We start from the raw sequence: 72,089 nt of genomic DNA, 5'->3' as shown, positions 1-72,089 counted from the left end.
CACAAGCACTCACTCTACACAAACAGACAATCTTCACACATACACATACACACACACACACACACACACACACACACACACACACACACACGCCCTATACACAAACGAACTCACTCTTACACTACACACACACTCTTTGAATGTGCTTTTTCTGAACACGAGGCACAGGTTGGCAGAGATGACGGGACGTCCCATGAGGGTTGTGGGCTGGTACCACTCTCACCCGCACATCACAGTGTGGCCTTCGCATGTGGGTCCGTACCAGCGTCCACACGTCAGATATTAGTAGAGTTGGTTTGGCATTACGTGCGTTGGTAATTTGAATGTGCTTTATTCCTGCATCACACGCAGATGTTCGCACTCAAGCCATGTATCAGATGATGGACCAGGGCTTCGTCGGACTCATCTTCTCCTGCTTTATAGAGGATAAAAACACAAAGGTATGTTTGAATTGGACTTCATTTATTAGGAGAAACCTCTTGGGATGTACCATCTCATTTAAAAGGGGGTGTCACAATGTGTCTCAATCACATAATAATAACTAGGGTTGTTCCAATACAGATACTAGTATTGGACATACTCGCAAAAACTCTTTATCGGCAAGTATTTGAAACCATTTAATGATCTGGCACCATATATTGTTTTGAAATAATTTGTTTGCCAGTAGTCCCCATCTGTATTTTCATCATTAACTTCTGTGTTTCGTTTGGATTGATGATATTCTCACATTCTTACTGTTTTGTAAGATAATCTCGTATTTGTAAATATCTGTAGAAATCTGTTCTTGGTAATTGAAATTAGGGATGCTCAAAATAATCGCTTAACCGTTAACCGAAAGGATGCGTTTGTAACCGATTAATGCTATCAGTTAAACGATTAAAAATATTATTTTATATATTTTTAGTTTGGCTGCATAAGGGGCTGATTGAATGCGCCTTTGCGTTAAGAGGGGGATCTTTTGCACGCGGCTCATCCCAGAGCAGCAGTTTGTGTTGTCAAGACAACTACAGAGAACTTTTAAAGAGCTGGTATCCGCTACATTCATTCTTCCAAGGCGGGAACCAAAATGCATCCATCCACGGCTACATTACCCGTTCAAAACATTCAGTCATTGTTGTTGTTTTTAATAGCGGATTATAATCACACCGAAACGTATTAAAAGGTAAGTGAATTATAACAGCGCAAATTTTCTGTAACCATATATAGTGCTGTGCGCTATCTGTTGGCGTTACGTGCTGACTGACTGACAGGTGCGCGATGCGTGAGGCCAGCAAACTTGACAAAGCTTTCAGTTTAGATCAGGGGTCTCAAACTCGTGGCCCGCGGGCCATTTGCGGCCCTCAGTGCAATATTTTGTGGCCCGCGCCGACCGCTGTACACTGACAGAATCAGCGGAGCGGGAAGAGAGAGCGCTCCCCGCTCCGCTGATTCTATCTGTACACAGCGCGCTTGTCACTCAATGCGCGTTGTCGCGCGTGTTCTGATCAGCTGTGTTGTCGCGTGTACTCAAGAGCGGTGTTGTCGTGCGCCTACTGAAGGGCGGGACCGAGGGTGTGTCGCGTCGCGTGGGCACTTTTGATCATTTTGGAAGCGCACTTTCTATGCAAGACTAAAAAGGGCATGTGCTCTGCACAGGTTGAGCCCTATGTGTGCACGTGCCTGCCCTGCATCTTATATATATTATAGGTAGATACAGACTGATGTGACTGGAGTGGGGTGGGGGTGTTTTATTTATACATATATACGCCTTTTTTTAGGTGAGGGAATGGAAGTTTTGAGTGAGTTCCCCCACTTTTTTCCCTAGGACTTTAATAAGTCAAAGTACAGGTCTAGACTTAATGATGATCATCTTCAAGCCATACTGAGGGTCTCAACTGCTTCCGCTCTAAAGCCAAATGTGGTTCAGATTTGTGAGAAGAAGCGCTGTCAAGTCTCTGGCAGCAAAGAGTAGGCAAAAGATGCCATGTTCAGAAGAACTGTTCATAATCTTCACTCAATGTTCTATTAATGTTCAGGACACTTCATGTTCAGAAGAAATAATTAAAACTGTTAATAATGACATTTGAGGACTTTTTTTTGTGAAATCCCTTATGCGGCCCAGCCTCACCCAGACTTTGCCTCCTGCGGCCCCCAGGTAAATTGAGTTAGAGACCCCTGGTTTAGATGAACATAGTTTCTATAGTTATACTTTAAGCAGAGATAAAGGTATATGGCTCTGCATATAATCACTCTATCTTGCTGGAGTTTATAGCCGTTTCGCTTTACTTCAGGACGCATTAACGCCGCTCTGAAGGTCTAATCGCTGTTTTAAGTTATCCAGAGCTGTATGAATGTACAAATCTTGAATATCACAATATTATTAGTTAAATATTACAATTGTAACAACACAGACAGCAACACTTTTGCACAATCGGTACCCGGCTGATTCAGTCGTTTCAAAAGACTACCGGCCGCGCTTCTTCTCTTCTGTTTTCCTTGTCAACATAAAGGCAGTGAGGTGCGCCTTTTCGGCCCTGATGCCATTTCGGCTGATGTTGACCTGGATCTGCGTCATAAACGCAACAAATAGGCTTTACCTTTTATTTTACACCTTATAAAGCATGTATGCACATTAATGCAATATCATATTTAAACAACAAAACTGTTTACAAAAAGTCTACATATGCGCGCGTTGTTGTTGTCTTTTCATCACGCAGCGTGCGCACTTAACCGCGAGAGAGAGAGAGAGGAAAGTAAACCATATAGCAAGACATAATCTTTAAAATAATGATTTCTATTACAAATGTAAAAGGTTGTGTGATTTATAATAATAACAGCGGGGCATTAAATAAAGGCATATTTTCCGTGGAGCGGGCAATTTGAGGAAGTCTGCGATTTTTATTTGACGGAAGAAAAAACATAGGCTATGATTGGAAAAAACAGCCTATGCCGGTTATTAAAAAGAATCAGTCAGTATTTTCATTTGGTAATATAAATTAATTATTTAAATGAATATAATTTAGGGCAGTCCTATTTATTTTATTCATTTTATTTAGTTTATTCTGCTCTTCTGTGCTAAACACTGCAGGTGCGTGAAAATGCTGTTATGTTCTATTATTAATATGCTAGCATGTTAAAATAAATCAGTATTTTCAAATGCAATATTTAATGTGTCAGACACAAAATAGACACGTCAATTTGTTTAATATAAAATTAATAGTAATCTGACCAGTTAACCGTTAATAACCGATTAATGAGCGGCGGTTGTCGGTTAGCAAATTTAACAGAAATGAGCATCCCTAATTGAAATTCTTCTTCTAATCGTTCGATTGATTTTTAATTGTTTTTGTTGATAAGCTGATATACAGAACTTAATTTTTTAAAATCCAGTATCTAATACTGATGGGATGAATGCATTTAGTGTACTTGTACTAGATAATGGAGAAATTAAATGATTTATTTTTTAAATGAAATTTGCATACTTTTAAAGTTGCTCTTGTCCATTTTCCCGTTACTACATTACCCCTGCTGGAGTCTACCCTGCTGAAAAATCCAGCTTAAACCAGCCTAGGCTGATTAGCTGGTCAACCAGCCTGGTTTTAGAGGGGTTTTGGCCACTTCCAGGCTGGTTTCCAGCCATTTCCAGCATGGTCTTAGCTGGTCAGGCTGGAAAGTGACCAGCTAAAACCATCTAAAACCAGCTTGACCATCCTGGTTTAAGCTGGACATAGCTGGTTTTGGCTGGGCTCCCAGCCTGGCTAGGCTGGTCAAGCTGGTGTTAGCTGGTCATCTCCCAGCTTGTCCAGGCTGTAAATGGCCAAAACCCCTCTAAAACCAGGCTGGTTGACCAGCTAAAACCAGTCAACCATCCTAGGCGGGTTTAAGCTCGATTTTTCAGCAGGGTATAAAAAGGGTGAATGCAGTGGATACTGACAAAAACTTTTCTTTATGTTTAACCAACGTGTATCCATATTGTTCTTCAACGATTTCTGAAGTGTTATGCTGTGAGTTGTTTACCCTGACGTTTGTTTGTGTTTCTCCTGCAGACTGGTAGAGTGCTGTACACCTGCTTCCAGTCTGTACAGGCCCAGAAAGGCTCAGAGTAAATACACTACCTTCCTTATTGTGCATCTCTTCAAATTAATATAGTTAATTTGTTTCCCGTACAGAAAAAAGACATAATGAGCTTCACATGTCTCGTATGCAACTGATGCTACTTTTTATGACAAGGTATGAGCGGATCGAGATCCCAATCCATGTCGTTCCACATGAAGCCATTGGGAAAGTGTGTCTGGAGTCGGCAGTGGAGTTACCCAGAATCCTCTGTCAGGAAGAGCAGGACACGTACAGGAGGATTCACAGGTGTGCTGTCAGAGCTGCTCATTTCACCTTCAGATCATTGGAACTTAGCATATTCAGGAGTTTATTTTAGCTATAATACAGGTTATTCTATGCAGTTTCTCAGGACGTTATGCATATATATATATATATATATACACACACACACACACACACACACACACACACACAAACACACACACACACACACACACACACACACAGGGGTTGAAGAATGAAACTGAAACGGCTGGTTTTCAAGCACAATAATTCATTAGTATTGTTTAGAACCTCCATTTGTGGCCAATATAGCATCACTTCATCTTGGATATGACAAATGCAGGTCCTGCACAGCGGCCAGAGGGATTTTCAGCTGCTCTTTTTCAGAATAGTGTACAGGTCAATATGTGATGCTGGTGGAGGAAAACATTCCTGACTCGCTCCTTCCAAAACACCTCTTAGTGCTCAATAACATTTAGATCTGGGTACTGTGCAGGTCATGGGAGATGTTCAACTTCACTTTTATATTGAGCAAACCACTCTGCCACAAGTCTTGCTGTCTATATTGGTGCATTATTATTCTGATACACACCACCGCCTTCAGTGTTTTGGTCTTCCAGAATGGTTAGGCAGTCCTTGGCTACCCAGTGCCCATCTAGCACAAGTATTGAGCCTAGGGAATGACTTGATATTGAACCCAAACCAGCACTAATCTGCCCCCATGCTTCACTCTAAGCATGAGCAGTCTGGGTGGGATGCTTCTTTGGGGCTTCTCCACACTGTAACTCTCCCGGATGTGGGAAAGACAGTGAAGATGCACTCATCAAGACTACTCAAATTTAGCCATGAATCCTCCAACACTAAATTTTGGCCAGTGTTTCAGTTTCATTGTCCCACACTCTTGTAAAGTGCTTGGAAATTTGGAAAATGCAGATGGAAAGTGATTGAAAAATGCTTAAATTTGACTCTGGAAAATGTGTAAACAGCCTGAGTTTTAGTAATTTTCTTATTGCACGCTTTAGTGCACAATATAAAAACATCATATCTGAAAAACGACAGAAAATGGAGTTATCTGTCTTTGCAATTAATCTCCTGATATATTTTCATACAGTGTAATTCTGTGTTTTCCCCCCTTCAGTTTAACTCACCTGGATCCGATCACAAAGATACATAATGGATCAGGTAATATCTCATTTTTAAGATATTAGCTGTGTCCCAAATCGCATACTTATGCACTATTCTACGCCATTTTGTAGTATAAATAGTGTAAGTAGTGTGTTCGCACTGAAAACTGTAAAAATAATAAGTGCACTTTAATTACCCGGATGATGCACTCATTCAGCCGCTAACATGAAGTGTGTAATGATGGACACTTCACACACTCAACGACCGCAGGTTTGCTCACGTAGCGGTAGAAGCGGAGCTATCGGACGCACATGTTGGATAACTTTATTTATTTTGGATGGTGAAAGCAAAATTCTCCTACAAGAGTGATTATAGCGCCTCCCGATGGTGAATGCGGTTATACTCACGGCAGGTATTATTTGATAATTCGGTCGTTTATTTCACTGATTTGGCGCCGTCAAACGTCATCAGGGAAACGGTTTGAATTTCCGCTTAGTGAAAAAACATTAGTGCTCCATTTGGGACGCCACTACATACATATACTCTCCTGTTGAGTGTGTAAGTGCATAAGTACATAGTGTGCCATTTGGGACGCAGCTACTGTTTTTGCTTGCTTGTTGTCATGAATCATGTTTTCTTTTTTCTTGTTTGGTACACAATGCGTGTAAAATCATTTCACTTAGCATATAAAAATGATCCTCCAATTAATGTATTACTTATTAAATATGCATATTATCATGATATTGACCTAAGCTGTAAAAAATGACTTTAACAGGTAAAATAAACAAAAATTCATGCAGGCCAGATTGATCGTCAGGCCACCGGAAAATGTCCCGGTGTTCCCTATGGCCAGTCCACCCCTGAGTCTAATGTTCTGATGAGTTGATTCAGGTGTGTTTGAACAGTCCAGGGGTGTCCACACTCCGGCCTGGAGGGCCAGTGTCCTGGAGATTTTAGCTCCAACCCTAATGAAACACACCTGAAGCAGCTAATCAAGCTCTTACTAGGTATACTTGAAACACACAGGCAGGTGTGTTGTCGCAAGTGGGAGCTAAACTCAGCAGGACACCGGCCCTCCATGACCAAGTTTGGACACCCGCTTGAAAATGTGTGCTGTTGGTGTGCCTTCAGGAACAAACTTGGGAAATACCGAGTCCATGGTCTGCTAATAGCATGCATTGTACATTAAAATAAAGCGTGACATTTATTTTGTAATGTGTGTGTGTGTGTGTTTGTCAGTGTTCACGAAAAACCTGTGCAGTCAGATGTCGGCCATCAGCGGGCCGCTCTTACAGTGGCTGGAGGACCGACTGGAGCAGAACAAACAGAGCATCATCACACTGCAGAAGGAGAAAGAGCTGCTGACGCAAGAGCTGGCGGCATTGTAAGAACAAATCACTCATTGCACACTCATTTCTCTCCTCAAATGTTGGCTCTGCGGCCACTCTTGGATGGGAGATTAAAGACAGGACGTCTGTTAGTCCACATTTCTGTGACCTCAGCACATTTTGCTGAGCTACACTTGAAAAATGCTGTTCTTACTGCGAGGTTTTGTCTCGTTTCTAGTCTAAATATCTCTAAATTCTTAAAGTATTTTCTAGACAAGCAAAACATCAGAAATAATGAGTCAAAATGAAGTGAGTTTTTACTTAAAACAAGTTAAATAATCTGATAATGAGGTGAGTTTTGAAATAAAATTATTTTTCTGACTCCATTGTCAGATTATTCGGCTTGTTTTAGGGATAAACTCACTTCATTTTGACTCATTATTTCTAAAAACAAGACGATATTTAATGCTTGTCCAGAAATTTTAGATATATAGACTAAATATTTAGATATCAAGACCAAAAACTCTGAGTAAAAACTGCATTTTTTGCAGTTTAGTCTCAGTTTCTTCTAACCAGAATTGGAGTTATGAGTTCTCCTAGTGCTGGCTGCCATTACAAAAGAGTGTTTATGAAAGCACAACTCTTTTAACCCTACATACGGTGGCTTAGAGAGTTCAAATGTGTCTCAAAGTTAAAGGGTTAGTTCACATAATTGAAAATATACTCATTATTTACCGTTCCTCATGCTGTTTTATGAGTTTCTTTTTTCTGTTGAACATTTGAAGAATGTTGGAAACCTGTAACCATTGACTTACATAATATGACAAACAAATACTATTGAAGTCAATGGTTACAGGTTTCCAACATTCTTCACAATATCTTCTTTAGTGTTCAACAAAAAAAGAGAAACTCAATAGTGAGTAAATGTTGACTTAATTAAATTGTTTTAGTTTTCACCCCTGAAAAATGTAGAAAAAAATCTTCATCAGATTCTCACCACGCACATATATTAATTGATACAGATATTAAATTAAATGTAAATAATAATTAATACAGAAAAACATTGAAGGACACAGTGGAAATGTGTCAGGGAGCCCAAAAAGTGACAGACCAGATGCTTTCTGTTTAGAGTAAGCAGTTCATTTAATATTAATTGTGCAATTGGTCAGAATATTATGGATAAAAATATCAGAATAATAAACAAAAACCTATATACTGCTCTCAAAAGACAGATTTTTTGTTTATTATTCTGTTTATTTTGATCGAGCACCTGCTTAAAGTGTCTTTAGGATGTGCGAACTCTGAGCTTTGATCTATTGGCTAAAAATATACAAACAAGAAACTGTACACTCTAGACATTAAAGGGATAGTTCACCCCAAAATGAATGTTCAATCATTATTATTTCCTCTTCCTCGTGTGATTTTGAGTTTCTTTCTTTGGTTGAACACTGAAGAAGATATTTTGAAGAATGTTGGAAACCTGTAACCATTGACTTGGATAGTAGGAAAAACAAATACTATTGAAGTGCACGGTTACAGGTTTCCAACATTCTTCAAAATATCCTCTTTAGTGTTCAACAGAAGAGAGAAACTCATTAAGAGTGAGTAAATTATGACATAACCTAATTGTTTTGTTTTTATCCCCTGAAAAATATAGAAAACATTGGGACATTAAAGGGATAGTTCACTCAAAAATGTATATTTACTCATTATTTACTCTTCCTGATGTGGTTTAACTTTTTTATGAGTTTCTTTCTTCTGTTGAAGACTGAAGAAGATATTTTGAAGAATGTTGGAAACTGATTGACTTACACAGTAGAAAAAACAAATACTATGGACATCAACGGTTACAGATTTTCAACATTCTTCAAAATATCTTCTTTAGTGTTCAACAGAAGACAGAAAGCTTATAACTTGCAGCACATCTGAACTCTCTCAGCCGATGTACCTTCCTGTTATTCGTCATGCCATTGCACACACGCACGCTGTTTTCTCTGAAGCTCTGGTGTGTGTATTCGCTCCACACGTTATTTACTTGCGCTGTTCCTGCATAAACTGTAAATCTCTGAATGTATAAATGTGTCAGTTTGAAATGACATCGTAAAATAAAAAATGAAATCATTAAAAACATTGTGATCCTTCGACGCATGACATTTTAAACACAGTTCTGTGGAAACAGTGTGTGAATATCTCCAGCCTCTAATGATAAACATGAATTATTTGATGAAGGAAACACTGTGATTGGCATTCTCCCTTTGTACGTGTCATCAGAGGGGGAAAGCTCCGCCCACTAGTGGCCATCTCTCCATCTCATTAGCATAAACAGCAGCCCTGAGTGAGAAGCAGCCGTCTGTCCATTCGCCATTAGAGTGTTTGAGCTGCTGAAGATGATGTCAGCATAGACTAAGAGGATTATAGATGTGGAGTTTTAGATGAACAGCGACAGGAGCCACATAGACTGACAGAAGCATGAACACACACACACACACTGAAGCACACATGCACACCTGACCAGCACTGAGAGTGGTAATCCTGTTTTTAATCTGACGGTGATCTGATGGTTTCTTAAGGGGGCTAATAATATTGACAATAAGTTTTTAATTTTTTAAAAATGATTTCATCCATCCAAATTAAAAGAAATTAGACTATATATAAATATAATAGGAACACTGTGAAAAGTATTCTTGCTCTGTTAAATATTAATTATTTTACAATTAATGGTTTTGATGTCTACTGTAAAACCTATTTAGAAGAATCTTTATTTTTAAAGCCCTTCTCTCAATGGTGTTTGTGAGCTTCAGAGTGTTAAAACGGTTTCTTGTCACTAGGTGGCGCAGATGTCTTGTTTTTTGCTTTATTAGATTTGTCTTTGGTAAGAGAAAATAAGACTAAATACAGTATGAATAATATGGATGCAGATAAACATACACAAGCATCATAAAACTCACGCAATAGTTCAAATCACCAAACAAGAAATCAACAGGAAAACATTATTGTACATTAAATAAGTTAATGAATAATAAGGTTAAATATCACATATGTACATAAAAAATACATAAAATAACAATAGTAATGTTTTTATTATATTTATTATTGTTATTTTTGAGTTATTATTACCAAAACAAATAATAGAATAAAAAGAATTTTTTTTAAAGTCTCCTATTTTATAAGAGGGCTCATTTTTACTAAACTTAAGTTTTTAAGATTATGAAACTGGTTTAAAAGAGATTACTGAACACTTATGTAGCATTATTTAAAGTTTGTTATGTTAGACTTACAAAATAAAAATTTTAATAGAAACTAGACAAACCGATATGCTTGTTATCAGCAGATCATGAAGTCTAATGTTACTTATTTGATCAAAATATGAATATTTCAAGATTTACATGCCGACTGCTGTGTGAAATATTCAGTATGTTTAGTTATTATAACCAGATGTAACAGGTCGGTGTGTATATTTTTCTAATGTTAATATACTTGAAACTACACAGTTGAAGACACAATTATTAGTTATTAATTTGTTTTCAAATGTTTCCCAAGTGATGTTTTACAGCAAGGAACATTTCCACAATATTTCTGTTAGATTTTTCTCATGTGGAAAGTGTTACTTCCTATAGTATATATCAAACCAACCAACCAAATTAACCAAACCAAACTAACTGACTCCAAAACCCCCTCCTCTACCACCCACCCACCCACCCACCTACCAACCAACCACCCCAAACCAGACCAACCAAAATCAATACTCAAACCAAAGCAAAGCAAACCAACCAACCAACCAACCAACAAACCAAACCTAACCCCAAACCAACCAAATTAACCCCACCTCTAACACCCATCCAACCAACCCCAAACCGGATTAAACCAAAACCCATACTCAAATCAACGTAAACCAACCAACCCGTTTCCTTAACCAACCAATCCACTTACTTAACCAACCAACCCAAAACCAAACCAACCAAACCCATTCAAATCAAGACAAACCAATTAACCCCAACCAACCAACCCACGCATCCAAACCAAACCAACCCAACCCACCTAGCCACCAACCAAAAATCAAACTCAACCCCAAACCAAACCAAACCAAACCACCCAAACCAACTCACCCAACCACCAACCAAATACCAAACTCAACCCCAACCAACCAACCAACCACCCAACTAACCAACCAACCAACCAACCAATCTAAACCAACCGAACCTAACCCCAAACCAACCAAATTAACCAAACCAAACTAAATGACCCCAAAAACCCCACCTTTCCCACCCACACACCCAACCAACCACCCAACCAAACCAACCACCCCAAACCAGACCAACCAAAACCCATACTCAAACCAAAGCAAACCAAACCAACCAACCAACCCTAACATCAAACCAACGGAATTAACCAAACCAACCAAACTAACGGACCCCAAAAAAAAAACACCACTAACACCTAACCAACCAACCAACCAACCAGCCCCAAACCGGACCAACCAAAACCCATACTCACATTAAAGCAAACCAACAAACCAACCAACCCGTTTACTTAACTAACCACTCAACCAATCCACTTCCTCAACCAACCACCCAACCAACCAACCAACCAACCAACCAACCAGCCAACCAAAAATCAAACCAACCAAACCAATTAACCCCAACCAGCCAACCCATCCAAACCAAACCAACCCACTTAGCCACCAATCAGAAATCAAACTCAGCCCCAAACCAAACCAAACCAACCAACCAACCAACCAACCAAAACCCATATCCAAACCAAGACAATCCAGTTTACCCCATCACACCCAACCAAACCAAACCAACACTTGCTTTTCTGATGTGAACTGTTTGAGCATGTGTTGTGTTTTGAAGGCAGGTTGACTCCAGCTCATTGATTCTCGTTCGCTGATGGCTCTGATTCTGCTCCACTTTTACAGCGTTCCTGTCCTTGACAAATAAAGTCTCGGCCACTGAAGCAGCTCTCCAGACATCGGCCGACATCTGGAGGTGCAAATGCTCATTCAGGACGAATATCCCACATTTATCGCCCCGTTCAGCCGAGCGTAAAATTAGGCCGTTTTGTGTGCAGCCGAGTCCTAACACTCCACTAAAACAGACAAATGTGTGTGTGTGTGTGTGAAACTCATGGTGGGACTGAGAGAAGGCAGGAGATATTAAAACAGAGGTGGATGGAGAGAGCAGGAATATCTCTCTCTCTCCTCCTCATTGGCAGAACACACACATTCATTCAGCCTGAAAACCAGACCACTGTAAACCTTTCTCTCTGTGTTTGTCTGTGTAAAAGTGTCTGTGTGAGTCTGTCTGTGTTTGTGTCAAAGTGTGTTTGTGTGTCAGTATCTATGTGAGTATGTGTGTGTGCGTGTGTGCATGTCTGTATGTCTGAACGTGTGCATGCATATCTGTGTGTGTGAGTGTATGAGTTTGTGTGTGTCTGTGCGCTTCAGTCTGTGTGTACATGCGCGAGTATGTTTGTGTGTCAGTGGTTATGTGTGTGTGTTTGTGTGTGTGCTTATCTGTATGTGTGACTGTATATTTGTGTGTGTGTGTGTTTCCCTGTGTTTGTGTCTGCACATTTGTCTGTGTGTTTGACTGTGTATGTGTGTGCATGTTTGTGTGTGTGTGCACGCATACATGTATGCGCATGTCTGTGTGAGTATGTGTATCTGTCTGTGTGTGTGTGTGTGTGTGTGTGCGTGTGTGCATGTGTATGTATGTGCGTGAGCATCATGCATGTTAGGATGTGCATAAGTGTGTGTCTGTGTATTTGTTTGTCTGTATGTGTGTTTGTCTGAGTATGTGTATGTATGTATGTGTGTGTGTGTGTGTCTGAGTATGTGTATGTATGTATGCGTGTGTGTGTCTGAGTATGTGTTTGTATGTCTGTATGTGTGTGTTTTTTTCGGTGTATGCGCATATGTCTATATGTCTAAGTGTGTGTGTGCATCTGTGTGCGTGAGTATGTGTGTGCTTGTGTATATGTTTTTTTGTGAATGTGCTTGATGACGAATTAGTTTAAGTGTGTGTGTGTGTGTGTGTTGGCAGCAGGGCAGTGTGTTTGATGATCTGCCTGTGGGCCCGTGGGCCCCAGTGTATATTTCTGGCAGAGGGGCCACTGAGGTGTAGTGGACAGTGACGTCCCAGAGGCAGACGGTGTTTAATTAACACCTCTAAAACAGACAGGACTGAACACACACACACACACTCTTGCGTCCTGTTCACCATTATGAAACGCTCTCAAAGTCCTTTTTCATGGACATTTAAACATTCAAAATACCGCAATAGTTGCATATCGATAATTCTGCTGTACTGCATTCAGACGCAGTGTTGGGTAACGCATTACAAGTAACGAGAGTTGCGGAATAATATGACTGAGTGATGAGTAAATCCATTACTGTTCAAAATTAAGTAATAATATTTGAGTAACTGGCGTCACGGTGGCGCAGTGGGTAGCACAATCGCTTCACAGCAATAAGGTCCCTGGTTCGAGCCTCGGCTGGGTCAGTTGTCATTTCTGTGTGGAGTTTGCATGTTCTCCCCGTGTTGGCGTGGGTTTCCTTCGCATGCTTCGGTTTCCCCTACAGTCCAAAGACATGGTAGGTGAATTGTGTAAGCTAAATTGAACAAAGTGTATGTTTCCCAGTGATGGGTTGCAGCCGGAAGGGCATCCGCTTCATAAAACATATGTTGGATAAGTTGGCGGTTCATTCCACTGTGGAATGAAAGAAAATGAATGTACAAACAAACAAACAAAAGTTTATGTTCAATTCTCAACCTTCATTTCTAATACTCAGATAGGATGTCGGGCCAAATCAAAGATTACACTCAAAAAAATGACATGTTGGCGTTAATTAACTTTTTTTGTCCACTCGTTCCACGTAACTGAGTTAAGTTACCTTTAAGAAAGAATATTTATTTTAGTGAACTTAAGTTAGTTACATAAAGGTAATGTATTGTTGTTTAGTTCAATCAATGTAACATTCATAATTTAGCTTTAATCAATGTAGTTATTTAAGTTCAATTATTCTAAAATTTATATTGTTATGTTTAACCAAATAAAAAAACAGTTTCTGTTTCATTGAGTTTATTCAATAGCATTTTAACAGTTTTACAAATTTTCCAGCAATAAAATGATTATCAAAATCCATCTGTATCTTCACTTAATACAATAAGTTAAATACTGTATGTACAATATACTATTAAATTAATATTAATACAAATATGAAGTAAATTAAAAACAATAAATGATTTACAAAAATAAGCTTACAAAAACATCATAAAATACACTTTTCAAATTACTTTTCATATATTACAAAAAACATTTAAAAATAATATTCTGCCATTAAATGAGTTACAAAAATATACTTAGAAAAATTAAGTCTTCTTTTGTAAACTATGCTGTACCTTCTTTACACTGAAAAAGCAGATAACACTTCAGTTGTTCAAAGAAAGATTACCACTTTAAAGCAATGTAACACAATCAGCATTACATCATAAATTAGACCAACTATCACAGAACATGCAATAGCTAGACACATTCATCTCTCTGGGCACCATTTCTGCACATTTGCACCAGACACTTTCTTACAACCACTCCCTATATCTAAAAAAACAAACACACACACACACACACAAAAAACATTGTGCATGAAGTCTGCTTCACACAGGTGAGTGGGCTTGACAAACCACATGTAGAAGCATTCTTAACAATTTTTTGTATAATTAGCACATCTTGGGTGTATTGCCTCTTCTTGTTGATTTGCTGAATGTCTCCTCAATTGTAAGTCACTTTAGACAAAAGAGTCTGATAAATGTTAATGTAACTACTGTAGATTCATAAGGTGGTGTTGCACATCAAGGTTTGTGCTTCATCATGTCCAGCATCCTAAAAATGTCAAGTAAAAAAATAAAAAGTTTACCAACAGATCAAAGGTGAAAGGAGGAAATAGTTTAAGAGGAAAAAGCAAAATGTAAAAAAAAAGTAAAAAGTAAATGGCTTACTGTGTACTCCCTCACAAGGGCTTTGAGGATGCATTCACACCTTTTTTTCCACTGGTGATGTTCTAAACGACATGAAATGACAATTAGTATTTTACTAAATAATTAGTAGATAAAATTACTAGTAATTTTTACTGTACATCATTTTAATGCGTGTCTAGGCATCTAAAGGCATAGTACCTGGATTATCCACAGTCTCCTCAGCCAGATATGGGACAGAGGCTGAGCTGTAAACCTGAGGGAGAAAAAAGATGCGAGTGAGCAAAGATTTGTAATAATAAAATATATAGCATTTAGAATAATATATTTATAATAATAAAAATGAAAAAAAAAACTGCAAACTACTAAACTTAAAAGTTTAAATGTGTTAGATGACCAAACAAATAAGCTTACATTAAATATGTCATCATGCTAGATGTCATCCTACTTAAGCGTCACATATGCTTGTGCCAACACCACCTTTTAATTAATATTAAATTAGTTATAAAAACTGGCATTAAAACTTGACAAACTGCTTGACACTCATTTAAAATTAGACTATTTCTTACTACCAACGTTTGCAACTTTATTTTGGGGTTAATATATACCAAGTATAAAATTTCACAGGAATGCAAAAAAACTAGAAATTAATCTGCCTTTAATGTGAAAAAGACACAGGAAACATGACAATTTCATAACAATACTATACACAAACACAACATAGTATTACAAGGAAGTTCATTAGTGATTCAAATGTTGTCACAGCCTCAGTATGAATACATACAAAGTAAAAAAAAATCTCACCTGCGTCTACATTAAGAAAAGCTTTCTGTGCACGTTCTCAATTTGTACTGTAATCTTCATCTTTTGATTCCCATAATATGGCGCCGAGCTGAGAGTAATCGTTGTGGTTTGAATCTTCTTACTTCCTGTGTTGTTTTGAAACTGCGCATGTGCAGATATTACTCCACCTATTGACCAAAATGCAGTACTGCAGAAGCAACACAACTCCCTTTCATTCATGTTAATAAAGCAAGCTGTTTAAATGTGAAAACTTACTTTTTCTAATTTTTTCCAACATAACACTTTTATTTTTAGTACACAAACATAAGCAAATTGTTTAATTTAAACATAGTTATATTCTTTGGACCAACAAAAGCCAAAATTCATTTTTTTGAGTGTACCATGGGCCAACTTTGGCCTGCAGGCCCTACCGTGGGCATCGCTGGTTATGATATTATTGCTATTATTATATGATAACATGATATTGTAGTCTTCGGTGATTTCCTGAAGATAAATACCAAAAAAAAAAATAACGCAATTGGAATAACTACAGCAGGTCTCATGAAGGAAGAGATCGCGATGACATAACGTGTGCTGGTGTTGTGTTTCAAGGGCCAAGGGGAAAGGGAACGGGTAGGGGTACAAAAATAGAATTGGGATTGGATCTAAATATCTCAAAACTATTCAAGATTATTCTGCTCACCCCATTGTCGGATTATTTTGCTTGTTTTAAGGAAAAACTCACTTCATTTTGACTCATTTCTGAAAACAAGACTTCGACTGCGTCCGAAATCGCCTACTACTCAGTAGGTACTGCATTTGAATTTAAACGTACTGCTCGGGCGTTAGAAAAGTACGTTCTATACAGTTCGAATGGAAATTCGGTTGTACTACATACGCCATTTTATCATGGTCAAGTGACCTACCTGCGTCAGTTGCGTCGCTTCACACCCATTCATGAATTCTCTAGCAGGGCATCATGGGATAGCGCAGCGTGCATGGGATGCTCACTTCAGAATCTCGCCGGAAGTAGTAAGTCATCCAGGTACTTCTTGCATACTGATTTTCGAATCCTATGAATTCGGACATATTACTTGGCTCGCATACTGAATTTAGCGTACTATATATGCAAGTATGTATGTATGTATTTTTTTTGCTTGTCTAGGATAGGCTACTTGATTTAAGACTGCTTCAATATTCAGACTAGAAACAAGATTTAAAATTAAGTAAGCAAAGCATTTTTTTTTTTGCGGTACAGATACATTATGTTGATTTTTTTAAAATTGTTCTAATGAGTTTGTATAAGGCACAGCGATGCTTTAAGCAGCTCACATACTACAAGTGTTGAAGAAGAATAAAGTGACACGTGTGGCGTAATGGGAAATACACACCCCGCTGTCTGTGGTCTACAATTTACGGTACCAGGAGAAATCTTGTTTAAAATGAGTGTAAATTGCCTCCAGTAGCCAATCAAGCTCAAATGAGCAAGTGTAAATCCCTAAAGCAGAGCTGTGAGCTGTATCTGCTGCCAACACTGCAGCAGGACACGGGAACATAATATAATAGCACAAACGTCATGCTTTCACAATCAGATGTACAATGAAGTGAAGTCAAAGTAACATGTAGATCTAAAGTGACGACAAAACTGCTGATTTTGCTCACATTGTAAGATTATAAGGATGAACAGCATGAAATGTCATCAGTCTACAAAGAATTTTCAGTATTTCTCTGTTGCATTCGAGAGATCACAATATTACTATGATATAAACACAGCACTACAACATAACACAATACAAAAAAGAGAGATTTCCCTGTTTATTAGAGATTTGATCAGCTGTAGTTTGAAATTACGCTGTTTTTCCCTAAGGGCTTATTATGTGGTCTCTGTGGCCATCTTGTAGATTAACATCATCAACCGTCTTTACTCAAAGACAGGCTAATGGGCGCAGACGCGCTGGCACTATCCTTATAAATCAAGAATGTTTATTGTTCAACCAACTTTTATTGTTCCTGCACCTCAGAATATTAAAATACATACATTAGATTGCTATCAGGATGTGAAGAGACTTTCAACCAGCACAACATTTGGTTTTCCTTAAAGATAATCACCTATTGCACTTCCAGTGAAATACAAATAAAGCTTTCTAGATGTTAGTATCAGTCATTCCTGCCAACACTCCCATTTTTCCCGGGAGTCTCAAGTATTTCAGACCCATCTCCCATATTATTCTGTCTCCTGGAAAACTCCTGGAATCCCCCCACCCCGTTTCTCATTATTGGTTCAGTCCCCATATCTCCAATCTCCATACCTGCTCCCCGCTCTTCAGTTCGAACACCGCTACCTCCATCTCCGCTCTTCAGTTCAGCCACCCCACCCCCGGGGTCTCCTGGATTTTATGATCCGAATGTTGGCAGGTATGATATCAGTATGTTATTTTTAAGGATATCTATAAGCTAATGTGCTCCAAAACAGTGACAAAATCCACATTTAGAAAGTATAAAACTGATATCAACATGTAAAGCTTGCAGTTTGCCAAAATGGATCAACAGTTTTTTTCACGTCACCTCATCGTTCAGTTCCTCATCAGATCTTCTGACCAATCGAATACTCTCTAGTGTCTGATATGCCCCGCCCCCTTGTTTTCATTGGCTGTTGATTTGATGCGCTTGAGCTCAACCACTCTCATTGTTAGAGCTGTGATACAATAAAATGCTAACAGAGAAATAGCTATGCTACGCCGTCTCTTCGCTTTTGGATTGAGATTACATCAAACATTGAATAAAAGTGCATATTTCAAAGCACTTCACGGGATCATTAATGCAACCATATTGTAAAGTGTGACCAAATAAACATTGCCAAGTGAAATCACGTGCCTTGCAGAAGCCTTTACAGCATGATCTGATAATAAAAATAAGGGCAAACAGTAGTCAGCATGCCAAAGCAGAGTTACAAAGGGCACTAGTGATATTTCACACGCATCATTTCCCCCCCAACAGCGTTTGCTTGAGAGAAATGACAATGAAAGTGCTGTGCTGCAGAATGGGAAATGCTTAAGTGAAGTCTGATTGAAGAGATTCATTCTACAGCGCAGACCAACCTGCCAAAATGTCCACCGCATCTCAACATAGTCTAAGAGCGGTGTTACTACAAAAAATAAGAGACTTCACGGTGTGCTGTAGCCGCACATCACAATGACAGCAGATGACGAATTGCTTGTAAATTGAGGGCTTCGTTTCTTGCCTGCGAGAAGTTTGATGAATATATATGGAAAGAGAAAACAGACTTTCCTAGCGTCCTAGCATGCTATATAGCTACAAAACTTAGAAAACTAGCACAGGCGCTTGAGGTTTTCATGCTGAGACCCCAGGATATTATACTATTTATATGCGCATTTGTGAAAACGTAGCCCTATATACATTTCTAGAGATCGTGAATTATGTAGCCAGAAGTAGTAAACAAATGCTAGGAGGCAGTATTATGTTGTTCCTTTTCGCGATTCCAGCCGACCGATTACCTCAAAGTGTACGGGTTTTCTGCTGTTACCAGATTGTTTAGTGGCTGGCTGTGTACGTTGGAGGATTTGAGACGTAGAGAGGAGTTGACCATGATGATGGGGTTCGAGCAGTGCTTACTTTGTTAATTGCAAGGTCGCGGAACAGATCAGGGTAACGGATCCGGCATGTTACCTGAGGAGGGAGAGGTGTCGCGGATGTTGGGTGGTGTTGCAGACGAAAGTGAAGAGCGAGGGGGGGGGGGGGGGGTCGCGGAGGAAAGTGATGAGGGTTGGTGAGTCGTGGAAGAAAGTGAATCGTGTGGCGGGCTGGGGGCGCGTCTGAAGATGGGGATCGGTAAAATGAGGTGCTGGATCAGAATTCAGAGGTGCCAGATCTGTATACGGCTTGTTCCGGCACAAATTAAGCCCTGGGTTTGAGTCTGGCAAAGAATGGTTCCAGAAAGACAAAAACAGAAGTCAAATAATAAAATAAACAAGTAAATAAAAAGGGAACATGGTAAAATCTAAAACGTGGTAAAAATCAGGCGGCCACGATGGCTTTTCTTTTTCTGGATTGCTTTTAAAAACACTATCGGTTGGGATCAGGGAAGGGGGTGGGCGCTGGTCAATTGCAGTGCTTTTAAAAACACTGTCGTTTGGTTTAGGGAAGAAGGAGGTTGGGGGGAACGGTTGGTCAGTCAGTCCGTCAGTCAGTTGGTCAGTTAGTCATTCGACAGCGCCCTCCGTTAAATTTACATGAGAACAGCAAGTGCGAATGGCACTTGCGAGATAAATTTGAGATCTGAAAAAGCGTACTCAGCGCCCTCTGGTGGATTAAAAATAAAAACTGCAAAAAAACAAACAAAAAAAAGCTTCTGGGACTTATTTGGCGTTCTCCAGAACAACATCATAAAACGTTAATATTAGGTTAGATTAAGGTTGTGATGTCAGGTGACCAACATTCTATGTCTAGCCAGCATCTAAGGTTAACGTTATTTTGACGTCCAATAACGACCTCAAATGTTGTTGATAATTGGTTGATTTTAGGTTGTGTTGGAAAGTGACCAAAATCCAACGTCAAGCCAACATCTTAAACCAACATCATATTGACGTGAAATACTGACAATTATTCGTCATGTATGACAACCAAAATCCATCTGATAGATGGTTGGTCGGTCGGTCGGTCGGTCGGTCGGTCATTTGACAGCGGCCTTTGATGGATTTATGCGTGAACAGCAGGCGTGCAAATGGCACTTGCAAGATAAATTAAAGATCTGAAAAAGGGCACACAGCGCCCTCTGGTGGATTCGGTAAAAGAAAAACTGCAAAAAAAAACAAAACAAAACCTAAAAAAAAAAAAACGTAGCTCCTGGGACTTATTTGGCGCTCTCCATAATGTATATAGGGGTATGCAATCAGAATAAGCCTGAGTTGAAATTTTAAAATTGTAATATATAATAATATAATAATAATACCTGTAACCATTAACTTCCATAGTAGAGAAAACAAATACTTTGGAAGTCAATGATTACAGGTTTTCAGCTTAATTCACCTTAGTGTTCAAAATAATATTCATTCCTCATTTTCCTTCGGCTTAGTATCTTTATTCATCAGGGGTAGCCACAGTGGAATGAACCGTCAACTTATCCAGCATATGTTTTAAACAGCGGATGTCCTTCCAGCTGCAACCCAGTATTGGGAAACAGCCATACACATTCATTAACACACACACATGTACACTGCAGCCAATTTAGTTGATCAGTTCCCCTATAGCGCATGTGTTTGGACTGTGGGGGAAACCGGAGCACCTGGAGGAAACCCATGCCAACATGGGGAGCACATGCAAACTCCACACAGAAACGCCAACTGAGCCAGCCGGGACTCGAACCTGCGACCTTCTTGCTGTGAGGCAAAAGTGCTAACCACTAAGCCACCATGCCGCCTTCAACATAATACAGAAACTCATAAATGTTTATAATCACTTGAGTGAGAGTAAATACAAAGTCATTTCTTTTTCTTAAACAAACTATTGCTTTAACCTCTCTGTGTAGCTTTCTGACCTGCAAAGTTTGAGTGTGAACAAACAATAGGAAAGCATTCAAAGGAAAGGCCTGGAGTAGTTTTGTTGTCCTGTCAGGGCTTTATAAATGATGTAAAAATCCTTGGGTTAGGTTTAGATAAATTGACAACAACAACAACAAAAAAAATGATGTAGCACCATAATGGCCCAGGAATGTAGCCTTAAATTACCAATGACAATCAAAGCGCATAACACGCATCAGTATTGCCGTATTTTTTTCATCCGAAAGCCTTCGAAAGGTCCCACGGGGGGATACGCAGCCTCATAAAAATGAATAGAAAAGGAAGGATGGTGTGGCAGTCTATTCTCAGGTTCAGTGGTTCATTTGAAAGGGGCTTTACCGAGCAAATAAATAAAAGATGTTTCACTGTATCAGGCGCTTTTGGACAAATTAAATTCAATACAGCGGAACGCCCCATCTCAAGAAACAGTCTGTTCCCGTGGTGACGTGCTGGAGCAGAGAAACGCTGAGTGATGTCATCGATTCCTTCACTCAATTACCGAGATGCTGTTACTGCTACAAAGGCAGAATAATCAGGCTTTCACTCATTCCCTTCTGCATTTCATTTGCTTATGCAGTGTGTTGCGGATATCGGTTTTTAAATGTAAAACTAAGAAATGCTCTCATCAAAGTTTTTTTTTTTTTCTGTTTACAGCGGTGTGAAAAAGATTAAATTTTTTTGCATGTTTGTCACACTTTAATGTTTCAGATCATCAACCTAATGTAAATATGCCAAAGATAAGTGTTTGCCCCTTTTTTGATTACATGCGAGTCTTTTAAAGGGCTCTGGAGAAGTTTTGACCCACTCATCTTTGCAGAATTGTTGTAATTTAGCCACATTTGAGGGTTTTTTGAGCATAAACAGCGTTTTATGAAATCATCTCACAGCGTCTCAATTGGATTCAGATCAGGACTTTGACTAGGCCACTCCAAAGTCCTCATTTAGTTTTTCTCCAGTCATTCTGTCACGGAACAGAATCAAAGGAGAGGTTTGTGCAGTTCAATCAATGTTTATTAATAGTTCAACAAAGGCAGTCTGTCAGTAATTCAAATGAATCACACAGATCCGGTTCTTCTAAGCAAACTCAAAAGGAAAACCCCCGGCCGGGGGCGAGAGAGGAAGTGAGCCGATCGGACCGTGCCCACCACAGCGATGCAGGAAACACTGACCTCCGGGTGCTGATGGTCCGAGCACAGTCTACAGGTGATCAAGCAAGCTGCGGCACTCAGCATGAAGCGATGAACACAGGAAGGATGAATAACGGGGAGACTTGACGAGAAAAGACAGATGATGCACAAACTACACGGAGAACAAGCGCACAGAGTAACAATAATCTGACAACAGGAGGAGAAATAAGGGAGGTAGATATAGGAGTGTCAATAATGACAAAGCGGGAACAGGTGACTGCCGATCAGCGCTCGCGCTGATTGCAAGCGCTGACAGCTGGTACGGGAAAACACAGAAGGGGAAAAGATTGACAGTTAACAAACCAGATTCATGACACATTCAGAAGTGGACTTGGGTTGTTTTGGCCCACTCTTCTTTGCAGAATTGTTTTAATTGAGCCACATCAGAGTTTTTTTTTTGAACATGAACTGTGTTTTTTAAGGTCATCTCACAGCGTCTCAATTGGATTCAGGTCAGGACTTTTACTAGGCCACATTGTAGTTTTTTTTTTTTAGCACAGACAGTGTTCTTTAAGGTTATGTCACAGTGTCTCAATTGGATTTAGGTCAGGACTTTGACTAGGCCACTCCAAAGTCTTCATTTAGTTTTTCTTCAGCCATTCAGAAGTGGACTTGATGGTGTTGTCATGGACCATAATAATGTAAATTAATGTTAATAACAAACCATTAACAAAGATTTTAAGCACAACATTCCACTAATTATCTGCTTATTAGTAGTTTTCTTTTCTTTTTTTTTTTTTGCAGCTTAGGTCAATATCGTGATAATACCATACTGTACATCATGAAAAAAACGGTTCAGCAATTAATCATAACAAGACCATTTGGCCGTAATTGATATATTAGGTAAATAAACCCATGCACATTAGACGAATCTGCTTTGTTTGAGTCTGTATTGTACAATATAGAAATATAATGAATAAACCAGAGGGAATAGACAAGGAAAAAACTAAATAAACCCTTAAACATTGGTTGAATCAGCTTTGTCTGAGTCTGTTTTGTATAATAGAGATGTGTTAGGAATAAACCAGAGGGAATAGAGATCGAATGCCATATTTTGTTCTCGCTTATCTCCAGTTGTTTTCTGGAGGACTCAAACTCGCACTTTGCTTCAATTTCACGAGTATTTTTGTTCTTTAAAGCAGACCAAACTGCCTACACGATGCCTCTGAAAGCAGCGATGTTTACTTCAGCTCCGCAGGCAGGAGAAGCTGCAGGAACCGTCGGGGACCTGGATCAGATACAGCCGCTCCTCCATCCTGCTCCCTCGGGTCCCGCGGCTGTCTGTCGAATCCTTTTTTTGTTTTTCCACACTTTTCTCCTCACTACTCAGCATTCTTTCCCCCTGCTCTCCCAGCGCAGCGCTTCGTGTTTGCCAGCTGTTATCACCGTGCCCCAGTTTCTGGGTGATCCAGCTACATCCCCCCCCAAAAAGTCTTCAGTTAGCTGAACTTACTGAATCTGGTTATAAAGTTTACTTTAGTTAGCTGAACTTATTGGATCTAAAAACTTTACTTTAGTTAACAAACAAAAAAAAATGTGAAACTACATAGCCCTGTGTGAAAAAGTGTTTGCCCCCTAAACATATAACTGCGATCAAGCATTTTCGATTACTTGCAACAAATCTTTTACAGGGCTCTGGAAAAGAGCATGAACAGTGTTTTTAGGGTCATCTCTCAGCGTCTCAATTGGATTTAGGTCAGGACTTTGATTAGGCCACTCCAAAGTCTTCATTTAGTTTTTCTTCAGCCATTCAGTATTAGACTTGCTGGTGTGCTTCGGCTCATACTAATGTATCATTCATTCATTTTCTTGTCAGCTTAGTCCCTTTATTAATCCGGGGTTGCCACAGTGGAATGAACCGTCAACTTATCCAGCAAGTTTTTACGCAGCAGATGCCCTTCCAGCCGCAACCCATCTCTGGGAAACATACACACACACTCATACACTACGGACAATTTAGCCTACCCAACTCACCTGTACCGCATGAACTGTGGGGGAAACCGGAGCACCCGGAGGAAACCCATGCGAATGCAGGGAGAACATGCAAACTGAGCCGAGGTTCGAACCAGCGATCCAGTGACCTTCTTGCTGTGAGGCGACAGCACTACCTACTGCGCCACTGCCTCGCCCATACTAATGTATAATTTATATTATTAACAAACCATTACTAAGATTTTGAACTCAATATTCTACTAATTAGCTGCTTATTAACTGTTAGTAAAGTAATAGTTTGGTTTAGTTGCTGGGTAGGAATCAGGGATGTAGAATAAAATCATATTTTATAAGTGCTATTGAACAGTATCAGCGCAGCTCCTTGTGTTTGCCAGCTGTTATCACCGTGCCCCAGCTTCTGGGTGATCCAGCTACACCCCTAAAAAACTGCAGTCCTCTGAACTTATTGAATGTGATTATAGAAAGTTGACTCTAGTCAGCTGAACTCTTTGGATTTGGTTCTGAACTCTTTATTTAAGTTATCTGAACTTAATGGATCTTGTTATAAACAAATCACAAATTATTTGAGTTGTCTGAACTTAATAAATTAAAAACTTAGTTACAAAGATTATCAATTATCTAGTTATAAAAATGTATTTTAGTTAGCTAAACTAATTGAATCTTGTTATGAATATATACTTTAATCAGCTGAACTTATTAAATATGGTTATGAAAATCTACATTAGTTATCTGAAATTATTGAGTATGGTTATGAAAATTTATTAAGTTATCAGAACTTATTAAATCTAGTTCTGAAAAAAAAATACAGACAACACTGCAATGGTTTTCCTACTTAGATTTTTTTTTCTCTTTTTTACATAATACTTTTAATAAATCATCTCTGATAACTGATTTTTTTTTATCTCTGCCATGATGACAGCACATAATATTAGACTAGATATTCTTCAAGACACTAGTGTTCAGCTTACAGTGACATGTAAAGGCTTCACTAGGGTAATTAGGGTAAAGTTAGGGTAATTAGGCAAGTCATTGTATAACAGTGGTTTGTTCTGGAGACAATCCAACACTAATATTGCTGAAGGGGCCAATAATATTGACCTTAAAATGGTTTGAAAGTAATAAAAACTAATTTTATTCTAGCTGAAACAAAACAAATAAGACTTTCTCCAGAAGAAACAATACGAGAGGAAATACCATGAACAACTTCTTGCTCTGTTGAACATCATTTGGGAAATATTTGACAAAGAAATATAATTTTGACTTCAACTGTAAGTGTGTGTGTGTGTGTGCTTTAAGCATGTTTGCACTTCTTTAGTGTCATCGGCTTCAGATTGTGTCTGTTCACCATGTGTGATGTGCCATTTCTCTGCATTTCCACTGTGAATGTGGCTCTCACTGATAAATCTTTCAGCAGGTTTTGCCATCTCGCTCTGGGCTTTGGCGGTTCTGGCACTTTTAGCTCGACTGCTTTTGCTGCTAGCGCTTAAACCAGGAGCTTCGGTTTTGTGCGGTTTTACACCATTACTCCACTGCTGCTTGACACATGTTCAGATCAGCGCTGACCTTTATCGCTGTAGTTATGACCTTGATGGAGCGTGCGATTTAATGACCTTTGAGACGAGACTGAGGGTTTTATGGCATTTCGAGATTTGCTGCAATGCTTCAAATATATGTAAGACATGAAATCTACAGCCTCGGCTTAATATCACTGGGGAAGCAGCTCAGCGTTCACTGCAAAAAAGGCAGTTCTTAGGTTTTTTTGGCTTGTTTATAAGCATTTTCTGGAAAAAGCAAACATGTTGGCGCCAAGCGTCCCACCAGTGCTGATATATAGCCATATGGCACTGCTACTCGTGTGATATTGCATTTATACAACAGTTCAATAGCACAATCTTGTAAATAAATAAGAAAATCAACAATGGCAGTCTAAAAACTCTTTTGATTAGGAACTACTTTCTTCCGCCATTCATTCACATCTGCAGCTGACATGAAAACAGCAGAAGACGTTACTAATTCACCAACGTTGCTTTAGAGCTCGTGTTTGAATGATTCTGTCAAAAGTGATGACAGAATTGCTCCTCTTTAAGATGTAACGAGTCGAAATTAAATGAGTTTATTCTTAAAACAAGCAAAATAATCTGCCAATGGGGTGAGTGAAATAAACTTACTTCGAAAGGATTATTCAATGCCCTCTCACAGCAATTCGTAACTTTTTGATGTAGTGGCTAATTCAAAGTTTTTATTTCCGTACCTGACCGCTCCCGCTGTATACTCAGTCTTTGTTCACCCACGGCCCACTTAGAATAATAGCTGACACGACTGTTCCTGCTACATTTAGATCTGGTTTCCAAAATCTCACGTTTAAATTGGGTACTAGCGAAACGGAGAGAGAACAGAAACAGCTGTAGGTTGTGCAAGGATTTGAAGCTAAATGTCAGTGTTGTTTGCTTCTTTGTGATGAGACCAACACAATCTCACGGCAATTCGTAACTTTTTGATTTAGTGGCTCGTATGAATTCGTACGATCTAATTTGCACAATGTAGTACGACTTGCTCATCCCCTAATGATGGTTGGGTTTAGGGGTGGAGTTAGGTGTCACGCCTCCTTTTTAAAATCGTACAATTTCGTACGACTGAACTCGTACGAATTAGCCACTAAACTGACAAAACGTAAAATACTTACATTTTCTCGTGAGATCAGGCTGGATGAGACGTGAGTGCCGCTTTAAACCTGAGGTTCAAGTCTTCTGAAGCTGTTCGCACACCAGATGCGCCGCTCAGCGCTACGCTAGGGTGCACATATAACAGTAGGAAGTAACATTCACCGGACGCACATATTCAAATGTTATTTTATATGAAACTATTCAGATGGCGCTCAGTTGTGTGGTAGAAACTTGAACAGCGTGCTGAATCGAACTGCGGACAGCCGGTGTGCATACCCTGATAAAAAGCAATGTTCAGAATTCTAAAATGCATGGAGCTGCATGGCTTGGCACCAAACTTTGAGGTATTTTCCAGCCTGATCTCATGGCAAAACGTAAGTATTTTACGTTTTGCCAGTTTAGTGGGCTAATTCGTATGAATTTGTAGTAGAGTTCAGTCATACGAAATTGTACGATTTTAAAAAGAAGGCATGGCACCTAACCCCACCCCTAACCCCAACCGTCAATGGGGGATGAGCAAATCGTAATAAATTGTACGAATTAGATCGTACGAATTCATACGAATTAGCCACTAAATCAAAAAGTTACAAATTGCTGTGAGATTGTGTTGGTATTATCACATTGCGCAATTGCATCGCCACCGTGTCGTGTCTCATAACTTAATTATTATTATTATTATTATTATTATTATTATTATTATTATTATTATTATTATTATTTTGTTGGTTTTTATTACAAACTATTATTATTATTATTATTTGTAACTTTTTTACACTGCTCTAAGCATTTTTAAAGATAAGATAAATCTGTATTTATCCAGAAAGAAATTCTTTTAATTAAGAGACAGCTTGTTAAAAAAGTGCAATATCACACAAAAAAGATCATAATACAATAAGACTATTTACAGCATCATTGTGGGAAAATGATTTCTCAAATTTTGCAATTTAATTTTCAAAATTCTATGTTTTTTTGACACGTGCACTCTATGATAACTTTAGTTTTATCAAAAATTCGCAATTATTATTATTAGTATTATTTGTAATTATTATTTTATTATTATATGGCGATTACAAGACTATATTTTTTGATTGTCTAGAAAATGCTTCTTGACTTCAAAATGTAAACACGACAAAGAAAGCTTTTTTTTTTTTTTTGCAGAATAACGCTTGTTATGGGAAAAATAAGTAAAGAATATAAATAAATCTGAGCATATACAGTGTGCATTTTGGAGTATTTTATTTCTCAGCAGACACAATTAAGCAATGAGAAAAATATCCTGGAGTAATATTAAACATTAAAGATTTTTTTTTTTTGTTATTCTGGCAGATTCGTTCTGAAAAGTGTATGAATTGCATTTTAAATAACTAGTAAAAGTGCACCTTTTCATTATTGCTGTTGTGTATAATAGACACGTTCAGCCAGAAGATGCTGCTGTTGCTCTGCGTTTCATTCGTAGTCTGTTTGCTCTTCTCTTAGATAAAAAACTCACTTTGGTGCATCAAGAGTTTCCCTGTTACACATCCAAGATCTTGCTGATTTTTTGTTTTATTAGCTCGGATGGTCGCTCAGAGAGGAGCTTAACATTAGATTGTACCTGGGTGAGAATTGTTATTGGGAAATGTTATGAAACAAATACACAGATCCAATTCAATCTAACACAGCGCTGCACTGCAAAAGCAAAACGCCTTTCTTAGTTAGAGCCCTATCATACACCTTGCGCAACAGGGCGCAAGATGTTTATGGCATGATTTATTGCTATTTTCAGAACAACTATTTTCTTTTTTCACTTTATTCATGACGATCTGCATCTGTATAATGTGATTATTATTAGCAGGATTATTGATTATATGCAGATTTATATCTGCTTTAATAAACACAAGTGTAGATGTGTCCAGCTGTGGGGTTTTGGAGACGTCTGCATCAGCATATGGGGCATACAAAGAGGAAGTGTTTGGATATAACTCAGTTTTCTGACCAAATTACTGTTCATTTATTCCTTTGCTGGAGATTAGAACTGAAGTTAGAAATAGTTTTGAAGTGCTTAACAAAGTAAATTCAATATGTGGGCTAATGGATGTGTTCAGTTCCACCGTTTCCTCACTCCACCAAAGTAAAGGAGTAAATTAAAGAGGAAGTAAAGAGGCTGAATGGAGGAGGCTCATTCTTTATCCTCGCGCTGCAGATGCTCTGTTTAACTGTTTTCTCACTAGTGAAGCGTTCAGTTTTTACACTTACAAAGTCCACTATGTAAATAGCAAATGCACCATGGAGCAACACAACTGACTCTTAAAGGGAATGAGAGACGAGACTCTGATTGGTTTAATGCAGGTTATGCTCAAAACACACCCAGAACTCATTAAGAGAATAAACAGCCCTGTTAGACCATGCACCGGGGCGCAGAGCAAATTTGATCATCCTTAAAATAGAAGTGGATTCAGATATGTCCTTAATGCTCTTGGGCCATGAGCTTTAGACTTTTTTTTAGAGCCCCTAGCATTTTTGTCTCGTTTCTAGTCCAAAAATCTGCATTTTTTAGACAAGCAAAACATATAGGCTTGTTTTAAAAAAATAATGAGTCAAAATTAAGTGAGTTTTTCCTGAAAACAAGTAAAATAATCTAACAATGGGGAAAGAAAATTGTTTTATGTCGAATGGAAAATTATTTAGCTTGATTTAAGGCAAAACAGATGTAACTTTGACTCATTTCTTAAAACAAGACAGTATTTTTTTCTTGTCTTGAAAATGCTTCTTTATTTAAGACTTTTTTTTTTTAGATATTTGCACTAGAAAAAAGACAACAACAACAACAACAAAAAAGACATTTGTGGTACTGAGGGCGAGATTAAAATCACCACAATTTTTTTCTTAATTGGTAATTATTCACGGTTTTTCTGAAATTCACTCGACTGATTTTCATACCTGGAATACAACGATCCCACTTTATATCAAAATTAAATATTAAGTGAATTTTTCGTAAAGCAAGCAAAATAATCTGACAATGGGGTCAACAAAGTAATCTTCCTTTCAGTTTAAAATAATATTATTTTACTCAACTCACTGTTTTTTTTAATCATGTTTTAAATAATTTTTTTTTAATTTGACATAATATTTCTGAAAACAAAACAATATGTTATACTCTAAAATATGCTTCTTCATTTAAGAACTTTTAGTCATTTCGACAAGAATCAAGACAAAAACCCAAAGTAAGAACAGTATTTTTTGTAGTATAATAATTAATATGTTTAAATATTCATAACATTATGAAATGTCCTGATTTACCCTCAACCGAGTGAGGTCCAGAATAAAGTTGGACTCCTGAGGGCAACTCCAACATGCCAAGTTCAAAGAAGGCTGTTTTTGAAGATTTTTTATTTTTTGTGCATGCAGAAATCAGTCAAGGATAGTCAGCCAAACATCAGTCATGCATGCAAAGCAGTCATGGAGCAGAATGCAGGTACTCATGCGTGCTGTTCCTGAGGGAGGATGATGATGAAGGAGAGATACTGAGAAACTCCATACACAGATGAAACTACTTCCACTGAAGAGATCGTGATCATTAGAAACGCTCTTTCTTTAGAGATTTCTTCTGAGTAAGTGTCATATTGGGTGCTTCTTTATATTAAGTGGCCTTAACTGCTCTGTACTTGCACCAGAATACAAATCAATGCACTTGCTGTGTTGAGAATGTGTTGCAGAACACTTGTGGTATCGGGTTAGAGACAAGTTTGGAGGTATGAGTAGGTTTAAGTGTACAGGTATGTTAACGTGTAAGGGATGGTCATTCATTTTTTTTTTCAGCTTAGTTCCTTTATTAATCAGGGGTCGCCACAGCGGAATGAACCGCCAACTTATCCAGTATATGTTTTACGCAGTGGATGCCCTTCCAGCCGCAACACAGTACTGGGAAACACCCATACACTCTTGCATTCACACTCATACACTACGGCCAATATAGTTAATCAATTCCCCTATAGCGGACAAGTATCTAGCTCAGGTGTGGGCAAACTTGATCCTGGAGGGCCGGTGTCCTGCATAGTTTAGCTCCAACCCTATTCAAACAGACCTCCCTATAGAGTTCAAGTGATCTTGAAGACACTGATTAGTTTGTGCAGGTGTGTTTGACTAGTGTTGGAACAAAACTCTGCAGGGACACCGGCCCTCGAGGATCAAGTTTGCCCATCCCTGATCTAGCTCAATAATGCTGTTTAATTTGCTTTGTTTCCAAAAAAGCATTGTAAGCCAATCGTTAGTAAATATTTTGAGAAATGCTGGGTTCCGACTTTAACTTATTATTCATTCATTCATTTTCTTGTCGGCTTAGTCCCTTTATTAATCCGGGGTCGCCACAGCGGAATGAACCGCCAACTAGTCCAGCAAGTTTTTACGCAGCGGATGCCCTTCCAGCCGCAACCCATCTCTGGGAAACATCCACACACACACATTCACACACACACACACACAATTTAGTTTACCCAATTCACCTGTACCGCATGTCTTTGGACTGTGGGGGAAACCGGAGCACCCGGAGGAAACCCACGCAAAGGCAGGGAGAACATGCAAACTCCACACAGAAACGCCAACTGAGCCGAGGTTCGAACCAGCGACCTAGTGACCTTCTTGCTGTGAGGCGACAACACAACCTACTGCGCCACTGCCTCACCTTTAACTTTTTAATTTGAACTAATTTTAGTGGATTAAACATAAAACAATTAAGTTGTCACAGTAAAACCCCTCAATAATTGTGTTGGTTCAGCTCATTTTAAATAATTAGTTTGATCAAGCAGCATTTTTCTAGTACACTCAAAAATAACAAAACTTTTACCTTCTTTCAGACAACTTGTTTTACGTTCAATCCACTGAAATTTGTAAAAATAATTGAGTTAACTTAATTTGTATTGGAACAACATGAAGCAATAGTGTGGAACCCAGCATTTGTTTTTACAGTATGATATTATAAATGACGACATGATTTATATTTTTGGTAAACTGTTACTTTAGGTAGTCTAAGTTTTTAAGATTGGTTATATTTAATCCCTGAGAATGCAAACATTGCTCAATCACTTGGAGAATCCAAATAATGGACTTTATTTTTTATGTACGATTCACACTATTAACAAATCATTAACTAAGACTTTTAATTTAATAAGCAACCAATTAGCTGCTTATTAATAGTTAGTAAGGAAGACGTTTGGGTATTGGGTGGGATAAGAGATCTAAAAAAGATTGTTAATAGTTAACTTGTCTGAACAACGGTGTTAAAATTGTGTTGCACAAATATCTATTATAGTAATGCCTTTAAAGTTCCATAATTTGCCCTTTTGAGTGTCTTTTCCCAATAAAATCATCATAAGCCAATCATAATTAAATTTGATGAAAAATGCCGTGTTCCACACAATCAGTTTGTGTTAGGACAGCATGAAGTAATTTGAACACATTTAAGTGGATTGACAATAAAACAATTAAGTTGTCACAGTAAAAACCCTTAATAATGTTGTTTCAGCTCATTTTAAATAAGTAGTTTGATCAAGCAGCATTTTTCTAGTACACTCAAAAATAACAAAACTTTTACCTTGTCTTTCGGACAACTTGTTTTACGTTCAATTCACTGAAACTTGTAAAAATAATTGAGTTAACTTAATTTGTGTTGGAACAACATGAAGCAATAGTGTGGAACCCAGCATTTGTTTTTACAGTATGATATTATAAATGACGACATGATTTATATTTTTGGTAAACTGTCTCTTTAGGTCGTTTAAGTTTTTAAGATTGGTTGTATTTAATCCCTGAGAATGCAAACATTGCTCAATCACTTGGAGAATCCAAATAATAGAAACTTTTTTTGGATGTACAATTCACACTATTAACAAACCAAAAACTAAGACTTTTAGTTCAATAAACAACCAAATAGCTGCTTATAAATAGTTAGTAAGGTAGACGTTTGGGTATTGGGTAGGATTAGAGATCTGAAAAAAGATTGTTAATAGTTAACTTAATTAAACAACGGTGTTGAAATTGTGTTGCACAAATATCTATTATAGTAATGCCTTTAAAGTTCCATAATTTGCCCTTTTGGGCTTCGTTTCCCAATAAAAGCATCATAAGCCAATCATAATTAACCTCTTAATGCACGAGGTGTTTTTTACATGCATTTTTTATTTCTCTTTGCTATTTGGGCTTATTGGAACCTACTTAGAATTAAAGTATCATCTTTTGATATGATGTACTTTCAGAGAAAAATGATGTCCATATATGTGCATCCCCTCAGCTGTAAAGTTTTTAAACTTAGGGTTGAATTTGTATTGTATAATGTTCTCTTGTGTATTGTGTGTGACATGCTTGTATGCTGCAACCAAATTGCCATTGGGAAATGAATAAAGACTGACTGACTGACTGCAATCGTCTGAATTTACATAAAACACTTTTTTCCTGACTGTTTTGTAATGCATATTTTAACGCAGAACATTTTTTGACTATCAGAGAGTAAAAACTAAATTTTTCCCTATTTTGGACAGCTAAAAATAGTGTTTGGGACATTTCATATGCTGCAAAAACAGTTGCAGGATGACACTGTACGTCTGTGACGACATATAAAACATTTAACGTATTTTAAACAGCCACTTAAGAGCTAAAATGTGCTGTACAAGCATGTGGCCACCAGGAGGGTAAATATGTTGAAAAATGCTGTGTTCCTCACAACTAATTTGTGTTGGGACAACATGAAGGAATCAGTTTAACGTATTCATTTTAACATTGAACATAAAATTAAATGTTCTCAAAACTAAACTCCAGAATTGTGTAGTTTCAGCTCATTGTAAATCAGTAGTCATTCATTGAGTGTAACTCCACAATGCCTTTTAGTGCTCTGACAGCTTAATAAAGAGAGTAATGTTGAAATGTTAGCAGTGAATATCTCTTTTCTCCTCCATCTCTGTTTCGTCCTCTCCTGCCGTCCCTCAACACAAGGACGCCGCACAGCTGTTGTGATTTGCTCCATGAGGGACGCCTGTCTCGGCAGCGGGACACCTGAGGTTATCGCTCCACAAATAATCCAAGGTTTAACATCTACATCCCGATCCTAGCAGCAACGGCCTCAGTGACATTGACTACATTTACATGGGCTGCGTCCAAAATTGCCTACTTCTCAGTAGGTACTACATTTTAATTTACTACATGAGCGTTGGAAAATGTAATGTGTATTTATATAGCGCATTTATTGTGTATGACCATACACCCAAAGTGCTTCACAATCATGAGGGGGTCTCTTTACACCACCACCAGTGTGCAGCATCCATTTGGATGATGTGACGGCAGCCACAGGACAACAGCACCAGTGCTTCACCACACACCAGCTATTGGTGGAGTGGAGAGACAGTGATAGAGCCAATTCAGTGGATGGGGATGATTGGGAGGCCATGATGGGTAAGCAGGAGCGCAACTGCACATTTACTGATGGGTATGCGGCTTCAACTTTTGCGCGCCCCCCTTTAATCCAACTATATTTTATTACAGGCAAGTGATAAAATGTGGAAAATATTTCCATCAATAAATTAAAGGGTCCCACTTTATATTAAGTGGCCTTAACTAATATGTACTTAAGCAGGAATTACTAGTTTGTTTAAATGCACTTATTGTGTAAATACATGTATTTACTGTGTACTTATGCTTGATTAAATACATGTATGTAATTACATCTGTAATTAACTTTTGTTATTACATTTGTAAGTACACTGTTGACCATCCCTTACACCTTAACCCACCCTTAAACCTACCCATGCCACCAAACCTGTCCAAAACCTAACCTCTATCCCAACTCAAAAGCACCGCAAGTGTTCTCAAATACATTATAAACACAGTAAGTACATTGTATTTATTTTTTGATTTAAGTAAATAGTAGTTAAGGACACTTAATATAAAGTGGGACCAATTAAAGATATTTTTTCATAAAGATATCAATATGCTTCAAAAAATACAGTTTCGCAGTTCTGAACACACCTGAAAAAGTATGAAGTGGTAAAAGGTATGATTACATTAAGCATGTTAAGTCGCAAAGAAATGCATCTCATACCTCCCCAAATTTCTTCTCAGTTTAATTTTCCCTCACTAAATGATTATAGCACCTTGACTAGCCTTGCTTTTGGACTTTTTGTACTACATTTGTCAAAACAAAATGATAGACATGGGAGTCCTAAAGGGCAAAAGAACATTGCAATTACTTCTCACATGTATACTGTGAGAAGTGTAAGGTCTGTCTCTGCAAGAACAATTGACTGAAACTGCTAAAAGTGAGATAAAAAAGACGGTCAAATGTTTAGTGTAACAAAAAAAAAAACAGAAACAAACAAATGTTCTATTTAATTGAAATGTTATAACTTTGTTTGTAGCTAAAATTAAAATAGTTTTGTGCTAAGATGTTACCAAAAGGCCTGATGAATCAATATGATACATAATAAATTCATAAAAACATGTATATGGTATGAAAAATGGGGGGGGAAGGGGTGGAATGATTTTTTAATAAAAAAAAATACAATATTATACTCATATAAAATGCTAAATAAACATTTTTAACAATATATATATATATATATATATATATATATATATATATATATATATATATATATATATATATATATATATATATATATATATATATATAATTTAAAACTTTTAATATGGATAATTTCAAAAATAGTTTTGGCACAATGGCGCCCCCCCTTTGTGCATACCCCCTTTTTGCGCCACTGTGGATAAGGGCCGATGGAGGGAATTCAGCACTGGGGTTACACCCCTATTCCTTACCAGAAGTGTAATGGGATTTTTAATGAGCACAGAGAGTCAGGACCTCGGTTTAACATCTCATCCGAAAGACTGCCCTCACTGACACTATAATGTCCCCTTCACTATACTGGGGCATTAGGACTCACACAGACCGCAGGTTGAGCGCCCCCTGCTGGCCTCACTAACACCATTTGCAACAGCATCCTAGCTTTCCCATGTGGTCTCCCATCCAGACACTGACCAGGCTCAGCTATGCTTGGCTTCAGTAACCGCTGTCGGGCTGCAGGGTGATGTGGCTGTGTAGTTTCTCCAATGTGGAGCAACTAAATCACACGGTCTGCATTTATCCCCTAAATCCTCTCACCTGTGACTGTTCCCAACATCAGCATCCGCTCATAAATCACAGCGAGAACACCTCAAACTCCGCCAGAAATCAGACGTCTCAACTGCGCACGTCATCGAGATGGATCGGCTGCAAGCTCCAGACTGCCGTTATCCACGCGCAATCTCTCATGCCGGGGAAAGTTGTAAAGGAACATTCTGACATTTCAAGAGCGATAGCAAAAGTTTGAGACGGTGGAAACAGAAGAGTTGTGCGGCCTTAATTGCAATCTCCCTGCTAAATTGGGCAAACCGGGGGGAAGGAGGCTGCTGGCTATCACTCCCGCCAGATAATGATCCACCGCTGATTGCGCTTTAAGTGTCAGACTTCAAAATAATTGGCTGGAATTGCTGTAAAAGCAAGAGAGAGCGAATAAACAGCGCCTCGGAGCAATTTGTCATCTGCTGCTTTGGCCTTGTGTCGCTGTGGATATTTGCCCCGGGGCCTCAAGGGGCCGATAAGACGCTGCGTTAGAGTGCTAGAAGAAATGAGCAGCACTGCAAAAAATGCTTCTCTTACTTAGATTATTTGTCTTGTTTATAGAAAAAACATCTAGAATTACTAAATCAAGGAGCATTTTCTAGACAAGCGAAAAAATATAGTCTTGTTTTCAGAATAAATGAGTCAAATTTAAGTGAGATTTATCTTAAAACAAGCAAAATAATCTGCCAATGTGTAAAGGGAAATAATCTAGTTTTTTTTATTTGACATAAGATTATTTTTCTTCCCCATTGGCAGATTATTTTGCTTGTTTTAAAATAAATCTCATTTAATTATGAGTCATTTTTTTCTGAAAAAACAAGTATATTGTGCTTCTCAGGAAAATGCTTCTTGATTTAAGAATTTTTAGATATTTGGACTAAAGACAAGAGTAAAACTCTAAGTAAGCACTTTTGCAGTGCATTAGCCACACAATAAAACTGTAGGTATGTTTATTTACATGGTCTATAACATGAAGATTTGCCTTCATTCTTCATCATTTTTAATTTTATTAATTGCATTTTTTTATGTTTTTTGGTTCAGTGTCTGTTCAAACTCTTATTTTACTTTTACTACTAAGAGGTTTGAACAAGAGTTGATGTCTTTAGTCTACTATGGGCATGCTCTGAAACTCTGCTAATAATAAACCAAAGCTAAGTGAGTTTTTTCTTAAAAGAAGCTAAATAATGTGGTGAGCGTTTTTTAGCTTGTCTAGAAAACATTTCTAGACTTCTTGATCTAGATATTTGCACTACACTGCAAAAAATGCTTTTCTTGCTTAGATTTTTTTTGTCTTATTTGTAGTCCAAATATCAAACAATTCTTAATTCGAGAAGAATTTTCTAGACAAGCAAAACATGTTGCTTTGTTTTAAGAAATGATCCGCTAGTATTAAGTGACCAAATTGTTTTTCCTTTTGACATAAGATTATTTTGCTTACCCCATTGGCAGATTATTTTGCTTGTTTTAGGGTCAAAATCACTTAATATTAGCAGATTATTTCTTCAAACAAGGCAACATGTTTTGCTTGTCTAGAAAATTCTTATCGGAATTTTTAGATATTTGGACTACAAACAAGACAAAAAACTCTAAGTAAACCACAAAATAATGTGGCAAAGGCCACATATATAAAATAATAATCAACACAAATAATAATATAAAATATATCTTCATTCTTCATCTTTTTTTATTTTTTATTTAAGTTGCATTTTTATGTGGTTTTCAGTTCAGTGTCTGTTCAAACTATTATTTTACTTTTACTACTTAAGGCTGATTTATACTTCTGTGTCGAGCACATGTGTACAATCCTGCACATTCTTCGCTCAGTCGCATTTCCCGTGCCGATGCTGACGTGCACCTCTCAAAAAATGTAACTACGTCGCAACGACGCATAGCGCAAGCTCTGTGATTAGTCGGCTGTGACGAGTGTGGGCGGCGCTAAGAGGCAAGCCTTGTTGAGCGAGTGTTTACAAGTGTTGAGTCCCATGAAGGAGCTCTAGATGATTTGTGTTGATTAAAGTTGTTGCACATCTGCTAGTTCCTGCCACTGAATGAGCGAGTTTTAGCCACTTGTACATTAAGGTAGTGTTCAGAAAAAACAAAACACCAGCGAAGAAACTCGACACAGAGGAACATGCTGCCAGCTAGCTTTTCAGAAGAATAAACCTAGCTGTCACTCAAGTGGCCACGCCCCTTAATCATGCAGATGTAATATAACTTAATAAAAACAAAAAGGATGAGTAAAAACAAAAATCACCCCCCTCACAGTTGTCATGAAGGGTAATATTAGCTATACGCACCAAAACCAGTTGTAATGGATTTTGTAATGGAAAGACAGTATTGGGAGTTGTAGGGCTGGCTGTCTCAAATTTTTAAGTCTGTATGCATATACACCATTCCTTCACGTTGTCCCAACACAAATCAATTAAGTTAACGTAATTGAACATAAAACAATTAAGTAAAAAACTTAAGGGCTCTATTTTGACGGTCCAGCTGCGGCACGCCATAAGCGCATTGCTATTAACATGACGTAAAGTAAGTTCACTTTCGATTTTGCTCTCGTGGATAGGGAAACCTTTACACACAGACATCAATTAGCCAATAAATAATTAATTTTGTTTGTTAAGCGCAAAGATTTGTTTCAAAACTATTTCTAAATTCAGTTCTAATTTCCAGCAAACTAATAAATGAACAATAATAACAAAATGTGCTCAAAATATTGAGTTATTTCCAAATACACCTGCCATGCCCCATATTGTCTATAACCTGACAGGTGGACAAATCTAAGCTAGTTTTTAATAAAACAAATATAAATATGGATATAATAAATAATACTGCTAATAATAATAACATTATACAAAAGCAAATTGAATGAACTGAAAAAGCCTCCCGAGATGAAGAAAGTATGAAGGCAGTGGTTTTTAAATTCATGTAGGCTAGAAATTAATATGTTTTGTAATATTTTAATCATTTATATTTATATCCTTTATATATCCTTAATATATCCTATATATATCCTTAATATATTATATCTTTTTCACATGTAAAGATATTTGCGTATGCATCTTGTGTGTAGTGTGTAAGCCAGGCGCACTTTGCGCCAGACAATAGACCGACTTTGTTCTGGTTTAAAGATCAGACTATTTACAGTTTCTCAAAATAGCAACGCGCCAAAACACGCCTGCTTTTTTAGACCAGAACGCCTATGAGCGCAAATGCATTTGCTATTTAAACAGCGTGACGCAACACCTCAAAATGACCCTTGCGCCAAGCTTAAAGTACCAAAAGAGTATTGCGCTGCGCCTTGCGCCACATTGCGCCGGGTGTATGATTGGGCCCTAAGAGTTGTGTTGTTTCAGCTCATTTTAAATAAGAAGTTTGAGCAAGAATCAGTGTACCATCTCCACGCTCTTAACTATGACCCGTCCATGCCTCCTCCAATATAAGACGGAGTGTAAATCCGCCGAGCTCCTAAATGAGTTGCCATGTAGTGGATGTGAGTATCACTTCCTGACAGGGTGGCTGTAAATGCAAGTGACTTGATGAATCCGACCTGGCAAATCTAGGTCACTGAGACCCAGTGCTGTAAATGTGGACCATTCTGGAGCTAATGCTGCAGGCGATGGCCTTAGGTTTTACTATCTATAGACGTCAGACGAAAAGGGGATCTGTAGGCGAAACCAAAAGAGCAGCACGAGATCATGTTTTACTGCTTATACCATTGAGCATTCACTGACTCCACCTCAAAGAGTTCAGCTCCAAAACTCAAGACTGCAAGACCAGAGGACCCGCGACAGAACCCTGAGGTGTTCCCAAAGGTGTATATAGGAGGCCCTACACCATTTATTTTGCTTATTCATTTTCCTTCGGCTTAGTCCCTTTATTTTTCAGGGCTCGTCACAGCAGAATGAACCGCCAACTATTCCAGCATATGTTTTACACATGTGGATGCACTTCCAGCTGCAACCAAGTACTGAGAAACACCCATACACATTCACACTCATACACTACAACCAATTTAGCTTCTTCAAATGCCCTATAGCGCATGTGTTCGGTCTGTGGGGGAAACCGGAGCACCCGCAGGAAACACACGCCAACATGGAGAGAACATGCAAACTCCACATAGAATTGACAACTGATTCAGCCAGGACTCAAACTAGCGACCTTCTTACATGGATGTATTAATTACATTAAAATTTGATTGGTTAGACCCTCACCATACAAAATATGAAACCTATATAATTTGTAGGTATAATTTATAGTTCTACGCATATATTAGTGCCCCTTATTTTCCTAGGGCCCTAATCAGCTGCTTATTGGTTCAATTCACCCCTGGGTTTTCTTATTAACAATGCATCGCATGCCGACTTGTGTGTGCAGAGGTCTTTCTAAGTCCAAGAAGTCATTGCTGCTTATTACAGGAGGTGGGAAGGACAGCATTTTATATACCTATTTATTAATAAATTTGCACAAATATATCCTTAAACATCAACCGTTATTCCAGTCTGCATCATTTCTGCATGTTTTCAAGTGATGAGGTCTACAATATCTGCAAAACAGCCATCAACAGTTGCATCCCTCTGGAATTTAACTGCATGCACTACAAATACACAACTTTGAATGCAATGTGATCAATCACTCTGTAAACATAAGCACTTCTAATTAGATGAAATGAAAATAATAATAAACAATAGTAATAAAATAAAAATCTAATTGCAGAGATTAGGGTGTCTCTAGTCAAAGCCAATCCCTTAACATCGATAGCACGTTTCACTATAGATTCACTAAGCATGTGTGCGGTGCATACGGAGAGGAAAAGAGTATCAACTACAGGTGGTCTGTCAAGCCCACTCACCTGCGTGAAGCAGACTCTGAATTTTAACCGTGTGAAGTTCTTGAATTATTGTGTTGGAGTGATTTTATTGCAGTGGGGGCATTTGCTAATTGAAAATAATTAGTGAATTGTTTTACTTACAATTTGCATGATATCACAGGACTGATTCAGGAGATTTGGGTCAAAAGTTACTACATGACCACATCAAATTAAATTAACATAATGTATTTTAGAAAGCGAGCCACAGAAAGCACAGTAAATGAAAGTGTGCAGTGTTTAGTTTGTCAAGTCAACATCATCTGTTTTCCACACAGCCACATGCTGGAACGGGTAAGCTGAGCTTCATATCAAAATTTAGTTGGTAAGTTGATTACTCTTTATATAGTCTGTCACAATGTAATAAGATCTAAAATTCATTTGCGGGTCCCGAAATGTTTCCTGACAGGAATCTCAAATACACCCTTGTTTGATTTTTTTAATTAAAAATGCATTTCTTAAATTGCATCATGCGAATAGTAATAATAATAAGAAAGCTAGATAAAGCTTTCTCAACTTCCTCAAATGCAGACCTAAACTCATCTTTATCTCTACAGTGCTTTATATAATTTTGATTGAGTCAAAGCAACTTAACATGGATAAAGAAAGGAGATCAAGGTAACACTTTACAATAAGGTTCATTAGTTAATGCATTTACTAACATGAACTAATCATGAACAACACATTTACAGCATTTATTAATCATAATTGAATATTTACTAATGCATCAATAACATTTAAGTCCATGCTTTTTAACATTACTTAATGCACCATGAGTTAACATGAACTAACAATGAACAACTGTATTTTCATTAACTAACGTTTATTAACATGAATAAATACTATAGTAAATGTATTGTCCAATGTTTGTTCATGCATTACTTAACATTAACTAATGAACCTTATTGTAAAGTGTGACCGAGATCAAAAGCCGTACATTTATAACTTGTGGAACATTCCAGCAATTCAGGCAGGCAGGAGATTAGTGGTGAATGCTGGGGCAGTTCTAGTTCTTTCTGTAAGCAGTGTCCACTTCTATTGCTACAATATACAGCTTCAAACTTTACTTTTTTCTTAGCAAAAACTGATAACCATAGCATGGCGATACTAAAATGTCAAATATAATTATTTATTAAAGAAAATCTAAACTATTTGAATTTTAAAAATTATAATAACATTTAATTTGATGACTTACTGTATCATACATTAGAATATACAGATCAGAACAATTACTTTGAGTCATTTTTACATGAGCTTGTGCACTCACTGGCCACTTTATTTACATTGTCCAACTGCTTGCTAATGCAAATATCTAATCAGCCAATCACATGGCTGCAACTCAATGCATTTTGGCATATAGACATGGAAAAAACGTTGCTGCTCTGATGAGTCTCCATTTCTGCTCCCACATTCTGATGGTCGGGTCAGAATTTGGCATCAACATTATGAAAGCATGGATCATCCTGCCTTGTATCAGCGGTTCAGGCTGGTGGTGGTGGTGTAATGGTGTGGGGGAGATTTTCTTGGCACACTTTGGGTTCATTAGTACCAATTGAGCATCAACGCCACAGCCTACCTGAGTATTGCTGCTGACCATGTCCATCCCTTTATGAGCACAGTGTCTCCATCTTGGCTACTTCCAGCAGGATAACGCACCATGTCATAAAGCTCAATCATCTCAGACTGGTTTCTTGAACATGACAATGAGTTCACTGTACTCAAATGGCCTCCACAGTCACCATATCTCAATCCAACAGAGCAGCTTTGGGATGTGGTGGAACGGGAGATTGGCATCATGGATGTGCAGCCGACAAATCTGCAGCAACTGTGTGACTCTATCATGTCAATATGGAGCAAAATCTCTGAGGAATATTTCCAGTAGCTTCTTGAATCTACACCATCAAGCAGGGGTCACCAAACTTGTTCCTGGAGGGCCGGTGTCCTACAGATCTTAGCTCCAACCCTAATTAAACACACCTGAACAAGCTAATCAAGGTCTTACTAGGTATACTTGAAACATCCAGGCAGATGTGTTAAAGCAAGATGGAACTAAACCCTGCAGGGACACTGGCCCTCCAGGATCCGAGATTAGTGACCCCTGCCATATAGGATTAAGGCAGTTCTAAAGGCAAAAGGGGGTCCAACTCTGTACTAGTAAGGTGTACCTAATAAAGTGGCCGGTGAATGCATAGGTGTCAGAATACATGCCACAGTCAAAAGCTTTTTGTTGCCTTATTTTTTTTAAAGTTGAACCAAATGAACCATAAGTAATTTAAATTTACATGATTTAAAATGGCTAAAAACAAAGTTTTAATTTGCATAACTTTTATTTGGAAATATAAACCTATAAATAATATTGCTTTTCTGCCAAATCAATCACTCAAAATTTTATTTTCACTTTTTTTTTGCTACATTAAAGTATATATATAGTTTTCACTTCAATTTAATATTTTGGAAAAATTTTTTTTAGCAAATTTGCAGACACCAAAATGAGACTGCACGTCTTTGACCCTTATTACCCCTATTAACCTTTGACCCTTATTTCGTAAGTGTTTGCACAAGATCTCATTTGTACACGGATGTGTTGTATTTCAAATCTTATCTGACGTGAGAATCAGACTCAGCAGACTATAAATATGAGTCAGTGGATCTGTGTGAACATCTTTGTTCCACTGAAAACACGACCATGCTCTTCCTCAGTGTCCTCCTCAACTGTGAGTATCATTATTATATTTTACCTTTTCATTCAGCTCAAAACTCTTGACAAAGCTTCATGTACAGTGAACGCTCATGCTCAGCAGCACTTTCAGATTAGATTTTTGTTGTTTTAAACATTTACACTGTAAAAACTGCTCTTCTTAAGGTTTTTGTCTCGTTTCTAGTCCAGATATCTAAACATTCTTCAATTAAGAAGCATTTTCTAGACAAACAAATAGCAACACATATTGTCTCGTTTTAAGAAAGTCAAAATTAAATGAGTTTTTGTTAAAACAAGCTAAATAATCACTTACACTGCAAAATAATCTTATTGTAAAACAAAAAACAAGATTACATTGCAAAAAATGCTTTTCTTACTTAGATTTTTTGTCTTGTTTCTAGTCCAAATATCTTAAAATTCCTAAATCATGAAGCATTTTCTAGACAAGAAAAACATATAGTCTTGTTTTCTGAATGAATATGCCAAAATTAGGTGAGTTTTTCCTTAAAACAAGCAAAATAATCTGCCAATGGGGTGAGCAAAATAATCTTACGTCAAAAGAAAAAAACAAGATTATTTTGCTTCCACCACTGGCAGATTATTTAGCTTGTTTTAAGGAAAAACTCACTTAATATTGGCATTTTATTTCTCAAAACAAGACAGTATGTTTTGCTTGTCTAGAAAATGCTTCTTGATATAAGAAATTTTAGATATTTAGACTAGAAACAAGACAAAAAAATCTAAGCAAGAAAAGCATTTTTTGCAGTGTACCCAATGGGGTAAGGACAATATGTCATTCAAAGCGAAAACAAGATAATTTCTCTTACTCCATTGGCAGATTATTTTGCTTGTGTTTTGCTTGTGTTTTGCTTTTTCCAGAAAAAAAAGACAGTGATTATTTTTCTGGTCTGGAAAATGCTTCTTTATTGAAGAGTTTTAAGATAAGGATTTTTTTGCAGTGTGTAGGACTTTGAACACTGTAAAAGATTAGCAGGTATTTTAATGCTTTATCTCGCATTTTTGTCTTTCAGTGGTTCAGATGAACTCCAGACTGCTGATATCTACAAGTATTTCACTGATCTGATCAACTATAATCAAACAAAAATCACCTGACTTCATTGTGAAGTCCAGTTTTACATTTCAGACGTGTGTGTGTGTGTGTGTGTGTGTGTGTGTGTGTGTGTGTGTGTGATGCAGTATCTGGAGATCACTATCCTCTTATTTTTTGATACTTAAAAAGCTCTCTTTCATTTTTCAGTCACAGTAAATACGTGTGAGGGGTCTGTCCTGCATCTCAATTGTGGTAAGAGGTGCAGTGTTACAGTCAATTAAAGTTCTGTTTTGTGTGTGTGTGTGTGTGTGTGTGTGTGTGTGTGTGTGTGTGTGTGTGTGTGTGTGTGTGTGTGTGTGCACAATTATACACTCTCCTGTGAAATATTTATATTTCAAATGTATATTTTTAAATTTTTAAATATTTATTTTTCAAATATATTTTTAAGTGCTATATAAAGGAGCAAGGGGATTTTTCAACAGTATTTCCTCTAATATTTGTTCTTGTGGAGAAAGTCTTATTTGTTTTATTTCGGTTAGAATAAAAGCAGTTTTTAATTGTTTTAAACCCATTTTTAAGTCAATATTATTAACCCCTTTAGGCAATATTAGTTTTGAACAGCTGAATTCTAGTGTCTTGAAGAATGTCTAGTCTAATATTATGTGCTGTCATCATGACAAAGAGGAAAGAAATCTCACTGAAGTTCGAATAGTTCTGACTTCAACTGCATATGCTAATATGATATTACTTTTATCTCCATGCAGACACAGGTACGATTCACATAACTGCTGCAAACTATGGACGTACAGACAAAATCACCTGCTCTGCAGGACGTCCATTTAATGAGGTTCAATACACCAACTGCCATACACCCAGTGCATTGGCTATTGTGTCACAAAGGTAATAATTGCTGCAAAACATGGTAATATTAGGTTCTTAAAAAAAAAAAACTAAAGTTTCGGTTAAGTCCAAATATCTAAAAATTCTTGGTAACACTTTATTTTGATGGTCCATTTGAGAATTAGTAGACTGTCTGCTTAATATCTTTGATATATTTCTTCAACAGACATTTAACTGACTATAAGAAATTTTGCAAGTACATACACTAGTACAACTTACACTAACCCTACCCCTACGCCTCAAAAAATGATCTTCTTACTTAGATTTCTTGTCTTGTTTCTAGTCCAAATATCTAAAAACTCTTAAATCAAGCAGAATTTTCTAGACAAGCAAAACATACTGTCTTGTTTTAAGATAAAATATGCAAAAATGAAGTGAGTTTTTCCTTAAAACAAGCTAAATAATCTGCCAATGGGGTAAGCAAAATAATCTCATGTCAAAAGAAAAAACAAGATTATTTTGCTCACCCTATTGGCAGATTATTTAGCTTGTTTTAAGGAAAAACTCATTTAATATTGGCATATTATTTGTGAAAACAAGACAATATATTTTGCTTGCCTATAGAAAATGCTTCTTGATATAAGAATGTGTAGATAATATGACTAGAAACAAGAGAAAAATCTAAGTAAAAAAAAGCATTTTTTCAGTGTAACAGTCTACTTATAATTAAATGAGAATTAGTTGGCATGTAGATGCAATGTCATTTAAATTCAACATATGGACCATCAGAATAAAGTGGGAATTATTAAATCAAGAATCATTTTCTTGAAAGCACAACATGTTGTCTTGTTTTGAGAAATAATGAGCCAAAATAAAGTGACATTCATCTTAAAACAAGCAAAGTAATCTGACAATGAGTAAACAAAATAATCATAGGGTAAAACAAAAAAACAAGATTACACCGCAAAAAATGCTTTTCTGACTTAGATTTTTTGTCTTGTTTCTAGTCCAAATATCTACATATTCTTAAATCAATAAGCAGTTTCTAGACAAGCAAAGCATATTGTCTTGTTTTAAGAAATAATATGCCAAAATAAAGTGAGTTTTTCCTTAAAACAAGCTAAATAATCTGACAATGGGGTAAGCAAATTAATCTTGTTTTTCGATTTGTGATAAGATTATTTTGCTTCCCCCATTGGCAGATGTTGCTTGTTTTAAGGAAAAACTCACTTCATTTTGGCATATTATTTCTTAAAACAAGACAATATCCTTTGCTTGTGTAGAAAATGATTCTTGATTTGAGATCTTTTAGATATCTGGACTAGAAACAAGACAAAAAAATCTAAGTAAGAAAAGCATTTTTTGCAGTGTATTGGGTCATTTTGACCCAAAGGATGGATTAGTCTATAGACTAATCTATTTATACAGTATCACAAGACAACATGAGGATTAATATTACAGCTAAATGTTATCTGAATGTGTTGTGAACTGTCATTCATTTGCAGTTTTTAATGTAACCTCATGTTTATGTCACATACAGCTGCAATGGCCGGAAAATTTGTGATGTTTCTGCAACAAATGAAGTCTTTACTGATCCCTGCTTCGGGACATACAAGTACCTTTCAACTCTCTATTCTTGCAGGCTATCTCTAATACGTGAGTATTCATTCTCCATAGTCCTGCTCAATAAATTTATGCTTCATTTTAAATATTTTTATGAACTTTATTTAGTGCACTTACATACTCATTTCAATATAAATGTTATTTTTGCTCTGCAAGACTGTACACTGCAGAAGATGCTTTTCTTAAGAGTTTTACTCCTGTTTCTAGTGCACAAATCTTAAAATTCTCAAATCAAGAAGCATTTTCTACTCAAGCAAAAATATAGAGTTGTTTTAGAAATAATGAGTCAAAATGAAGCGAGTTTTCATTAAAACAAGCAAAATAATCTGCCAATGGGGGAAGCAGAATAATCGTATGTCAAAGTGAAAACAAGATTGTTTCCCTTCCCCCATTGGCAGATTATTTTTGCTTGTTTTAAGGAAAACTCCAACACGGGCTCATTGTGGAAACGTATCCCCGCGGACGTTTCTGCGGACCGCGATTTACGTCCCGGGAGGTACGTATTCGAGCGGTTTTTTGTTTTCGCGAATCCGCGAGAGGCCGCTGTGCGCGCTTTTTCGCGTCTCGGGCGGGCGCCTCTCGGGAGTGTGCGGCGTTCGCGCCTGCGCCATTTTCGCGCGAAAAGCCGCTGGATTGAAGAAAAAAAAAAAGCAAAAGCCCTCGTCTTCGATTTCGACCGCGGATCCCGCCGCGTTCTCGTCCTTATTTTTCGGATTCCGTTTTTCGTCTTACCTAATTTCCGGAACCCGCTGTTCCCTGGACTCGATCCCGGTCGTCGTCCACCGCGGCCAGCTCCGGCTCCTCCTCCTCGTCCGGGGCCTCCGCTCCGCCGACGCAAAGCTGTGAGCTAGGCGGACAAACTGATTGCGTCGGGAAAGCCCTCCACTCGAAGGTGACACCGCCCCGCAGCGTTCGCTCGAAAATAACCAAATGGGGCCTTTATGTACCTCCGGCCACGTAAATCACGGTCTCCAGAAACGTCCGCGGGGCTACGTTTCCAGAATGAGCTTGGGTTGGAAAACTCGCTTCATTTTGACTCATTATTTCTGAAAACAAGACAGTATTTTTATGCTGGTCTAGAAAATGCCTCTTGATATAAAAATATTGAGATATTTGGACTAGAAACAAGTTTAGCTAAAGAAATATAGTTGATTTCTGTAATAAATTAAGTTAAAGTAACAAAACCAGTTGTTGTCATGACTTTGTGATACAATCTGTTATAGTACTTACTAAACAGATTTATTTATTTATTTATTTATACATACATGCATGCATACATACTGTACATACAGAGTTAGCTATGAAGCTAATTTACATCTGTAGTCCCTGGGCAGAAAGTTGTAACAAGTTTAACAATGTTAAAAAGAAAAAAAATAGTACAATATACACTATACTGCAGGCCTGTAGCCAGCCTGGTAAAAGGGGTGGCTCTTTTTTTCTCAAGAAGTGGACCTTTTTGCAGTTACACACCTCAGTTTCTATTTAACTATGAGATTTAAATACTGCATTTTAGTGACTTTTTAAGCAGCACTTTTTTTTTTTTGCTGGATTAGCTAGTCAGATGTCATCATAACATTTTGATGTACTAAAAATATTTCCTAAATGTTGCAATAAAGAACAATTTTTCATTCATTCATTCATTCATTTTCTTGTCGGCTTAGTCCCTTTATTAATCCGAGGTCGCCACAGTGGAATGAACCGCCAACTTATCCAGCAGGTTTTTTACGTGCAGGATAAGTGCTATGTCATTTGACTCGTGTCACATTATTGTGGCTTTGAGTCTCCATGGGATTTGAATTACTGTCCAGAGTTATTTAAAATGACACTTTATTACAATAAATATTAAATATTGATATATTTTATTAATTATATAATCAATATATTATCGAATATTAAATTACATAAAATAATTAAAAGGACGCCTTCTTGTCCGTTCGAACCACCCGAACCCCCCCCCCCGGCTTCAGGCATGTACTGTACAGTAAATAAATATTTTGAGTTTACCCTCCTCAAATTACTTCACAACATCTCTCTGTTTTCTGTAGGTTCAGTTACAGCCTGCGAAGGTACAAATGCTGTCCTGAAATGTGGTGTGTAATTTTTTTTATAGTCTTGACTGATAACGTAACGTGAGTTTTTGATTGTTAGTAAAAGTTATAGTAATGAATCTATAAAGTTGCTGTTTTTCAGGGGTAGGATCTTACATAAAGGTTGAAAGCACTAACTACGGCCGAACTGATAGCAGCACATGCTCTGCTGGACGACCTGCTTCTCAACTTACCAAGACGAACTGCTTCAGCTCAACTTCAGACACAGTGGTTGCTGATGCGTGAGTTTACATACATAACGCACAAAAGGACACATCAGTTTCAGGCTGGGAAATTGCACATCCACACAGGCCATCCTATGATAAATAAACCATCTGATGGTTTGCCAAACTGGCAGACAATAGAACAGTATGAAGTGTGATCCCCTTTCAAGGAACTTTGACAGTGCATCAAATATTGACACTATGGGTAGAGTTTCGATTCGAGAAAGTCCTGAAGCACATGTGAAATCACTGCATTGTAATTGGCTGAAGTCTCCGCGATGCGTGATGCAGCATGATGTCATACTAAGCTTATAAAGCCTGGGCTTGCTCTTACAGCTTCAACTTTCTTTGTCTTCACAAGCCTTATGACACTGTCCTCTTCACTCTCCAAAAAACAATGTATTGCTTACATTTATAGATCTTTTTTACCAACTGCGTGATGCTATCATGTCAATATGCCATGAAGGGTTAAGGCAGTTCTGAATGCAAAAGTAGGTTCAACCTGGTGTACCTAGTAAAGTGGCCGATGAGTGTACATTGACAGCATATTACCACAGCCTTTCAATGGGATCATCAAAAATGCTTCTTTTGTTTTTGTCCTGTTTCTAGTCCAAATATTTACAAATTCTTGAATCAAGAAGCATTTTCTGGACAAGCAAATATAGCAAAACATATTGTTTTGTTTTAAGAAATGAGTCAAAATTAAAGTGGGTTTTTCTGTAAAACAAGAAAAATAACCTAAAATAACATTATTCTGCTCACCCCATTGGCAGACTATTCTGCTTTTTTAAAAGGAAAATCTCACAGAATTTTGACTTCTTGTTTCCTTAAAAGACAATATTTTTTGCTGGTCTAGAAAATGCTTTTTGGTTTAAGGATGTTTAGATATTAAAAACAAAACATCTGTCTTTTTTTTGTGTTTTTTTGGTTTTTTTACAGTGAGTGCTACTAAAGACCATGACCACAATAAACAGAATTAAGTTTGGCTTTTATCATATTTTCTTTCACTATTGTCGTTTTGTGGTGTAGATGTAATCGAAAGAACACATGCACAGTATCAGCCTCCAACGATGTCTTCGGGGATCCGTGTTACGTCACATACAAGTACCTGTACATCACCTACAGCTGCGGGTCTGGAAGTAAGTCATTGCAGAGAGCAATAAATCAGCATACTTGGATTCTATTTTTAAATCTGTTTTTTTATCTCATTTCTAAAGAACTCATCTAATTATTTTTCTTATCTTGCAGGTGCTCGGTTATGATCTTCTGCATTTGGACTCTTTATTCTCTGCCAGCATCTGAAACATAATCAGTGTAATAAATAGTCAAGTTTATATGTATAATAGCATATGATGTTTGGCATCTTTGGAATATTTGTAATAAATGTAGTTTGGTGCAGGTGGAGGGTATGCAAAATTATGATTTTCTTCCTTCAACTTTTTGTCTTGTTTCTAGTCCAAATATCTAAAAATCCTTAAAACAGGAACATTTTCTAGACAAGCAAAATAATCTGCCAATGAGGGAAGAGAAATAACCTTGCTTTCACTTTCATTAGACACTAGATTATTGTTCTAACCCCATTGTCAGATTTTTGAGCTTGTTTTAAGGAAAAATAACTTCATTTTGATTATTTATTTCTGAAAACCAAACTTTTCTTTTGTACTTGTCCAGAAAATGCTTCTTGATTTAAGAAGTTTTAGATATTTGGACTAAAAACAAAACCAAAACTTTTTTATTTCAGTGATGAATGTATTCTGTTCTCTCTTTCCTTCTTTTATTTAATGAATATTTCAACCGTCCTTGATTACAATCTGTATTGGGTGTTTCCTTAAAACAAATGCATTAAAAATGGAATCGAGGCAGAGTTCTTAAAGCGTGATAATAGTTTAGTTATAAAGCACTGTTCACACATTAGAGATCTTTGTTTCTTTTAAATCTTGTATTTTACTTTACATGCTTTACTAATGATCAATTCCTTTGTTGTGGTAAACTGCATGAACACAGTAATGCAATATGAAGATGAATTAAAATAGCTGTTCTCTAGTCCAGTTGAAGTCCCAACCATTATGCGATGTTGATCTCTGCTCTGTCCATTTTTGATGTTGAAAATTCAACTCTACAGTTTAACAAAGTGACTTTTATTGACATTTTAGTTGTTTTAATAATATATTAAATAAGAAAAAATATCTAGAGAAATAGGTTTGCAAAATAACAGAAAATGTACTGCAGTTACAAGGTTTCTGTAGTGTAATATACAACACCAACCCAGACAATACAGCACTGCACACTATTGCACATGACAATAAAAATCACTTTTTCACACTTTTCAAGATTAAAAGTTGCTGTAAGAAAGATCAAGATCCCATAATGCAACTCAGAAACCGATATAAACAAAAAACAAAACATTAATCACAATGTGCAGAAACATTTACGGATATTTTTTACAGTGTATGTTAAGCTGTTTTGACCCAATGTACATTGTAAAAAGTGCTGTACAAAAACAGATGAATTTAAATTAAATTAAATATAGTTAGTAAAACAACAAAAGTACTGTCCGTTTTTTAACCAGGTCTTTATACTGTATTTTACAGCAACACTCCAGAAAACAGATCACGTCAAACTATTAAAAATGTTAATAAAAGTCACTGTTTTAAACCTCAAATCAACAGGTTGTTGGAGGAAAGATCAAGCTTCCATAATGCAATTCAAGAGCACAAATAATAATAATTAAAAAAAAACGACTAATCTATGGTCATTATTATCTTTCATTAAGATTTTTTTACATTTGTTTTTAAAGTTTAATTGAATCGTCTGTAAAATAGTCTGTAAAACAACAGTAACAGTAAAAGACTAAAGTCTGGATGGGATACACGGCCAGCCAGAAGTGTGATATGCACATTAATATAGCAGCATTTTTTTTATAACACTGTAAAACAATAATGAATATTTTTACAGTACTGTGACAGTTGGGGTGGGAGTAGAAGTTAATAAAATACAATTAATGGGAAATTAATTAAATAATATAAATAATTTTCGTTAACTTCCGGCCGCAACCATATCCGATCTAGCAACAACACAGTAAATGTACTGGGAGTTTCTTTTACCAGATCTCTATACTGTAATTTACAGCAACCTTCCAGAAAGTATATCACTTTAAACTATTAAAAATGTCAATAAAAGTCACTATTTTCAACTTTTCAACATGTAGATGGAAGGAACAAAGATCAAGTTTCCATAATGCAATTTAAAAGCACAAGATAATTAATAACAACGACTAATTTACGGTAATACATTTTTTTATTATTTATTTTTGAAAATTAACTTGGATATAGAAGACTAAAATAGCAGGAACAGCAAAAGTACTGGAAGTTTTTTTTACCAGGTTTTTACACTGTAATTTACAGCGACAGTCCATAAAATACATCACTTCAAACTATTTAAAATGTTGTAATGGAAATTTTGAATATTGATGATCATATATTGATGTAAATGACAATTCCCAGCAGACACAACATCATAAGACATTAATATTAGGTTAGATTTAGATTGCTAGTGTCTAAGAACAACGTAATGTTGACCTTTAATAGCGATATCAAATGACGTTGATATTTGGTTGATTTTAAGTTGTGTTGTAAAGTGACCAAAATTCAACGTCGAGTCAACATCTTAAACTAACGTCATATTAACCCGAAATACAACTACTCATCAGGTATGGCAACCAAAATTCAACATCTGATAGACGTAATTGTAGCAACATCAAGCTGTAACATCATTAGACGTTGATATTTGATTGATTTTAGGTTAGAGATTGACGTCGGACTGATGTAGGGTTCTGACGTCAACACAATTTTCAATTCCAAATAAAAATGCGACGTCCCACGACACTGGGGTACAACATCAATCTGACGACAGGTTGCGTCCTGTGCCTGCTGGGTTATATATTGACATCATAGATTGATTATAATCATTGTGCCGTTACAGCCATGTATAATCTAAAATGCCTGTGAGTCAATCCTTGGTAGTAAATCAAGCACAAATATGTCCTAGTGAAAACAGAATAAAACTGGATAATTTTTCAGATATGGTAGATTTTTTGTTCTAGTTTTAACCAAAACCTCACTTCATTTTAAGCGGTTGGGTTTAGAGAAGGTTTAGGTCAGCGCCCTCTAGTGGACTTGTGATCTGAAACGTACATCAAAACTTACTATTTCGGATTGTGATAGATGTAGACAGCGCCTCTAGTGGATTTGTCATTGAATCGTACTACAGAACTTACCATAAGTGACATTTCAGAATTGCATAAATGTAAACAGCGCCCCCTTGTGGATTTTTCATCTGAAATGGAAAACAAAACGTACCCTAAGTAACGTATTTCAGATTTGGAAAAATTATAGTGCACGCCCTTTAGTCTCTCTATTTCCTCCCAGATTACAATACAGCCCTACATTTAATTTCCAGTCTTTCATGTTTATTTAGTATTCACACGAAACAATCGAGGCTGTGCCAGTGTTCACAAGAACGGTGTTAATAATTAAGACTTTGCTATAAACCTCAGACAAAATGATATTTCATTCCTGTCATTATGAAACGCAAACAGAAAGCCTTTCCCCCTTCATGTTTGGCCATGAAATTGAATATGATTGGACTGCGCTGTAATCATTATTTACACACTTCCGAGTCTCACATAATACAATGAGCTCCCTTGAGAGTCGACTTGATTAGACTATTCTCGCAGACAGTCAAGAAACTGTGCCTCAAGGTCTTGTTTTTTCTTCTGCCTCGCTAATTTACCATAGTACGCCTCAGACATTTCCCGGCCTTCAGTGCGTTCAGAAGCTTCGGACGGTTTTCCTATAGCTTTATATATAGATCAGAGGCTGTCTGTATAATTTAAGCTGGCTATAGCAAGTTATTTTTGCAATTGTGTTTTCTTTTCAGCAAGCATGGGTTTTTTTTTGCATTGAAAAAGCATCATTAATTTACATAAATTAGATTGTGATCATCGCTAAAGAGATGTTATGATGTTTAATCAGTGCAACGTGCAGTTTATTTTGGTTTAATGGCTCGAATTAATTCAATGATAACAGATCACTAAAATAGTGAACACTTTGTAGTTATTCTTTAACACTGTGAACCGCTTTTACAACTTTATCTTGATCATTATCTTCACAGTTATTGTGCTCGGGCCTTTACTTTTGTTATTTGTGGATTTCATTATTGTTAAGCACATTGGTCAACTTGTGTTATTTTAATTGTGCTTTACACTCACCGGCCACTTTATTAGGCACACCAGTCCAACCGTTCATTAAGCCAAATTTCTAATCAGCCAATCACATGGCAGCAACTGGAACCAAATGGTCAAGATGAGAGTAACTCAAATAAGTACTCAGTACAACCGAGGTCTGCCAAAGAGCATCGCTAAACGCGCAACACGTCCAACATTGAGGCGGATGGACTACAGCAGACCACACCGGGTGCCACTCCTGTCAGCTAAGAACAGGAAACTGAGGAAGAACCCATCTTCTGATGGATAACATGCTTGAATCATCTTAGACTGGGTTTTTGAACATGACAATGAGTTCACTGTACTCAAATGGCCTCCACAGTCACCATATCTCAACCCAGTAAAGCACCTTTGGGATGTGGTGGAACGGGAGATTGGCATCATGGATGTGCAGCCGACAAATCTGCAGCAACTGCGTGATGCTATCATGTCAATATGGAGCAAAATCTCTGAGGAATATTTCCAGTAGCTTGTTAAATCTATGCCACGAAGGATTAAGACAGTTCTGAAGGTAAAAGGGGGTCCAACCTGGTACTAGTTAGGTGTACCTAATAAAGTGGCCAGTGAGTGTGTAAACAAACAAGTCTTTGTCATCATCCTCTGGTCAAGCCTACTGCAGTATCATGTAGAAAAGCTTTGGCTGACTTCTCACTAGCCTGATGTCCATTAAGTCCTCCAAAACAACTCAGTGAGTCAGTGCTTCATAGTCTCTCATGGTCAAGGTGAATGATTCAGTCTCTGAGTGATATGGGAACCGCCAGTCACTTTCCAGTACAAATCAACAGGTCTTGACAGCCAGCACAAGACATACAGGAATGTATTGATATTGTATTCAGCTGGTATCGATCGGTTAGTCATGACTGTTGTCATAAGAAGACTGATGTCTTCTCGCTTGCTGAGTTTTTCCTCTTACAAAATCTGCCATGTAAATAGCAAACGCACCATGGAGCGACGCAATTGACTCTTAAAGGGAATGAGAGACGAGACTCTGGTTAATGCACATTATGCTTAAAACACACCCAGAACTCATTAATAGAATAAGCACAACCCTGTTAGACCATGCGCCGAGCGTATTTTACCATTCTTAAAATAGCAAAAGTGGATTCAGACATGACTTAATGCTTTTGCACCATGCACTTTAGACTTTGCGCCTAGATCCTTAAAATAGAGCTCATCATCTCCAACACAATCTTACGGCAATTCGTAACTTTTTCATTTAGTGGCTAATTCGTAAAAATTCGTACGATCTAATTAGTACAATTTAGTACGATTTGCTTATACCCCTGTGACGGTTGGGGTTAGGGGTGGGGTTAGGTGCCACGCCTCCTTTTTAAAATCGTACCATTTCGTACGAATTAGCCACTAAACTGGCAAAACGTAAAATACTTACGTTTTCTCGTGAGATCAGGCTGTAATCTCTAATAATAATAATAATAATAATAATAATAATAATAATAATAAAGCACTGCAGTTTTGCTACAAAGGCAACAGAGTAATCTTACTGTTTTGCTATGCACTGGGATTCAAGTGTTGCGTAACATTATTATATACTTAACAGCCTAAAGTTCCAGTGTCATTCAATAATCCCTATTATGTATCCAGCAATAACACAATATGTACTCTGTGGTTAAAGTGCAGAAGCCACATAAGCATACTCATGTTTTAAAAAAATTGCTCACAAAAATATGATTACTTACAGAGCCCTTACCATATAAATAATTTTAAATGTCACAGGTTACTCCTTTTATTCCCCAAACTTTGCTCATTTTCCATACCTACACTGTGTGTACCAAAATAGCGACACTGTTATTACGAAAATAAACGTATGCTAAATTCGGTTTACTGATGCTGTAAAGTCTTGGCTGCAATATAAGAACTAATGCCAAGTCAGCTCCACAGTGAATTAAGGGTTTGCAGGTGTTCCATTTAAACCCAATTACATGCATTCTGCTAGTAGTGGGCACTCGTACAACATAAGCAATAACATACATTTGTGTTAGGAGAAGTTAGGGAAGAAAGAAGTAAAAATCTATATAGAAACACAACTCAAGCTTTGGAGTCGGATTTAGAAGCTGTGTTTGATGATAGACGCACAATATGGGAAGGCTCCAGGAACAGGTTTACAAACAACTGGATTAAATAAAAATAAAAGTGAAGGATGGTTATAGTTGGAGTTAGAATTATTAACCCTCCTGTATATTCATTCCCCAATTTCTGTTTAGCCGAGATATTTTTTCAGCACATTTCAATAGTTAACATTTCAATTGCAATAGTTTTAATAACTGATAATTTTTCTCTTTGCCATGATGACAGTCAATAATATTAGACTAGATATTCTTCAAGACACTAGTATTCAGCTTAAAGAGACATTTAAAGGCTTAACTAGGGTAATTAGGGTAAAGTTATGGTAATTAGTCACTGTATAACCAACGCAATCTTACGCCAATTTGTAACTTTGACTCATTTAGTGGCTAATTCGTACGAATTCGTAAGATCTAATTCATAGAATTTAGTACGATTTGCTCATCATGTCTATTCACAACATCGTCCAGAGACAATCCAGACCTTGAAATGGAGACATTCACTTATCTCTTACTCATGAAAACAAGTGTCACTTGAATCCACAGTCATAAGATTAAACCAATAATAATAAATAAATATAAAAGCGTAATAAAATGACAAATAATCAATAATGATAATAATCAAATCATTAATTAATGATCAATAAAATGATATAATGATACTTATATAAATGACTAATGATCATTTGATTAAATAAAATAATTACATGACAAACAAATGAATAACAAATGAAAATAAAACACAACACAAATGAATGGTTGCTTTCTTGCAACAACACACACATAAGTTTGCTACAAGGCTTCTCAGATCCTTGATTAGACTCTTCAGAGGGCTAATATTATTGACCTTAAAATGGCTTTAAAAAAATAAAAAACTGCTTTCATTCTAGCCGAAATAAAACAAATCAGATTTTCTCCAGAAGAAAAAATATTATCAGGAATACTGTGTTTTTTTGCTCCATGAAATATCACTTGAGAAATATTTAAAAAGAATAAATATGTCACAAGAGGGTTAATGATTTTGACTTTAACTGTGTTCGAGCAGGGCGAGAAGACGCACACACATTCACCAGCGCCTGTCTCAAGGTAATCTGCAGCTGAAGCAGGTCTGTTCAGAACAGGTGCCAGCCTCATTTTGAGCCTTGTTAGCAAATCTTTCCCTCATTGCGGGTCTGCGTTCGTAATTCTGTCATCTGAAATAGTGACGGACGGGTCTATTTTTAGAGCCGCCTGGCATTGGGAAGACAGGTCCAGATGGCACAACTGTCTCCATTGCCTAATCAAATTAGTAGATTTCATCAGCGCACAGGACACCGCTGAGGCCAAATGACTTGTCTCTACAGCACACAAACAGGAAAAGGCCATTCATCTACTATGGAGGAAGTCTCTGTTTGCTTTACGTTCACCTTAAAGGATCAGTTCACTCAAAAATGTACATTTTGTTATAAATTTCTCATTCAATTAATCAAATTTCCTTTGGGGCAGCATGGTGGCGCAATGGGTAGCACAATCGCCTCACAGCAAGAAGGTTGCTAGTTCGAGCCCCGGCTGGATTAGTTGGCATTTCTGTGTGGAGTTTGAACGTACAACTGAAGAGTATGTAATAAATCAAAACTCTAAATTCATAAATGATGCATGTGATCCGTTCTTATAATTAGAAATACAGTCCAAATTTTTTTCGATCACTTAAAATTGAAGTCAGATTAAATTCGGAGCTGATCAACAAATATAAATAAGTTCTAATAAATAACAGAATTCTTTTCAGAAGCGCTAGAGAAGGCTTACACGCATTTAACTTTCGACCTAGCTGCTAGTTTCACCATTGGGCTGACTTTTACAAATGTAAGTTTGGATGTCATTTCACATGACATTTATTGCCATACTACTGAAAGCAGCAGCAGATAGTTCAGCTCAGATCTGGAAAATGAAATAAACCGGCTGAAACTGAACTTTAGTACCAACATATCAACATATCAGTGATCCAGCATCTACATTTAATCATGTTAAATAGGTTAAATATGTGTTTACTAGAATATAAACTTCACCATTTGGCTGGAGTGCAGTGAGTGCTCTATTCTGTGTCTGGTGCAAACAGCCAAATTGCTTATCCCTGCGAATCTCATCACGTAGTGTGTTGTTAGTTCGGGGTTAGAATGTGACATTTGTTTTTTATTTAGTAGCTATAGTCATATAAAAAGAGAGCTATCTTTAAGCTTCTCAAAAAGGTATTCTATCAGAATATATAGCAGTTTTTGTGACCTTAAGTGAAGTTTAATTGTAAACTAATTTCGATAGGATCACGTGCTTATGATTGTTCACAGCTGTTCCAACTTCAGCTAATGACTAATTATCCTATCAGACGATCCTTAACTCACTATTAATAGCCAGACTTTTCTCATCTCAATATCTTTGTCTTGTAGAACCCCCCCCCCCCCCCACAACCACCCAACCCTACTTTCCCTCCTTTCAAACGGGAAGCGCTTAGCGCTGTTGCCTCACAGCAAGAATGCCCCTGGTTTAATTCCTTTCCAAACCAGGCGACATTTCTGTGCAGTTTTGCTCGTTCTCCCCGTGCTCGTGTGGGTTTTCCCCGGGTACTCCGGTTTCCTCCCAGAGTTCCCACCATATCTGACACTTAGCTACAATAAGCAAGAGGGGGAGTCATCAAGATCTACCTGAGCTCAAACTCCCCTCTCGCCTTGCAACGGGAGGGAGCCCAGGGCTCGAGGATCTCCCAGGACTGCTCTCTCCCGGGACAGCACGCCAAACTAGCTTCATTATCAATCATCAGCTAAGGGTGAACTCTTAAAACCTTTTATTAGTGTTCATCCAAAACAAATTCAGCTTTTATAATGATTAAAATCTAAATCTAACTTTTTTTTTTGTAGTTGACATGTTTATTTAAAGTTATCAGAATGGATGTACAACGTGCTTCCAGAAATATAATCAGAGGAATGAACCATGGGTTATAGTCCAAATGTACTACAAAAGCAAACCACAAACAATGTTAGCAAATAGATTAATTAAACATGTAGCAGATAAATAAATGCAACAATTGTTTACGAGCAAAATAATAATCAATAAAAATAAATAAATGGACACATGGAGGTAAAGAAAAAATAAGTAGTAGTTTACAAGATGTAAAATAAAAGTTACTTTGTGAGATGTGAAGTGAAATTGTTAAGCAATAATCAATAGATTGCCATTTATTGAAGGATTTAGTAAAGTTAAATCAAATCAAAACTAAGGGCCTACTCACACTATGCCATCAGTACCGTGCCCAGGCCCGTTTCCCGGATCGTTTGAGAAGTGTGAGTGCGCTGAATCGCGCTCAAGCACGGTTCACTTGGCCGGCCCTGGCCCGGTTGGGAGAGGTGTGCCTGAGCGCGGTACACTTGGGCTTTGGTTCGGTACGCTTGTAGTGTGAGTACAAAACGCGCCAAAGCCCGAAACCGAAAGCGAGACGTGACTTTTAAAGGACTGTTTGATATGGATTTATTAATCATTCTTACTGTTCAGTGAACGCAAACTGCCGTAGTTTATTAAAGACGCAAACTCCTCACAGCACGCCAGCTGCGCGCCTTCAGCAAACCTCCTCATTCCTGCAGCACGAGGGCTTTATGATTGTTTATGAGCGCCAAAAGTGGCGGATCTGTTCGGCGAAATATCTGACTGCGTGTCCCCGCATCCCTAAGGACTGTTTGGCAAAATATTTGACGGCATATCAAACGACTGAAACGATATAACTAGAGAAATCTCCACTGTGCTGCTGAGTGAGAGCGTATGGCAAGCCGTTTTAGCATTTAAACCTTGTTCTGACTATCCATAAATATATTTAGAGATATCTCTAATTATATTTTGACTAGTCATAATTATAATTCGACTAGTCAGAATGACAATTGTAATTGTAATTAGAGATATCTCTAAATGAGTTTTGACTCGTCAAAAATCCAATTCAAGATATCTACAACTGTAATTCGACTATTAGTAAATTAATTAGAGATATCTTCAAATATATTTGTAAATATCTCTAAATATGATGAATTAAAGACATCTCCAAATGTAATTATGACTAGTAAAAACTCAGAGATATCTCTAATTACAATTGTGACTAGTCAAAACTCATTTAGAGATATCTGCAAATATTTTTCAATGGAAGTCAATGTAGGAATATGACTAGTCAGTCATAATATATTTGCAGATATCTCCAATCTGATTTCGTACTAGTACAATTGTAATTGCAGATATCTCTAATTGTTATTCTGACTAGTCGAATTATAATTATGACTAGTCAAAATATAATTAGAGATATCTCGAAATATATTTATGGAGTCAGAACAAAGATTTAAATGCTAAAAAGGCTTGCCATAGAGAGCGCTTCTGAACAGCGCAGCAGCGATGACGTAAGCGTGCCGAGGCCCGATATGGTGTGAGCGCGGGCCGTCAGGGGAGACGGGAGGGGGGACAAGCGTGCTTTGGCCCGGTTCAAAGCAACTGTACCTAGTGTGAGTATGGCCTAATATTGCTCTTTTTTTATGTGCAATATTTGCCAGTTACAACATGTCAGATCTTGTATGTGCGTGTGTGCATGTAAATGACACGGGCATATCTAATAGCTCATAGTTAAAAAATAATCTGATATAGGCAGCTGGTCAATTCCAAAAAAAGAAAAAAGAAAGCTGTAAATGCAGTGCAGCTGTTACATGTGTAACCCCGCCGGTCCTACACCACCCAACCTGCTCCGAGCTGGGATCGTGCCAGCGACCTTCTGCATGGGAGCTGCTCGAACAAGTAGGCTAAAGACCATAGCCTGCACAGCTCATACTAGCTGGCCTGTGTTACACATGCACATACTGTATTTTCCCTTACAGCGTATACTAATCACCCCTACCAAAACAGTATTGACAATCACACAGTACCAAAGACAAAAAACCCATCAAATAATACCATGAAAGTCAACGAGTCTTTAAACAAGTCACGCTGTGCTGGCGCAACAAAAATATCCGACACACTTAGCTGAATCCGCTGGACTTGGAGATAATGTTGGTCCCCGACAGCGTCCGCTCACCTTCTCAGTCTCCATAGTGTAGAATAATCGCTGATGATCTACAAAGAGCACTGAAGTTACTCCACTTCGTCATGCAAAACGAAGCGCTTTACAATCAATTCATTCACCATGCTTCATTGTCTTTCCTGGTTAGAGATTGAGGTAAAGTTAGTTTTATATTCACACACTGAGACTTTGGCATTCAATAAAACACTAAAGCAGATTTTAAAAAGGCTAATACAGATTAATTATGAGGTATGAGCACAACTTGTATGAGCAGAACTCATTAAGAGAATAAGCACAGCCCTGTTAGACCATGCGCCTGGGCGCAGAGCGTGTTTTATCATCCTTAAAATAGCCAAAGTGGATTCAGACTTGCCTTAATGCTTTTGAGCCAATAGAGGTAAAGTTGGTTTTATATTCGCTTTTTTGTTCATTTAGAAGTCTCAATATTGATCAACATGTTACTTTGAATGTTCGATAGGAATTAGCATGCAAGTATGACTTGTAAACAACATTAACACTATCTGATTGACTGTAAACAATGCTGTAATTTGATAATCAAAGGGTGCTAATATGGTTTCCTAATTTATAATTTGCAAAGAATACTTTTCTGAAGTTATATTATTAAGGGGAAAGTCTGAATATGCGAATATAAAACCAACTTTACCTTTATTTTGAGCCATGTGCTTTAGATGTTGCGCTTAGATCATTAAAATAGAGCCCTGAATGTGTAAATATTAAACCAACTTTACCTCAATTGGTGAGAGGCATTGGGGTAAAGTTGGTTTCATATTCGCACATTCAGACTTTCACCTTACTTAATATAATTTTTAGTAAAGTATCCACATTCTAAATAGAGATATCATATGATCAGCCAATGACTATCAAAGAACAACATTGTTTAGTCAATTAAATAGAGATTAAGATATTTTAAGATTTACTTAGTTGCCATTTCAGACCCAATATTGAAAGTAGAATGATAAACAATATAAAGTCAGTCAGTCAAGAAATGTCCATCTATTTGAAATAAACACAACGTATAACATTAAAATGAACCCCAAACATCCACAATTATCTGCAGTTCACTTGACATATAATATCACAAAATGATCAAATAAACACTTACAGGTTGACAAGGGATTACAAATCATCAACTTTATGACCAAAATAAATTAGTGTGGGAATTAGGAAACATTGCTCTCTCGACCCACAAGCTGACTTCTTCTTCTTCTTCTTCATTAATTTAATGGCAGTTGACAAACAACAAAATGGTGTATTTCCGCCACCAACTGGTATGGAGTGTGGATCATTATAACTTAACCCTCATTGCTCATTGCTTTCTTTTATTAAATCCTCTCCCATTAATGAGTATTTTTAAGTTACTGCAATAAAAAGGTAAACCATTTATTTCCTACTTATTATAGTTATTTCCTGAGTTATTTTGTAGAATGTTATCTAATTTGAATTGCACTCGTATCTCTTCTAAATTCTCACTAAGTTCCCTCCTTTCATCTTCATACTTCATGCAGTGTAATATGACATGTTCTTCCGTCTCCTCTTGTCCACAAAACTCACACTGTCCTGTACCATGTTCACCCATTTAAAAAAGTGTACTATTTATTTTGTGTGTCCAAATCTCATCCTAGATATTATCTCTGCTCTCCTGTTTTTTCCTATACACTTCTCATTTCTCCTACTTTCTTTTGAATTTGTGAAACCACTGGCTCTTTTTTCATTATCCAACTATTTTTGCCCCCTTTCTTTCAGTCTTTTCTTAATAGTACTCTTGACTTCACTCTTATTACCACCCGCGGGCCCTAGTTTGGGCATCTCTGGTTTAGATGATGATGAAGATTTCTATATGAGAACTGAAATCACCAAATGGCTTTAAATAATCATTAAATTCCCCACAGAATGTACACAAACAGCATGCAAACGCATCACGTGAATGCATCTTTAATACTCATTCCTCTTCAGTACTTTTAAAAGGCCTGCTTCATACTTATACTTTCAGTAATATTTACAACAGACACATTTACTCGTCTTGCACTAGATTTTTGGGCAAGTAATGATACCTTTACTCGAGCGTGATGTTTCACGACTCTTCACCACTGGTGTTCATACTAATGATGGCACACACACTCGAGCTCCGCTTTGATTTTCTAGAAAACAAGGAAACTTTAGTGAGGCTTTAATATGTTGTATTTAAATCCACTTCTACTAACAAGAGCCTTAATCTTACTTCCTTAAACAAACAATGAACAGGAAATACGTGAAATAGATCTGCATTGTAAACACTGACACCTTGTTTACGCTGTAACGTGACAAAACAGAGCAAGCGTGCAGCAGAGATGAGCTGCTGTTATACTGAAGCTGCATGCTGGCTCTTGTAATGGAATCTAAATAAGGGTCAATTGCCGATTAGCAAATGCATTACTCTAGATACCATAAAAACAGATGTAAAGTGGATAATGACTGAAAGCTTATGCTCAGCCTCTGACCACACATATATCATGTGCATTAGTGGAAATCTGCCATAGTGTAGTCCCATACACAGCCAATGGAAGTAGCCAAAGCCATCAGAATCAATGCTTAACCATACAGAATGCAAATATCGCTCTGCTAATTATCTTTCAAGGGATGTTGTCATTCATCTATATTGCTAACATATGCTTTTCTTCTTCGCATTAAATCAGGGGTTTGCAGCTTTGCTACTGAAGAGCTGCCATGCTCATTATAGTTGATTTTGTTATTGTTAAGCCTCACTCACACTGCCGCTCTGTGTGGAAACCGTTGTGGGTGTTCCTTGAGGTTGTTTAGGCAGTGTTTATGGTGATATTCGCAGAGAGCGATTGAGCTCATGTGCCGCTGAAAGTAAACATTGTTCAGAGAAAACACAAACTATAAACGGAATCAGCGCAAAGATGATCAAGAACAAAGTGTGTTCTCTGTCATTGCGGCCATTTCTCTAGTTCAGTATATGAGGGGTTTCATTGCAAAACGAGATATATCCATTTTAAGAAATGTTGGTTGTTTGACATTATTATTTAAGACATCAACAGTCAAGTTCATTCACAGTTTTTGTACATTAAACTATTACTTGAGCTCAGTGAAGGCCAGGAACAATATTTTCAAATGCAGGATATATTTATATCGCATAAATAAATCTTCAGCTACATGTAGGAAATTATTTAAAAAATAAACTTACACTTAGAAATGTCTCCTTGCAGACAGGATTCTTGGGATGGGGAGGAGCGCAGAAAAAAAGGCGCTCCCTCTTGACATCAGCGGAGACTCGTTTCCTGCTGCATTTGTGTATTGTTGACAGACGCAGGAGTATCTTATTCTGGTCCACTTTTATACATTTTTGTGAAGTTGAAGGCTTCATCTTCTATCGCTAAATCAATAAGCAAACTGGAAGCACTTCACCGGCAGCGACTCTCTTCCCAGTAGATGCTGAGCTTGCGCTCATTTAACATTTAAACTCTTAATTAGGTTAACTACGCAGGTTAGGGTAATTAGGCAAGTTATTGTATAATGATGGTTTGTTCTGTAGACTATTGAAAAAAATATACAACTTTTATACATTTTTATAATTTTTTTTTATACATTTTCACCTTAAAATGGTCTTTGAAAAATTAAAAACTACTTTTATTCTAGCTAAAGTAAAACAAATAAGACTTTCTCCAGAAGAACAAATATTATCAGATATACTGTAAATATATATATATATATATATATATATATATATATATATATATATATATATATATATATATATATATATATATATATATATATATAATGGTTGTAACTCTTCTTGCCCAGGCACACATCACCCATGTGCTGACAGTTCTCTGCACAAACCACACTACAGTCAGTGAAAATAAGACCACTCTCTCCATCATGTCAGACATGCCACACTTTCAGAACTAGAGTGAAGTACCAGACATCTGGCTGCAAGTCTTAGAAAAGTGCTGAACAAGTTTCATTCAGGAGAGAAACGCAGAGCATGTTAATGTTTACCACGGCGCTAGTCTGTAATCACTGTAAGCTCGTGTGCACAGCGGGTACTGCAGGCGTTGCTAAGAAACTGTGTAGTGATGCCATCCTGTTTCTGGTTTACATGTTGAACATAATATCCATCCAGACATGCAAACAAACTGGACTATTGCATAAAACATTTGCGAATAAAGCAGTGTTTCCATCCGATGAGGAACAGAAGAGAACAAACTCATCACTTCCTGATAAACTGGAGCGAATATGAGTTAAATGAATAAATGAATGAATAATATGAATAAATATGAGTCCGAGAAAGTGTAGTAGAGAAGCCGCTTCTTTAGTAAATCAGTTGAGCATCAGAACAGGAAGACGAAATGCAATGAACGCGGTGAATGCGGTGGCTTTCGGAGGTTTAAGACAGGAGCACAGACAGATGCTCATGACCAGGGGTCACCAATCCTGGTCCTGGAGGGCCGGTGTCCCTGCAGGGTTTAGCTCCATCTTGCCTTAACACACCTGCCTGGATGTCTCAAGTATACCTGGTAAGACCCTGATTAGCTTGTTCAGGTGTGTTTGATTAGGGTTGGAGCTAAAATCTGCAGGACACCGGCCCTCCAGGAACAAGTTTGGTGACCACTGCTCAATACAGTTCTAACATAGCAACATTTCTCTGGCCCAGCTCTGGCCCACACAGTCAGGTTTGCTTGGCCCACATGCCGCAGTGAATTACGATACACGACTGGACCAAATCTAGCTTCCAGACAAGGGCCAAAAATGAACCATATCGGTGCCAAGTCTCAGCCAAGTTAATAACTCATAACTGGGCCAGATAGATTGGTGTGTCACGATTTCAATGACATTGATTAACCCATGAAGAGTTGCGTTTTAGGCACACTATGTGCATGGTTTTTCTCAAAGTGACCTGATTGGTAGAATTCTTTTCTTTACTCAAAAATTATTTTAATGTATTTTAAATGTGGGTCAAGACTGGCCAAACTCACATGGCCCACATATCAGTTTTTAAAATCTGGGCCAAATACTATGTTTACATCTGGCCCAAATCTTGTGTGCTGCCTTAAAGACGGTGCCACCTCTGCCAAACCCGGGCCATGTTTGGCCCACATGCTGCATGCCAGTGCCGGATGAATGCCTGCGGTGCCAGCTTAATGCCAAATCTGGGCCAGAATTCTTTGCTACAAGGAAGAATAATAGAAGAATAATAATACTGAAGCACTGTGATGACGGACTGACGGCTGAGTCCTTTTACAATCAGCACAACAACATTTCAGATCTTTCACAATGCCCTGCTGAAAAATCCAGCTTAAACCAGCCTAAACTGGTTGGCTGGATTTATCTGGTTGACCAGGCTGGTTTTAGAGGGGTTTTGGCCATTTCCAGGCTGAATTCCAGCTATTTCCAGCATGGTCTTAGCAGGTCAGGCTGGGAGATGACCAGCTAAAACCAGCTTGACCAGCCTAATCAGGCTGGGAGCCCAGCCAAAACCAGCTATGTCCAGCTGGTCAAGCTGGTTTTAGTTGGTTTTAGCTGGTCATTTTCCAGCCTGTCCAGCTAAGACCAGGCTATAAATAGCTGGAAGTCAGCCTGGAAATGGCCAAAACCTCTCTAAAACCAGCCTGGTCGACCAACTAAAACCAACCAACCAGCTTAGGATGGTTTAAGCTGGATTTTTTAGCAGGGTGTGCTGGAAATGCTGCAAACTCCATTACTGTGTCCCATCATACACATTTATATTTGATCATCATCTGTCAAAAACGAAATCCCATGACTTTACCGATGCACACGCTGGAGTTTATTCACTAACAGTGTTTTCATTGTAGTTTATATGCATTTTTCTTATCAGATGAAAAGTTTATCCTACTCAGTTGTGCATATACACACATGCTGGCATTTCCATTAAGCATGTTTGTAATGTAATATTCCAAAATGCATCTAAAAATAAAAAACATAAAAATAAAAATAAAACAGCGGATGGTGTCAGGTCTTTGACATCTAAACTTCACACACACACACACACACACACACACACACACACACACACACACACACACACACACACACACACACACACACACACACACACACACACATCGTGGCTCTTTTCAAGCGCTCCTTCATGCTCCTCTGGCTGTCAGCAGGTACCACAGAGAATCCCAGATCATGTGCACGAGGAAGCCAGACTTGTTTACTTTGATTTCTCAGATGGCAGGACACAAACCCCTGTGAAAAAAATCTTTCTGCCGTTTCCCCTAAGCTAATCTGCGCCAACGTACATTTCTATTGTGCCGTTGTTTAATTTTCTGCATGAGGTGAGGATGATTTGTTCCAAAAGAGTTCAGATATTATTCACCAATGGCCTGTTGTTCGACATCTGCATGCAGAATACGCGAACGTGCTTCTCACTGCTCATGGGTGAAATTTGATGTGCTCGAAATCAGCCTATTATACTGTGTTGAACCGCAGGATCCAGTTGCCGTTTTTGCCAACAGCTCCCTTTGCTATCATCAAACTGAGACAGTCATATAAAATGCGAGCCGGCATTATAATTGGAGCAGGGTGTTTTCACATCTCTAGTTTGGACAAAGTCAGCAAAGTGGGTGAGTCCAGCTCTGTTTAGGTGGCAGCAGGTCCGGAGCAAGCTGAACTGCCGCTCTAGGCAAAGGACGGTCACGCCACCCTCAAACCTAAAGTGGAACCGGGGTGGTCTATTCTGCCGCCCTAGACGTGGCTATAACTGAGGCGCGGGTGGCGAGGATAGTTTCGGGGACGCCGCTCTCTGTATTCTGCCACCCATCCGTGTGGATGAGGGTGCGGGTGGCGAGGGTAGTTTCGGGAACGCCGCCATCTCTATTCTACCACCCTAGGCGGCCGCCAAGGTCGCCTCTATGGAAGCGCCGGCCCTGCGTGGGAGTATCAGGAGAGGGAAAGAGGGAAGGTTTTTGCATAAAAAAGGGAGTTTCAGTTCGAGCACGCGCTGATTTTCACAGAGGCAAAACAAACAACAGACCCAGGAGAGAAAGACAGTGTGTTTACATGGACATCAGTCATCAAATTATTTGCCAAATTATTAATTTGCGGACTTTAACTGCAGTTTGGCTCTTTCACTTTCATTCAGGATTTCTTGCATGCCCCCCTTGTCAATCCAGATATAGGATGCAGGAACTGCTGGAAGAGCGTAGTTTTAAAAAAAAACCTCTGCATTTCTCTGTAACTTAGATGCTCTAGGCAGGTAGCGTCAGAAAGCCATGTGTGTATAGACCAGGGGTCACCAATCTTGGTCCTGGAGGGCCGGTGTCCCTGCAGGGTTTAGCTGCAACTTGCTTTAACACACATGCCTGGATGTTTCAAGTATACCTAGTAAGACCTTGATTAGCTTGTTCAGGTGTGTTTAATTAGGGTTGGAGCTAAAACAGGACAACGGTCCTCCAGGAACAAGTTTGGTGACCCCTGGTGTAGACTATCCTGTCACAAAATGCGACGACAAATCTACACGACGGTAATAGTTTGATTGTGGTGTTTACATATATTCACATTCGGAGAGCAGCATTTACAGTGGATCTTTCAGTTTATAATGTTGTAGTGATATTATCTTACTGTACACTGAGTAACTCAATCATTTTGACTAAGGTCTGTCTTTAAACACTAAAAGAGTACTGCTGACAACAAACAAAGACACTGATCACACACACTTACCAAATCTGTAGAGACAGAACAATCAACACCAACTGGAGCCGCGTCTTTAATAAAAGGAGACGAGCAGCAAATCCAGATTTCACCATTTCCAGATGAGAAAAGCTCTCGGGTAAAAAATGTTCCTCCCAAATGTATTTCTGTATGTGCATTGTAATTCACATGTGAGTCCAGCTGCACTCTCATAGCGGGAAATGAAAACAAAACCTTCCCATTTATAAACACAACACTGACGACATGTCTCCAAATTCTTCTTCTTCCACTTGTTTTGGCAACACAACCTAGCGTCTCTCTGCCGTCTGAACACTGTAACAGGTAAAAACAGTCTTCGAAGCGATCATGCATATTAATGAAGTTGCACCGCATACACAATAGAGCGCGCTGATTGGTTTGAACCAAGTCTTACTTATGCATTAATGCTGCACACTCAGGGACGTCACGATGTACTCGCAGGTACAGACGTCCACACTCCACACTGGAACACATGCAAGGATCTAATCTCCGTGACGCAGCTTCAAAAATTAGTTTTAAACCAGAAGAACGAATGTGCTCAAAATAACGCAAAAACAGCCAATTTTCACTTTCTATTTAGTGTCCTAATAGTGTTTATAGCAGCATGGGACACATATATATGACTGTCAAAAGCTCAAAACATGTGTTTTGGTGTTTCGTGACCCTTTAAATGCTATTTCCTTCTGTTTTTGTTCTGTTTATTACATTTTTACAAAAAAACAGGATCGTTTTACAGTAAAACAGAAGCAAATATCATTCCAGGCCTTCAAGCATAAAAAAAATACAATTACAATTAAACAATATTTAATAAAATAAAATAAAATAAAATAAAGCAATAATATTTAGAAAATACATTCATTCATTTATTCATTTTCTTTTCGGCTTAGTCCATTTATTAATCTGGGGTTGCCACAGCAGAATGAACCACTAACTTATCTAGCACATGTTTAACTCAGCGGATGCCCTTCCAGCCGCAACCTATCTCTTTGAAACACCCATACACACTCATTCACACTAATACACTACGGACATTTTAGCCTACTCAATTCACCTGTACCGCATGTCTTTGGACTGTGGGGGAAACCGGAGCACCCGGAGGAATCCCACACGTTTGCAGGGAGAACATGCACAGAAACACCAACTTACCCAGCTGAGGCTCGAACCAGCAACCTTCTTGCTGTGAGGCGACAGCACTACCTACTTCACCACTGCGTCGTAATAAAATTAGGAAAATACATCAAAATAAATACGAATTAACAAAAAAAGGGTCGAGTATGTATGAAATATCATGTAAAACTACTTAAAGCTACTCTAGGATGTCAAACATCAAATAAAATATGCACATTTCAAAGCACTTCATGGGACCTTTAAGCAAGATCCGCACCTCTGCACGTGCCAACACTAAAAACCTCGGCCTCTGTGAGCACACCTATTTCTGAGATCTTGCCTTCATCCTTCATGATGGAGGAACCTATCTGCAGGTAATTTGTGCCCTGAATCCATGAAAAGCCGCTTCTTCAGCCGGAACTAATTTACGTAGAATCACTTTTACCCTGCGTGTGTAATGGCCCTGCCAGAAGAGCTGAATGAGCGATGTCCTGATTATTAGCAGCAGCGTAATTATGCAAAGCCATGTGGTGTGAGGGAAAAGCAGACCAGAAAGAGGAAGCCATTTCATATTTGTAAGGTTCTCCGATTTTTTTTTGCCATGCAAATGTTAAATATAATAGTGCTTTATTTTCATGCTAGTATACCTGAGTGACTGAAGGAGAGGTGTGTGTGTGCATGGTGTGAATGTTAAACTCGATTTAATTCAAGTTGATTTGTATAGCGCTCTTCACAATAATTATCGCCATTTCAAAGCAGCTTTACAGAAGGTGCACATCACTGCATTAGTCCAAATCAGAAAAGTTAAGGTTATTATCCAGGTGGCAAAGAATTCTGGCCCAGATTTGGTTAGAAACTGGCACAGCTGGCATTTATTTGGCACTGGCATACAGCATTTGAGGTGGCACCATCTTGAAGGCGGCACACAAGACATGGGCCACATGTCAAATGCAGTGTTTGGCCCAGATGTTAAAAATTGAATTGTGGGCCATGTAAGTTTTGACTATCTTGACTCACATTTAAATTATTTTTGTTTAAATAAATATTTTAGGCGGTTCATTCCGCTGTGGTGACCCCTGATAAATAAGGGACTAATCTGAAGGATGAATGAATAAAAGTCATTTCCATCTTCCTGTTTGCATCTTGGCTGCTTGGTGGCACAGTGGGTAGCACGTTAGCCTCAAAGCAAGAAGGTCGCCGGTTCGAGCCTCAGCTGGGTCAGTTGGCATTCCTGTGTGGAGTTTGGATGTTCTTCTCATGTTGGCGTGGGTTTCCCCCATGTAAAATACTTACGTTTTCTCGTGAGATTAGGATGAAACCATCACATATAATCACCAAGAGATTGTTTAGATGATGAAAAGATAAATATTTCTACTGTTTGAGAACTGAAATCACCAAATCGCAT

The 72,089-nt window shown here is 37.8% G+C and overlaps 2 protein-coding genes and 4 long non-coding RNA genes across 8 annotated transcripts in view; 3 read left to right on the top strand and 3 right to left on the bottom strand.

Annotated features, from left to right (window-relative positions):
- brcc3 (BRCA1/BRCA2-containing complex, subunit 3) overlaps window positions 1-8,898 on the top strand; it is a 10,220-nt gene extending 1,322 nt beyond the window's left edge. The window contains exons 3-8 of one of the 2 annotated variants that reach the window (XM_087299104.1): window positions 168-254; window positions 352-440; window positions 4,026-4,081; window positions 4,210-4,341; window positions 5,456-5,499; window positions 6,682-8,898. In XM_087299104.1, the coding sequence (XP_087155230.1) occupies window positions 168-254; window positions 352-440; window positions 4,026-4,081; window positions 4,210-4,341; window positions 5,456-5,499; window positions 6,682-6,830 (557 nt within the window). In that variant the 3' untranslated portion in view covers window positions 6,831-8,898. 2 annotated transcript variants of the gene reach the window in all.
- A 4,938-nt stretch (window positions 8,899-13,836) lies between these two features.
- On the bottom strand, window positions 13,837-15,646 carry LOC147838996 (uncharacterized). Of its 2 annotated transcripts, XR_015520835.1 has the most exons (5): window positions 15,551-15,646; window positions 15,161-15,226; window positions 14,948-15,002; window positions 14,771-14,832; window positions 13,837-14,654 (listed from the first exon to the last, which is right to left on the bottom strand). It is a non-coding gene; the product is annotated as an uncharacterized LOC147838996 (long non-coding RNA). The 2 variants fall into 2 exon arrangements; XR_015520834.1 differs by lacking the exon at window positions 15,161-15,226.
- A 6,453-nt stretch (window positions 15,647-22,099) lies between these two features.
- Window positions 22,100-63,106, bottom strand: LOC147838993 (uncharacterized). Its single transcript, XR_015520831.1, has 3 exons — window positions 62,982-63,106; window positions 61,818-61,911; window positions 22,100-23,704 (listed from the first exon to the last, which is right to left on the bottom strand). It is a non-coding gene; the product is annotated as an uncharacterized LOC147838993 (long non-coding RNA).
- Window positions 33,187-35,418, top strand: LOC147838995 (uncharacterized). The gene is made up of 3 exons (XR_015520833.1): window positions 33,187-34,052; window positions 34,146-34,462; window positions 34,839-35,418. It is a non-coding gene; the product is annotated as an uncharacterized LOC147838995 (long non-coding RNA).
- zgc:136410 lies at window positions 43,578-50,842 on the top strand. The gene is given in 9 exon segments (NM_001040294.2): window positions 43,578-43,631; window positions 44,647-44,682; window positions 44,874-44,918; window positions 45,431-45,566; window positions 47,047-47,162; window positions 49,175-49,219; window positions 49,320-49,458; window positions 50,470-50,579; window positions 50,689-50,842. Coding segments are annotated over 9 exon segments (669 nt in total). The 5' UTR covers window positions 43,578-43,603; the 3' UTR covers window positions 50,703-50,842.
- On the bottom strand, window positions 50,878-54,969 carry LOC147838994 (uncharacterized). The gene is made up of 2 exons (XR_015520832.1): window positions 52,804-54,969; window positions 50,878-52,761 (listed from the first exon to the last, which is right to left on the bottom strand). It is a non-coding gene; the product is annotated as an uncharacterized LOC147838994 (long non-coding RNA).
- Window positions 63,107-72,089: the final 8,983 nt, after the last annotated feature.

The sequence above is a fragment of the Danio rerio genome, chromosome 21 (assembly GCF_052040795.2).
Source record: "Danio rerio strain M-AB ecotype USA chromosome 21, GRCz13ab, whole genome shotgun sequence".
Taxonomy (NCBI): Eukaryota; Metazoa; Chordata; class Actinopteri; order Cypriniformes; family Danionidae; genus Danio; species Danio rerio.
Note: the sequence above shows the minus strand (reverse complement) of the source record. Positions and strands in the feature narration are given on the sequence as shown.